Here is a 69,752-nt window from a genome sequence, read left to right as displayed (position 1 = left end):
TTACAGTGGATTTCAATGGCTACCAACAGATTGAAGGTCAAAATTAGTTTCAGTGCAGCTTCAAGGGCTTTAAACGATACCAGATGAGTAATAAGGGTCTTATCTAGCGAATCGATCGGTCATTTTCGAAAAAAATACAACCGTTTGCTTTATAAACAAAATATCGCCTTGAACGTACTTTCCGCTTCCGCATTCTTCATAACGCTTACGCTGAATGTTCTACGCCTTCCAAGTTACGGAAAAAAACGAAACTGGCGCCGCGTTCGTTCCGTAAGTAGAATAGGGAAGGCGTAGAACATTCAGCGTAAGCGTTATGAAGAATGCGGAAGCGGAAAGTACGTTCAAGGCAATATTTTGTTTATAAAGCATAAACGGTTGTATTTTTTTCGAAAATGACCGATCGATTCGCTAGATAAGACCCTTATTACTCATCTGGTATTGTTTAAAGCCCTTGAAGCTGCACTGAAACTGTAATTTTGACCTTCAATCTATTGGTAGCCATTGAAATCCACTGTAAGGAGAAAAATTCTGGAATGTTTTCCTCAAAAACCTTCATATTTTCGACTGACGAAAGAAAGACATGAACATCTTGGATGACATGGGGGTGAGTAAATTTATCAGGAAAAGTGTATTTAAAAGTGGACTAATCCTTTAAACAAGTTCAGGCAGTTAGACACCATTTGCAAATCACATGCACTTTTTTTTTTTTTGCAAAACTCTAAACACATTCTCACTTACTCAAGTTAAACACTAAACACTAAAACACAGTTGTCCTTTACACACGACTCAAAATTGGTCACACTTATTTTTAATGATGTGATTAGCCCAACTGTACAATATAAGTGAGTTAGAGTGCACATTTGGCACAGGTGCATTGAATGCTGATGTTGAATGCTGCAGTTGCACAACTCTTTTGAGTGTAATGTAACATTCTTTTCATTAAGAGGTTTTTTTTTTTTTTGCCTTTTGCAGTTGGACTACTGTATTTTTACAGTATGCAAGTGCTGAATATACAGACATTCAGTACTATACAATATTCAGTACAATACTTGCAGTGCATACAGTCAAAAGGTGCATCTCAATTCATGTACCTATCAAGCAGCAACCTCCCCCAGTTTCTCTTAAAGCCAATACTTAAACTGCAATTCATCGACTGGCCACTAGAGAAAGGCTCTGAAAAAGAGCATACGCTCATTGACCCCCATGTTAAAATGGCCAACTTTACAGCAGAAAAAAACATGTTTACAGCTTGGTACAAATTGTGGTTTTGGTCTATACTGCTAATTTTGCCCTTCATGACAACTCTGAGGGAGGAATTTTTTTTTTTATAACTCATTCATTTTGATGCAAAAACTTGAGAAAATGAGATCCAGGCAGTAGATAAAGTTGATGAAAAATTATTTATTCATTACAATTAAATTTAGCCTCACATGCAAACTTTAATCGATAATGAAAATACTTAATAAAACCAAAAGGTCAAATAACCTTCATAAAGTATTAGTCAATAGTTAATAATACAATTTAGAGTATTGTAAAATTTAGAGTATTGTATCTAATAGATGAAAATGCAGATAAGAGACAAGAAGTAGAAGCCAAGGAGAGCAAAGGAGGGAAGAAAGCTGAATTATCAATGACGTGGTCAGCTTTATACCATGAGCATATAGGGAAATTTACATCCCACACAAACGGATGTTTTTGTTCTAAAAGAAAAGGTTAAATGTTTTTACCCATTAGTCACAGACTGGTCCAGTGTCAAAAATAGATATAAAAGTTGGTTTGACCCCCTTTGGGAATTTTGCAAATCTTACCCTTTTAAATGTCATCAGGAAAAATAACAGACATATTTTGATCAGATTCAAATTCAAATGGTTAATTCTGAAAAACACCACTTCTACAATACTTGGCAGGTGTCAGCGTGACCTGTCACACTGGAACACTTGAAGAACAATTGAACATGACAAGCATACTCTCTTAAATATAAAATAAGATAACCATAAAGGTACAATCACAAGTGAATACTTGAAAATATGATGTGAATTAATATGTAAAGTAGAAGTACATAAATATAGGAAATCAAAAGTGAAACTGATAAATCATAAGCCACAAATGATTAAAATAAGTAGGCTATTAATAGAAATGCATGAATATAAATATATTGACCATTTCGGATCCATCACATTTAAATTTTATTAAGCCTTAAATTTCTGCATAATTAAGGGCGTGGTCACTTGAGTGACAGGTGGATTGCGCTGATGTCTGTGAGCTGTCACTTTACCGCAGCTAATTCCAGCCTCTGAATTTGGGATTATTTTATAAAATTATAAAATAATATGGCTTTCTGTGTTAATGGTCGAGACTCGAGACAGATGTGCATCTGTGTAGATGTGCGCGCATGCGGAAGATAAACAGAACACACGTTGTTGGATCGTCTTTTGGCATTGGCTAAAAATCTCATGATCGCTATTTCATTATAAAGGTATGAAGTCCCGTTTGATTTCATGGTTTTAGCAACCAGGCACCTCAGTTTCAACCACATCCCGCCTCTTTGTCCAGTTTCAGTTATCCGGGAGTCACATGCGGTGATGCGCTGCTAAGATGGCAGCGGCCTCATTTTCGCTTCAAAAATGCTCTTCAGAAATCTACAGGTGACGTCACGGACACTACGTCCATATTTTTTGTTTTTACAGTCTATGGTACCTATGCACTATCCTATGACATTTTTAAGTATAAATAGTGCGAGTAGTGCGTTCACACAGAAAATTCCAAAAAGAAAATGTACACTTTAATTACCCGGATGATGCACCAAATTAATGGAAAAAATGAAGTGTGGAATGTTGGACACTTTATGCACTCAACTCAGCTTTAATTACGTTGCGGAGGGGGGATCAGACTCCAATGTTGAATGACAAAATAACTTGTAAAATGTATATACTGCATGGATGAGTAGGCCTACGTAGTGCATAAGTACATAGTGTATAAATGCAAGACGCGTCACTTGCATTGTTTTGAGAAAGTTGGTGTTGGTTTTGAGAAATGTGTTTTAGCAATTCAGAAAAACTGTAAAAAGAGTTGTGCAACTGCAAAATCAAAGTCCATGAGAGATTCACTCTGCCTCAGCATCACGTCTTTGTGCTGAGTCCGGCCTGAGAGCTTTGTCCACTTCACAGGCAATGTCGTCTCTTGCCAGGCACAGGCAAAAACCCTCTGGTGTGCCAGATCCTGCCTTGACAACACCACCTCTTACACAAACTCTTCCTTTTAAATTCCTTTTCAAATTTAAATTCTACTTTCTAATCCTGTTATTTTCAGAAAACTAAGAATTTCTCTCATAATACTAGTTTGTCCTGAGGCACAGCTTAAAAGATTTGATATAGTGAAATTAAATAATCCAATGTTTCTCAGTTTTTTAAATAACTCATCTCTTTCTTTTGTATACACTGCACAATGTAGAAGTACATGCTCAATAGTCTCTGCTTCATTGCATGTATCACATAATCCTGACTGATGTTTCCCTATTATGAATAAAGAATGATTTAAACCAGAATGTCCAATTCGTAGTCAAGTAATAATTATGTCTTCTTTTCTACTGTTAAAGCATATTCTCCCTTTACCAACTTGTTTTTGGATACTGTATAAGTGCCTGCCCTTTAAGTCCTTGTCCCACATTTCCTGCCACTTTATATTCAAGAGTTCTTCAATGATGTACCTCAATATTTGTACTTTTTATTGCTTGTTTGGCCAGTTTATCAACTATTTCATTACCTTGTACTCCTACATGTGCAGGTACCCATGTGAACCTCAGGACTATACCCATTTCTTGAATCCTATGCATATTAATAAGTACCTCATATGTTAAATCCTTCCTTGATGTTGATTGTTCACTTTCTATTAACTATTTAAAGCTGCAAGAATCAGAACAGATGACTACCCTTGAAGGTTTAACTTCCTCCACCCATTGAATAGCTAATAAAATTGCTATTAGCTCTGTTGTAAAGACAGAAACATAATTAGTTAACCTTTTCTGAATGTTGATCTGTAAACTTTGGATATATACAGCTGCAGCTGAATTTCCTGATGTAGGATCTTTAGACCCATCTGTGAAGATATGGAGCATAGAAGAGTAAGTTTGATCTAGGTATTGTTGAACAATAACCTCCTTAGATATAGATTTCTCATTCTTGATCATCTTTTGAAGATTAAAATCTACTTGAGGCATAGGAAGCAACCAAGGAGGAATATTTGGTATAACAACTGAGGGACTAACTGAGATTTCTGAAATACCCAAAAACGTAGCTTCTCTATTTGCTGTCCAACCAAAACTTTTAATTTTATTATTCCCATATTCCCAGCAGTCCTTCAATATGTCCTTTACTGGATGTGACTCAGAATGCCCTTTTACATTTATCCAATAATTCATTGATAATTTCAATTTTCGTAAACTTACAGGCATTTCTCCTACCTCCACTTGCATGGCTGATATTGGGGAAGAGCTGAACGCTCCACTACTTATTCTTAAAGATTGAGCCAGAATAGTTTCTACTTTTTTAATCAAGCTTTCTATCTCTCAAGCATAACTTTGCGTTCTTGTTTCCCTCAGCAGTGCTTTTTCCTGATTGGGCGTATAAACCAGCGTGGTCTCCAGGCTCACGGCAGGTGCAGTTATGGCACTTCCTGTTAGAGCTATTAGGGCGTGGTGAAGGCGGAGCTATCACGTGGGGCAGCGAATGGGGAGAGTTTGTAATCAGAGACCCAGAGAGATTGGCTAAACTGTGGGGGGAGAGGAAGGGCAAGCCACACATGAATTATGACAAACTCAGCAGAGCTTTAAGGTACATGCACTGCACTGACTCCAATCCATACACACATTCATACATATAAAAATTATATATATATATATATATATATATATATGTATGCAGTATCTCACAGAAGTGAGTACACCCCTCACATTTTTGTAAATATTTTATTATATCTTTTCATGTGACAACACTGAAGAAATGACACTTTACTACAATGTAAAGTAGTGAGTGTACAGCTTGTATAAGAGTGTAAATTTACTAAATAACTCAACACAGCCAATAACCGCTGGCCACAAAAGTGAGTACACCCCTAAGTGAAAATGTCCAAATTGGACCCAAAGTGTCAATATTTTGTGTGGCCACCATTATTTTCCAGCACTGCCTTAGAGGGTTAGTTCACCCAAAAATGAAAATTCTGTCATTTATTACTTACCCTCATGCTGTTCCACACCCGTAAGACCTTCGTTAATCTTCAGAACACAAATTAAGATATTTTAGTTGAAATCCGATGGCTTAGTGAGGCCTTCATAGGGAGCAATGGACACTTCCTCTCTCAAGATCCATAAAGGTACTAATAAGGTATATTTAAATCGGTTCATGTGAGTACAGTGGTTCAATATTAATATTATAAATCGACAAGAATATTTTTGGAGTGCCAAAAAAAACAAAATAGCGACTTATTTAGTGAAGGCTGATTTCAAAACACTGCTTCAGGAAGCATCGGAGCATAAATGAATCAGTGTATCGAATCATGATTCAGATCGCGTGTCAAACTGTCAACGGCTAAAACTTCCTTCCGACTTTGGCGCTCCGAACTGCAGATTCGATACACCGATTCATTTGTGATCAGATGCTTCCTGAAGCAGCGTTTTGAAATCGGCCATCACTTTATAAGTCGTTATTTTGTTTTTTTTGGCGAACCAAAAATATTCTTGTCGCTTTATAATATTAATATTGAGCCACTGTACTCAGATGAACTGATTTAAATATGTTTTTAGTACATTAATCCTCTTCCACTCCTCCATGATGACATCACGGAGCAGGTGGATGTTAGAGACCTTTCGCTCCTCCACCTTACATTTGAGGATGCCCCACAGATGCTCAATAGGGTTTAGGTACCCTCAGCTTCTTTACCAAGGCAGTGGTCGTCTTGGAGGTGTGTTTGGGGTCGTTATCATGTTGTAATACTGCCCTGCGGCCCAGTCTCCAAAGGGAGGGGATCATTCTCTGCTCATTCATGGTTCCCTCAATGAACTTTAGCTCCCCAGTGCCGGCAGCACTCATGCAGCCCCAGACCATGACACTCCCACCACCATGCTTGAATGTAGGCAAGACACACTTGTCTTTGTACTCCTCACCTGGTTGCTGCCACACACGCTTGACACCATCTGAACCAAATAAGTTTATCTTGTTCTCATCAGACCACAGGACATGGTTCCAGTAATCCATGTCTTTAGTCTGCTTGTCTTCAGCAAACTGTTTGCGGGCTTTCTTGTGCATCATCTTTAGAAGAGGCTTCCTTCTGGGACAACAGCCATGCAGACCAATTTGGTGCAGTGTGCGGCGTATGGTCTGAGCACTGACCGACTGACCCCCCACCCCTTCAACCTCCGCAGCAATGCTGGCAGCACTCATACGTCTATTTCCCAAACACAACCTCTGGATATGACGCTGAGCACATGCACTGAACTTCTTTGGTCAACCATGGCGAGGCCTGTTCTGAGTAGAACCTGTCCTGTTAAACCGCTGTATGGTCTTAGCCACCATGCTGCAGCTCAGTTTCAGGGCCTTGGCAATCTTCTTATAGCCTACGCCATCCTTATGTAAAGCAACAATTCTTTTTTTCAGATCCTCAGAGAGTTCTTTGCCATGAGGTGCCATGTTGAACTTCCAGTGACCAGTATGAGAGAGTGAGAGCGATAACACCAAATTTAACACACCTGCTCCCCATTCACACCTGAGACCTTGTGACACTAACGAGTCACATGACACCAGGGAGAGAAAATGGCTAATTGGGCCCGATTTGGACATTTTTACTTAGGGGTGTACTCACTAATGTGGCCAGCGGTTTAGACATTAATGGCTGTGTGTTGAGTTATTTTGAGGGGACAGCAAATTTGCACTGTTATACAAGCTGTACACTCACTACTTTACATTGTAGCAAAGTGTAATTTCTTCAGTGTTGTCACAAGAAAAGATATAATAAAATATTTACAAAAATGTGAGGGGTGTACTCACTTCTGTGAGATACTGTATATATTTACACACATACATACAGTATTGTGTAGGTTTACATAATTATCTCACTTCTCTTCAGATTTATAAGGAAAAATATAATAAAATTATGAAAAATATAATATTGATATATCAACCTCAAAGATATGTAGGCATATGATATCTATGTTTACAAATTAAAATTTTATTTAAAAATTGTTACACTATATGAATTTTATATGACTCATGTTATTTTCTATGGGGCTATATTATTATAATATAGCTATATTTACAGGCTCTGTAATGTCATGTACCTATTGTTCCAATTGTATGTACAAAAAAATTTAAAAACACATCATTTTCTTAAAATTTTATGAAGAGATGAATCCCTTGTTTGACAAGTCTGTTGTTTTTCCCAATCAGGTATTATTATAATAAGCGAATTTTGCACAAGACCAAAGGAAAACGTTTCACCTACAAGTTTAATTTCAGCAAACTAATCTTAGTGAATTACCCAAGTTTTCCAACTTGCCCACAGGTGCGTGAGAGTGTTTTTAAATGTTTTATTGCATAGCTGCAAATTTGACTTATGCATATTATAATTGTTATTTTTCCCTCATTCTTTTTTTTTTTTTTCAGAATACAGCATCTGTACCTTTCTCTGCCTTTCCTTCTCAGCTTTCCTTCTACAACCCTTCTATTGACAGGGGTAAGAGTGTTACTGCTGTCCTTGGAACAATTAAATGTTGCTTATTTGAGATGTCATCATTAATTTGAGCAAAAAGTAATGGAAAATTGATTCAGTTTTTAACATTGCCTTTTTTTTCTCTGTGTGCATCTTTGTTTGTGGACAGCTGTACAGTCAATTTCTCATCCCCTTCTGATGCCATACAGCTTCCCCAAACCCCTCCCCTTTCCTCAGGCACATCCAATCCAAAGGCAATTTCCCCTCTTTTCTGGACCGCCTTCCTCAGGGACTAACCTATCAGAGCTCTCCTGCCAGTCACCAGTCAACTCCGCCCTGCAGTTCACCCAAACTTTAAACTGGCCAGTCAAAAGCTACACAGAGTGGCCTTTCAGCCGAGTCATGGGATTACAAGAGAGGACTAAAAGTGGACCACAAGACAAAAACCATCACAATGAAGAAGACAAAAAAAATATTTCCTGAAACCAAGTTTTGTTGTTATCATTATTATTGTTTTTTATCATAATTATCTCTTTTTGTTTTAAGTTTATACATTCTCATTGGATGGTTGAGAGCAAAGCACTTTATATATCTGACACTATACCTTCATCCTCTCCCCAGGACATTTTGACCCGGAATTCATTTTCTTTTAATTTTTAGAAATTGAGTGTTCATCGGAGTGTTACAAAACCTTGTCATTCACATTTGAAATTGGAATGCACACAAAAATTGACTGGATTCAAGGAGTTGTTGTGGTTGTAATAAAAAATAGTAACAAATCCTTCCCTCGCAGGTCAATTTGACCCCTATAGAAGTGAATGGGAAATGGGAAAAATGTTTTTGTTATTTGTCATAAAAAAAGTAAATAAAAAAAATCAGAACACGCATACAAATAAAGGGAAGAGACTATAGAACATCCCCAATGCAGACCACACTCACATTCAAACACACACCTACAAATTCCCATAAAAATGAATGGGGGGCATATAATGGTCCAGTTTGTTTTGCTCCATATAGAGCTTTAAGGCCATCTAGTGGCAATATTCATGAAATGCCATGCTATTTTTTCCCCATAAGGTCAGCAGAGACACCCAATGCATGATTTTTTAAAAAGTTATTTTGTATTTAAAGAATGTGCTTGTTGTTAAAACTGCATTATTGTTAAAATATAGTAATTTAGAAATCAATAAAATAATGATAATAAAATGCATTAAAAATATCAGAGACAATATAAGCTTTCTCGACCAAAAAAAAAAAAAAAAAAAAAAGGAAAGAAAAAAAGTGTAATTTTAATGCTTCGGGTTATTTTGACTCACGAGGGGAGTATAAAAAATGAAACTTAATGTATAAAGTTGATTAAACTTGTCAGCTTCACCTTTGTTACCCCAACTATTAATTCTAGGTTTAAGGAACTCCAATATATGAACAAACAAGTGAAGTAACTTCTTAGCATACCTGACACAACATTTTAAAGGTGCAATTTGTTCATTTTCGGAGGATCTATTGACAGAAATGTTTTGAGTGGTGTATAAAGACCAGATTTTATTACCATAGAATGAGCCATTTTATCTACATACACCACAGACCCCCTTGTGTTTGCTTGGCTGCTACTCTCTGCTGTCTCAGGCGACGACATCTTTGTCCTGTGTTGGCCACCGTAGCTTCTCTATATTGCGATTTGCATCCTCACCGCTAGATGCCGCTAAAATTTACACAATGCATCTCTAATAAGGCAGCCAGGTTACAAATTATTTTAAGTTGAATCAGCTAGTTTGTTTTTACAGTGTACTTTGAAATTGGAAAAAAGAAGATGGTAATTTACTGAAACTAATTTGAGCAAATTAATTAAAGTGTATAATTCCAAAACACTGAACGTGGAAAAATATTGCAAATGCAGCATTTTGGAATCTGAGTAATGAAATCCTGCATTCTGAAGTTTATTGTTTTAAGGGATATATATATGTATTGGGCTCCAATTTATCTGAAATGTGTTTAGTGGGATTCAAATCTGGGCTTTCTATTGGTCAGCCAAATTCTTCCACACAGACATCAATAAATCATTTCTATATGGACCTCACATGAAGCACACAATTCTCTACAACTGAGGTTTAAATTTAAATTTGTAAATTAAGTTTAAATGTACAAAATTTGACTTTCATTCAAGACTGGTCAGAAATTAAGATTTAATTCTACTCAAAGGCATAGTTTTAGATTTCTCTTAAGGTTTACACATCAGCTGGGGAGTAGAAAACTGATATATTGTCAACTTAATAAAAACTTTATAAACTTGTAAAGCAATGAAAAAATGGCAAGACGTTCATAATATTTTGGAAAAAGTTTGAAACCCACCAATCTAGATTGTAATTATGTCATTGCATTGAGACTTGTCTGGTATTAAGGGAAATTACTGTTTGTATTTTCTATTGTGCATAAATAACAGTTGGAATACTCAAGCTTTACTTCGTTTAATGCTGAAGATTAATTTTAAGTAAGCCGAGGAGTGTGATCTAATATTTTCAAACCGGAAAAACAGGAAACTCTTAAACAGGAAACTCTTGAGTAGACGCCCTCCAAACATGTTCTGGACATGGCCCTGTCCAGGAAACATTATAAAACAATGTACTGTAGAAAAAAAGGGGAAGTTAGCTCTAATAGTATAAAAAATGGTTTGAAATGAACTGTCTTGATCTCAGTCTTTTGGTTCTAAACAACTGTCCGTAATACTCATATAGAACGAACAAGTCATTTTGTGAACAGAATAAAAGATTCGAGTCACTGGGCTGAATTGACATCACTTTGACTCCTTTGATTCAGTAGTAGTTTACAGACTGCCTATGGCAAGCTGTTTTAACATTTAATCCTTAAAACGTACTTAAAACATTCAGCCCTAGTACATACTTTATATATACTAGTAGTTGTTCATTAGGTACTAGTATTTACACTACTGTTCAAAAGTTTGGGATCGGTAAGATTTTTAATATTTTTAAAAGAAGTTTTGTCTGCTCACCAAGATTGCATTTATTTAATTAAAAATACAGTAAAAACAGTAATATTGTGAAATATTATTACAATTTAAAGTGACTGTTTTCTATTGGAATATAATTTAAAATGTAATTTATTTCTGTGATGCAAAGCTGAATTTTTACTCCAGTCTTCAGTGTCACATGATCCTTCAGAAATCATTCTAATAAGATGAATTGCTGCTCAATAAACATTTCTTATTATTATCAATGTTGAAAACAGTTGTGTACTTTTTTTCAGGATTCCTTGATGAATAGAAAGTTCAAAAGAACAGCATTTATCTGAAATACAAAGCTTCTGTAGCATTATACACTACCGTTCAAAAGTTTGGGGTCAGTAAGAATTTTTATTTTTTTTAAAAGAATTTAAAGAAATTACTACTTTTATTCAGCAAGGATGCATTAAATCGATCAAAAGTGACAGTAAAGACATTTAAACAAATGTGACCTTTATGACCTGCAAATGTAACAAAAGATTATATTTCAAATAAACGCTGTTCTTTTGAACTTTCATCAAAGAATCCTGAAAACAAAAATATTGTACACAAATATTTTGTACATCTGTACACAATAAATGTTTCTTGAGCAGCAAATCAGCATATTTCTGAAGGATCATGTGACACTGAAGACTGGAGTAATGATGCTGAAAATTCATCTTTGACAACACAAGAATAAATTACATTTTAAAATATATTCAAATAGAAAACAGTTATTTTAAATTGTAATAATATTTCACAATGGTACTGTTGTTACTGTATTTTTAATTAAATAGATGCAGCCTTGGTGAGTAGATGAAACTTTTTTTAAAGACATTAAAAATCTTACCGATCCCAAACTTTTGAATGGTAGTGTATGTACCTAATAAATAACTACTAGTATCTATTAAATAAGTACTAGTATCTAATGAATAAGTACTAGTATCTAATAATACATACGAGTATCTAAAACATAAATACTAGTACCTAATGAACAACTAGTATATAAAAAGTATGTACTAGGGCTGAACGATTAGTCGCATTTGCGATAATGACACGCGAGTAAGCAGTCAGCAGAGGAAGCATCAACTTGACACTCTACACATATTTATTCCTGGCCTATAGAAAAGCACAATTTATGTTTAATCTATCTAATATTGTGTTGTTCATACTATACAATAGAGATGGGAGAAAAGATTTGATCATTCTGAGCACAGATGTGCGATGGCACTGCATGTGCTTTAGAAACGTATTCTGTTTGCTTCCAATTGCTTCCAGATGCGCGCTTTGTGAAGAGTGCTCGGTCATGCGGCTGTATGCGACTGTTTAAGTGGTTAAATGTACTTGCATCTCAAAATGCTTTTATGCTGCGAAATTAATGTAAACAGTCAGTTATATCTTAAAGGTGATAAAGAGGATCTTTTCGTCGACTGAGAAACCAAAGACTGTTACTGAGTTTTTGAAATGAGCGCATGCGTAAGAACAACCCCCTCTCCTTTCGAGAGAACGCCTCCCAAAACTCGTGCACGAGTATTGGAACACAAGTGTTTACCACCGGCATTCGCTGTGTCGTGTTAGTGGATTCATTATGTCGGACTCACCGCAGGTAACTCGCAATCTGCAGTTGTTACTCCTGTCTCCTGACAAAAACATTGCATGCGGCGCCTGTGGAGTGTGGAAAGTTACTGGAGCGCGCAGTAGTGCACGTCTCGCACAAGGAACGTCATGGCAGTGATTGACAAGCCAGAGGGCCAATCGTTTACGTGATGATCGCGTAAACGATTGGCTGATGTTTTTAAGGCCCTACCTCGTGCACAGATGATGTATATTAATATTATTCCTTTCAGTGCACCTAATAAATAGTCTTTTATCAGTTAGTAAAGACAGTTTCAAGTAATATTGCAAAAATGTATAAAACAAAACATCCTCTTTAGCACCTTTAAGGGATCAAACAATTTATTAGGCAGTATCTAATAAATAAGTAATAGTGTCTATTTAATAGGTACTAGTATCTAATGAATGAGTACCAGTATCTAAAAATAAGAACTAGTATCTAATAAATAAGTAATAGTATCTTTTAAAAAGGTATCTGAATAAGCATTAGTACCTAAAGAATAAGTACTTGAAGCTAATGAATAAGTGATAATACTTAATGGAATAGATACTAGTATCTAAAAAATAAGTACTAGTAGCATGAGAATAGATACTAGTACGTTTTAAAGATTAAATGTTAAAACGGCTTGCCATATATTGCCATTGTCTGTCCTCTTACGAAAACAGATAGTCCAGTCTGTGGTCTATTCAACCTGCGTCATTCAGGCTTTTTTGGGAAAAAAAAGGTAACGTCGCAAAACTAAACTTGTTCTGCTGGAAAGACTCGTAACGCAAACTATGATGTTTTCAATTAAGTGTAGTATAAAATATCTGAAAATTCGCATTGACTTTATATTATTGATTGTGTGTGTTTCTATTCTTGCAGAGGATGAACTGAGATGGACATATTTAACTGTATGTCAAGCTAGGCATTTTTTTAATCACTTTGTCTCGTGGTCTTGGGTTTAACATGATTTCATCAGTGAACTATAGAACTTAAGTTAATCTTTTAATCTAAAGTTTTATTTGTATTCTGTTAAAGTGACAGTACTTTTAAGGAAAAATTTATGTCAGATCTTTCTCTGTTCTTCATCTATGCACAAACACAAAGATTGTATTATAGTACTGATAAATCAGACTAAAAGCAACAACATTAATACAGAGTTAAAGGGTGCCTGAAATATTTCTCTTGTCATCTAGTGTTTCGCACTATCAAGGACACTGTCAGATCTCACTCTGGACCAAATGTGAGCGCTGCAGCTCAGAGTGGAAGCCATATTACAGCCCCTGCACTCACTAACAATACAATAACAGGCAATGTCCACATCATACATAATGCACCCGGTAAGTGAAATGTGTGGTACATTAATAGATGCTGATAATATTGACTATGATCATTTTTCTTAGTATGTTCATGTACAGGTGCTGGTCATATAATTAGAATATTGTGAAAAAATTCATTTTTTTATTGAAAATTATTTTTAAAAATGAAACTTTCATATATTCTAGATTCCCTACATGTAAAGTAAAACATTTCAAAAGTTTTTTTATTTTTTTTTATTTTGATGATTAGAGCGTACAGCTCATGAAAGTCCAAAATCCAGTATCTCAAAATATTAGAATATTTCCTAAGATCAATCAAAAAATGGATTTTCAAAACAGAAAAGTTCAAGTTCTTTAAATTATGTTCATTTGTACACTCAATACTTGGTCGGCAGCACATATTACAGCAAATGACTTGCTCCTAGCACAAATTACAGCATCAGTGAAGTGTGGCATGGAAGTGATCAGCCTGTGGCACTGCTGAGGCACTATTGAGCCTTCAGATCATCTGTATATTGTTGGATCGACTGTTTCTCATCTTTCTCTTGAAAATATCCCATAGATTCAGGAGTCAGGTATGTTGGCTGGCCAATAAAACACAGTAATATCATGGTCAGCAAACCACTTGGAAGTGGTTTTTGCACTGTGGGCAGGTGCTAAAGTCCTGCTGGAAAAGGAAATCAGCATCTCCATAAAGCTTGTCAGCAGATGGAAGCATAAAGTGCTCCAAAATCTCCTGGAAGATGGCTGCATTGACTTTGCACTTGATAAAACACAATGGACCAACACCAGCAGATGTCACAGCCCCCCCCAAATCATTACTAACTTCAGAAACTTCACACTAGACTTCAAGCAGCTTGGATTCTGTGTCTCTCCAGTCTTCCTTCAGACTCTGGGACCATGATTTCAACATGAAATGCAAAATTTACTTTTATCTGAAAAGAGGACTTTTGACCACTGTTCACTGTTCACTGTCCAGTTCTTTTTCTCCTTAGCCCAGGTAAGATGCTTCTGACGTTGTTTCTGTTTCAGAAGTGGCTTGGTAGTCCTTTTCCTGAAGATGTCTGAGTGTGGTGACTCTTGATGCGCTGACTCCGGCTTCATTTGACTCATTGTGAAGCTCTCCCAAGTGTCTGAATTGGCTTTACTTGACAGTATTCTCAAGCTTGTGGTCATCCCTGTTGCTTGTGCACCTTTGCCTACCCAATTTCTTCCTTCCAGTCAACTTTGCATTTAATATGCTTTGATACATCACTCTGTAAACAGCCACATTCAGTAATGACCATCTGTGACTTACTCTCTTTGTGGAGGGTGTCAATGATTGTCTCCTGGACCATTGCCAAGTCAGCAGTCTTCCCCATTAGTGTGGTTTCAAAGAACAAGAGATACCCGGAATTTATACTGTAGGGATGGTCATTTAATGAAACTCAAATGTAAATATTCTAATATTTTGAGATACTGAATTTTTCATTAGCTGTACGCTAAATTAAAAAAAAAAAAAACTTTTGAAATGTTTTACTTTACATGTAGGGAATCTAGTATAAATGAAAGTTTCATTTTTTTAAATAATTTACAATAAAAAAATGAACTTTTTCACAATATTCTAATTATATGACCAGCACCTGTAAGTAATCACAGGTCATATCCTAAAATGTATTCATTGTTCTATTAGAAAAAGGACCTACAAGATACTTGCTAATAAAATTATATTAATTCTGTTGACAATTTATAATTTATCGACAATTAAAGATGGTTTATCTAATTTTCTGCAGATTATCACCCACCCTCTGAGGAAACACAAACCTCGGGTAATAGATAAATCTTGCTCTGAAATGTCTTACTCTATAAGAATCAGAATATTTTAAATATTTTAAATGTTTTAAAATGCACTGTTTAACACTGCTTATTTTATATGTGCAGCAACAAGCTCAGTGATTTTAAAATATAAGAAGCTGATCTGCAGTGAGTATCAGTATGTGACTGAGTATAACTCTCTGCCTGGTGAACATGCGCTGCTGTCTGAGCGCTTCACACAACCACTGATCCTTCAGAGACATAGAGATCAAAAAGAGAGAGAAGAAGAGATCCGCTCCAGGGGAGAAAGATTCCAGCAGGTCCTCAGATCCAGAAGCAGTGAAGACTCTGTCAATTTGAACTCTCTGTTCGACCCAGATGGCCATGGGATCAGTCCCAGAGCTGTTATACTGCAGGGAAATTCTGGGAATGGGAAATCTTTCACTGTTCAGAAGATCATGATGGACTGGGCATCTGGTGACCTCTACAAAGAGCGGTTTGATATTGTGTTCCACTTGAAGTGCAAAGAAATAAACTTCATTCCTGGCAAAAACAGTTTGGCGGAGATCTTGAGTTACAGCTGCAGTTTAACATCAGATCAGATCTCACAGATGTTACAGCATTCACCAGAGAAGGTGCTTTTCATCATTGATGGATTTGATGAGCTGAGACTCACAGAGGGCATTTATTACATGTCACCAAACACTAATCTGCTTCAGAAAGCCTCACCTGTGGCCATTCTTTGTGACCTTCTGAGGGGTCGAATCCTGCGAGAGTCCTTCCTGCTGGTCACCTCCAGATCTACAGCTACAGACACACTGAGTGAACTGCTCAAAAGACCTCAGCGTTTCTCTGAGATAATTGGTTTCTCTGAGAAGGGGGTGGAGGAGTACTTCCAGAAGTTTTTTCAGAATGAGGAGTTTTCCAGGAAGGCTTATACATTTGTGAAGACAAATGAAACTCTCATCACTGCCTGCTCCATCCCTGTTGTCTGCTGGATCATCTGCACAACTATCCAGGAACGATTCAAAACTTGTGCAAATGTAACAAATGGACTGGAAACCACCACCTCCATCTACGTTGACTTTGTGTGCACTCTGCTGGAGCATCACTGCCAGGGTCAGTCTGTCCCAACCCTGATGAGGAGTCTGGGTCAGCTGGCAGAGAGAGGGATTCTGGAACAGCAAGTCCTGTTTGATGAGAAAAGAGTGAATAAAATGGTTTCAAACCCTTCTGACTGTCCATTCTTGTGTAAAATCCTTTTTAAGAGAAGAATCCACCAGGAGACAATGTTCAGTTTCATGCATCTCAGCTTTCAGGAGTTCTTCACTGCTCTGTACTATGTCCTTCTGGATAAAGAAGAGTCCAAGAGGAAACTTACAGAACTACTTGTCATTAAAGAAAGACCAATAATTTTTTCTCTACGTTTACCAGCTGTGGTAGAATTTGCATATGGTCTGTTGAATAAGGATGTGAGATGCACACTAAAAAAACATGGTCTGTTTGTTTGTCCAAAAACACAGGCTTATCTGAAAGAATGGACTTTGAAAATGCTTGCATATTACACGGAAAGACATGTTATGTTAAAGGTGCAGATTGCGGTAGGTTTTATGTGCGTGTATATTTTCGCTGAGAAAAGAAAGAAAAAAAAAATGACTGAGAACACTGCATAGCCCATACACCAGGACATTTGACTGCACACAGGAAATACATTAGCACAAGGGTTTAAATAAATAAAAAGTATAAAACGTTTTATATAATGTACATCCATGAGATTTCCATGCTCCACTTTTAAGTTACGTGTCACCTAGCCACAACCTACAGATCCCAGCATAAACTGTGATACATTATAATATTCGTTATTAAAGTATCAACATCATTCAGAAACAAAAGCAAGTATGCGTGCATGATTGGCATGGCAGAATGCGCGCAACATGCGCTTCCTTTATAATCACTAAAAAGATGAAAGTTTGTCTCAATTTCACAATGCTTCAGTGACTGCACACTGAATCTTAAATAATGTCTACACTTTGTTTTAAACAGATGATTTGAACAAAAACTCCTGCGTTTTCAGAAATCAACAGATTTTTCTGTGACATTGCTCAATGCTGCGAAAACACATAATTAGAAACTCTGTCTATGCTTAAGGGGAAAAACTAGGGCTGTGTTCCACTCCAGTTTTAGACATGCACTCGCGAACTTCCCTAAGCACTTCCCCTCGGGGGAATCCCTGCCGCCATTTTGAAGTTTGTTCCACTTGGTGAAGTGGACAAGGGAAGTTTATATGGACAGACCCTCGCTCCGTTGATTTTGACCGAGTGAGCAAGTCTACTTCATATGTACACTTAAGGCAGCGCCAAATACCACAAAGCAACACGATTGTGATGTCACTGCATATCGCACTTAAAGGGATAGGTCACCCAAAAATGAAAATTTGATATTTATCTGCTTACCCCTAGGGCATCCAAGATGTAGGTGACTTTGTTTCTTTAGTAGAATACAAATTATGGTTTTTAACTCCAACTGTTGCGGTCTGTCAGTCGTATAATGCATGGCAATGGGAACTCCATTTATAAGAGTAAAAAAAACATGCACAGACAAACCCAAATTAAACCCTGTGGCTCGTGACGACACATTAATGTCCTAAGACACGAAATGATCGGTTTGGGCGAGAAAGCGAACAGTATTTATATAATTTTTTACTCCTCACACACCGGATGCTCAAGGCAGTTGGACATAGTGGTGTATTAGAGGTAAAAAATTATATAAATACTGTTCGCTTTCTCGCACAAACCAATCGTTTTGTGTCTTAGGACATCAAAGTGTCTTGGATGCCCTGGGGGTAAGCAGATAAAAATCAAATTTTAATGTACTATCCCTTTAATGCAGGGGTCTCAAACTCAATTTACCTGGGGGCCGCTGGAGGTAGAGTCTGGGTCAGGCTGGGCCGCATCAAGTATTCCACAAAAAAGGAGCACAACTGATCCAATCATCTCAATCTTTATTATTAACAGTTCTTCAACATTAACGTTTCTTCCAAACATTTTTTTCATAACAAATCAATGCATTTTTAAAAATATTGTGAGACACTGTGAGTATGAGTTCATTTAATAATTTAATTAGAATTGTTTTCACACCTGTCATAGTCAAAGTCATAGTTAAAACATTTATTTTTTAAAGAGCCATTTGTGAGCTAAAAGAGCCGGGTCTTTTCCATAGACTGTAGGTCTTTTCAGCGAGCTGAGTCAAACGAGCCGGCTCACGAAAAAGAGCCGGAATGTCCAAAGGTGCGTTCCATTCGACCGCAAGTGGACTGCGAAGTGGACTTCACAGGGTATTTCGCCATCTTAAGTGAGATTCCATTCCGAAGGGAGCGAACATGTTCAGTTCGAAGGGCACTGTGAACGGGATAGGGAATAAAAGGGAACATCGATACATCATTTAACAGGAAGTAGAGAGGTAAAATCACCCAACAGAGTGCCCCAGGGATGACGCGTTTTTGTAGGCCAACCCGGAAGTTAGCGGCGCGCGGGTTCCCTCGACTGAAAGCCTATTCATTTTTCCCATAGACTTTTGGAAAATCGCAGAAAATAAGCTCTGTGTTTAACAAAGGGTTATGACACTTACACGTTTTGTCTATCAAGATAATCTTTACAAGTTAACACAACATTTATAGATTTTGAAGCCTAAATAAAGTCGTCAGATATAAAAGGCTAACAGTAGGCTATAAACGGACTACAGCACACCATGGTCGCGGATCAACGTCGTCACCACCAAGCGTCCTCAAACTTTATTTAGAAAACAATTTAAAAACATGCTCACTGATTATGATCTGCGCTGTGTATGAATACTTATCCACTTTTTCATGAGAAATGCTGTCCAAATGTCCCGTTTTTAATGATGACGTCTAAAGTCCCCGCCAAAGGAAGCAGTCCCTTTTAGCAATTTGTTAGCAACCGCCGATTTGAAGACGCAGTAAAAGTTTAAAAAATCACAAGTGGGTTATAACTGGTGTGTTTTATGTCATAGATCAAAACGTGAAAGTATTTAGAGGCTTTGTTTAGCAAAAACCCATTCAAAAAACCCATAGACTTTATGGCGTTGGAACCGGAAGTCCTAAAATGCTAACTCGCTTCCGGGTTTTGCCTACAAAAACGCGTCATCCCTGGGGCACTCTACTGTCATCGCGCACCGCGTCACCATTCAGAACTACGATGGAGCAGAGCCGTTGAAAGAGTTTTTAAACGGCTCTCCGATGGAGGAATTTACATATGTGTTTTGAGTATTCATACATTTTGTTATTATTATACGAACGAAAGTATGAATGGTTATAGCGATGAGTGTATTTGCATATTTTATTGTATGAATAGGCATGACAAAGTAAAAGTGTTGAAAAGCAGCTAAGGCTCTGTCATTTTTTATTTTACTTTATTTACCTCAGAAGTGTTTACTATGCGGCTGCGCGTGGAAAAGAAAGCGCCCGAGATGAGACCCAGACGGTGGATTAAGAATACATACAGTTAACCAAAATGAGAATTTATTTTCATATGGCATGAGAGGCTACAGCTTCAAATCTGTTAAGAGTCCATTTTAAATTTGAAAGTAAATTATAATATCTATTTATTTGTTATATCATAATCTGCGCGACACCGTCGTTGACTTTTCGTGATGACGTTTGTAGTGCGTTCCAAATGACTGATTATTGTCAGCGAAGTCCACTTCAACGGATATACCGTGCTCAAGGAGTAGGGAGCAGTGAACACTGTCGAATGGAACGCAGCTCAAGTGCTTCGCGGTTGGCTTGACAACCGTTGACAACAAACGCCGCCGAAAGCTGTCACGAGATCTACGGTAGCCCATAAGTGATAACAAAATAAAGCAAAAGTGCGGCGAGCGCGGCATACGCAACGACTCAGCAAAAAGGTGCGTTTCAGAATAACTCGCGGGCCGCATGCACTAACACTAAACTTTGATGTCAAGTGGGGGGCCACAAAATGAGGCCCGCGGGCCGCGAGTTTGAGACCCCTGCTTTAATAGATAAAACAATTGAACTGTGCACTCAGGTTTATGGCTGCTGTAAATTTTACCTGTCACAAGATGGCACTGTTTTCGACACTCTTGATGCTTTGTAACTTTTCCCGAAACATTCAGAGAAAAGCTTCAAAGATTTAAGAGGCTTCATTTCTCCATCCCTACTCAATAGTTTTAGTAGTGATGGGAAACCGAGGCTTTCTGAAGCGTTTGAGGCTTTCATCAAATTGTGCCGAAAAAAGGTTCATTATTCGAAGCTTTTAACACAGTGCACATTAGCGACATCTGGTGGTCAGACTTGTTTTCTCCACCATATCTAACAAATGGGGAGCAGATTTGAAAAAGCACATGACCAGACAAAGCTTCAGAAGTCCGTGATACACGGAATCACTCTTGTCTTGGATCAATACAGTTCTATCTGATCTAAACTAATCTCATCTAAATTAATTTGTGACAATGAGACCACAACTCCTGTCATGTGTAGCCTATTCAACGGATTCACATATTGATCAATTATATAAAATACACAATGATGTGATCATAATTGATCATTTGGGATGAGCAGTTTAACCCTTATATTCTGTTCAGGGTCTCTGAGACCCCAGCAATAAAACATGATTAAATGCATTTTCCTTTTATGTATCAGGTGAAGCGCCAAATGTTTCAAACCAGCTGTCCCGATTTTCCGATACTGCATGACGTTTGAAGCTTCAAACGTCATCAATCACGTGGTATTGTCATTTCGATACAAGCATCGGCACAGTGTGTGATACAATAGTGCTTTGAAAACTGCGTCGGAGCATCGGAGCCCCGGTATCAACTGTCCCATCACTAAGTTTTAGGCCTTATGCAAATGTTTCAGTCGAATTTAGCTGTTTTAGAGTGTTTACACTGAAATTATATTTTTTGGTCCACCTAGTGGCATTCCCACAAAATCTCAAGTTTTGGAGTTTAAAATTCTATTTTTTGTTTTTAAGTCCCTAAATAATTCAGCTCCCTCATATTTATCTGAACTTTTATCTTTACATAATCCTTCCCAAGCTCTTTGATCTAGTAGTCTTAGATTGCTCGCTGTCCCCAGAGTTAGACTAAAGAGGAGAACGTGCTTTTGCTGTTGCGGGCCCTCTGGAACAGGCCAGATAATATTAGATCTGCTCCGACATTACAAATTTTTAAATCTTTGTTTAAAACTCATTATTTTTCCTTTTATCTCATTATATTGCTTTTAATGTCCCTTGATGATTTATTTTTGTATTTTGACTTATGTTGGTGTTTTGATTTTCTTTTGATATTTTGTTGGTCAAATTGTTTCAATTTTATATGAATTGTCTTATTTGATACATTTTATTTGTGATATTATTTGTTTTTGCTTGCATTTATTTTATCTGATGTAAAGCACAATGGTCAGCTGCTGCTGTTTTAATGGTGTTATGTAAATAAACTAAATTTGAAACTTAAACTTGAAACTTGTTAACCCATTTTGAGCCCGTTTGAGCCCGAGTCTATAATGTCATTGTTCATATGTGGAAAAAACTAAACTAAACTAGCCAATCAGATTTCTTTTCACCCATATCCCCCATGCCCACACCTTTATTTATTCTCTTTCTTTCTTAATATATCATGAGTGTGCACAGACAGATTTTAATAATCAATTTAAAAATTATGTAAAAAATAAAATGGCCTCTCATGGTACGCACAGTGTGTACAGCCGTACAGCTGCAGGCGCCACTGGCTCCAAACGGACAAACCGCTCTACAGAGCGTGTTTGCTTGGCTGCCTACTCTCTGCTGTCTCAGATGATGACATCTTTGTTCAGTGTTGGTCACCGTAGCTTCTCTATATTGCAATTCGCAACCTCACCGCTAGATGCCGCTAAAATTTGCACAATGCCCCTTTAAAGCAGCCAGGTCACAAATTATTTTAAGTTGAATCAGCTTGTTTTTCCAATGTATTTTTATAATTGGAAAAAAAGAAAATGGTAAGTTACTGAAACTAATTTGAGCAAATTAATTAAAGTGTATAATTCCAAAACGCTGAACCTGGAAAATTATTGTAAATGCAGCATCACTTAAAGGTGCATTATTTAAGATTCCTGTCCGCTAGAGGCTTATACAAAACAAAGGCGTAGCTTGATGATGGCAAGTTCAAGTCTTGGGACATGTGGTCTTCACCTCAATGGACGGTGCAAAAGAATTGGGATAGGACTTGGGAAGAAATCATGTTCATTGAGTCGATTATTAACGTTACTGTAGTATGAAGCAGATCAGGACCGAGTGTTGTGGGAGCTGAATGAGGCCGCTGGAGCGTTTATGCAACACACACCTCACGTCATCTCATGTCAGAGCCCAACCCTCATATGCGTCACACAAGAATTACAGATGGAATCTGAGCAAACAAATTCTGCATTCTCAAGTTTATTTTGTATGAAAGATTTGACCCAGGCAGACTCTAAATATTCATTGTAACACATTGAAAAACTAATCCTAACCCTATACCCTTACTGAGCTTTGGCAGACAGAAAAGCACAGTACCTTCCTGCAGTGCACGTTAGAGCTATTGACCAGTGTAGGCGGAAATATCACACAAGGTAGAATTTGTGATCAGATATATTGGCTCAACTGCATCGGGAGAAGGGCAAGCTATGAAATAAACTCAGCTGTGATCGGAGGAAGTGAAAGTGACAACGAATACGACAAATCTGTAACAGATCCTGCCTACATGAATGATACATAATTAATACAACATGTACAGATAGAGTACAACTTTCTCTGTAGTCATGTTAAAATATATATAGTACAGATACAAATATATTGATTTCAGGCCCTGTAGAGTCTTTCACTCCCAGTCTGACAAAGAACAGGGCCTCCTGAATTCCTGTCCAATCTCATGGATCCATTTGTTAGCCACTGAAAAAAAACAGCAAGAAAATTAAGCGGTATATAATAATGTCTAATGAATCTGAAATTAAATTATGATATATATTAATATACAATTATGTTTTAGATTTATATACCCAATTTGTTTAAAAACCTACCCCATTTGTTGCCCACTAACACAGGGCATCCAGCATGCTCCGTATTCCAATTCACTTCACCATTTCTGAGGAGATTGTACCAAAACACGGCTGAACCCTGCAAGAGCAGAGAGAGGATGCTAAAATGATTCTACTTACTTAAATACAATTAATACTTAAATTATCCTTGTACAGATCACGGAATTGAGGGTTTACCTTTTTCGGCTGCACTGCAACACCAAATTTTGGGAATACAGTGGCGCCCCCTATCTCCACATCATTCATCTACAGGAACAAAACATTTATACAGATTGTTCCACACAGGTAATATTAATAGCTATAATAGAAATACCATTTAATGCAATTAAGGTTAATTGTTTTTCTGACAGTCGCACTTACACTGTCAACTTACATAAATTAGGCATGTAGCAATCCTGTCATTCACGGTCTCCTGTGAGGTCAAACATTCTTCAGTTAGTTTGCAATTATTAGACTGGTCAACATGTAATCAAGCTCTCAATGACACAGAATACAATGGTTACATTTGTACTCTTAAAATTAAGCCTGCAATTGAATTTCCTGCTTTTTCAAGCCATTGGTTCCCCCATATGCATTACTTCAAAATACATTTACATTTTGTTGTACATCATAAATCACAAATCAAACCTCAAATTAACGAATATTTTGAAACAAATGTGTGATTTAAACGTGTGTTGCTGACAAGTTGTACAATAAGGACTACTGGTTGTCCAATAATATCCCAATACATTTTTCCAATGAGACTGGTTGCATACAGAAAATATACACATACAGTATTAACAGTATTATTAATAATCCCATTAAAAATTCCTGAGGGAACCAATGTAAAATTCTGTGTTTACTAAATTGATGTCATGCCTGTACAGTGAACTTACCAATGCATCAATATGCTGTTCAAATGCACCACCAATCCCATAATTCTGAACCTGGAAAATTATTGCATCACTCATGAATCACTATTGAAAAAGAAAAACTGTTAAAACTCCAATGTTTATCTCCATTTAAGAATTCAAGAGTGATAAATCAGGTGAATATAAATGGATTATATTTACTATCAGCTCCCAAAGTTTATACTGTATGCCACTTCTTGGCAAGAGATACTACTTGAAAAACAGAGCAAACCAATGTTCCCTGCAAAGAGATTTCTTTCTTTATCTGCTTGTTTATTTAGTTGTGCAAAGTATGTAAACATATGTTGCTTGTGCATGATCATATGCTTCCTTTCTTACGGTGACGTACAAGCAGTGTTTCAGCCGATTCCATGGAGAGTCCTGTAGCATCTGCAATCTTCTGACTGACACGAGCTTCCTCAGGGCTTTCGCCTAGAAAAACACTGAAAATATAAAGATGATTATTCTTTGCATACAAGTGTGTGACCAAAACGGTTTAATATTATGTCAAATACTGCTAACTCTTTTTGTCTTAAAAAAAAATACATTTACCAAACATCATGTAAGACTATGAGAGAATTTACATTTTTGGGTGAACTACGCCATTATAATGAGGTGATTTTAATAAATATTTATTAAACCTTTGAGAAACACGCAGTTTTGAGAGTTTGTTGTTTCCAGACACATAAATCTCGGACCTAGAAAGCTGTTGTCAACAAATAATAGGAATTAAATGTCAAATACAAATTTATGTATATGGCTTAAAGTATGTGAACAGCCAAACACCACACCCATGTTTGCTTTCTGAGCATGTACTTTCAAAATCATTGGCTCTGGTTTTGGATGATGAGGAGTTAGGGCTCCAATTTATATCAAATGTGTGTAGTGTGATTCAAATCTGGGCTTTCTATTGGTCAGCCACGTTCTTCCACACAGAACTCAATAAATCATTTCTATATGCATCCACATGAAGCAAACAATTCTCTACAACCAAGGATTAAGCTTCAATTTGTAAATCTTAATTTTAAATGTACAAAATTTGACTTTCAATCAAGGCTGGTCAGAAGTGATAAGATTGATTTTATTCTACTCAAAGGCATAGTTTTAGATTCCTCTTAAGGTTTACACATCAGCTGGAGAGTAGAAAGTACTTTATAAAGCAATGAAGATAAAAATAGCTGGCTCTATTTTAGGAGAAGGGTCCATGGCAATGGCAATATTATATTTTCATAATATTTTTGAAAAGGTTCGAAACCCAATCTTGAATGTTATTATATCATCACATTAAGACTTGACTTCAGGGGCCAAGCAAACCTGTTAATTTGAAAAGGATGTCCACATACTTTTGCCCATTGAATAAAAAAAACAAAAACAAAAAAAACATGTCTATAGAAAGTCATGGAAAACATGGAAACCCAACGTGTGAGTTTGTGTGTGTTTTATATATTCACTTGAGGTCTGGAGATATTCTTCAGGAATTCTATCTCTCTGTCTGATATAATGTCATGGTATCTGATGATTTGAGGCTCGTCCCACTCCACTTCCTCTTTCACTGGTGCGTACATCAGTCTGGGGTTTCCTCCACCTGTGCTGTACCTACAGGACAGCGCCCTCTGCCTCTCAGAGATCTGATTTTATAAAATATAAACTTACAATCAAAATACAAAGTCATGTCAAATAATTATTTAAATTAGTACTTACTCTCTCGTCAACCTCTCCTCTGCACAGTGTCTCATAGTTACTTGACTCTGTGTTCAGTGTGAATATGTCAGGGTTGCTCTGTAAGTGAAGGAGTCTGTTCAGCTGAGCTCTGGCTTCATCATTACTTGGATCTGAGGCAAAGATGTTTATGACTTGAATCACAACAATTTAGCAAAATTGTCTGCCAATCTCAAATAAAAAAATATTAGGCTATTAAATTAAGGACACCATGACCTCACCCAGATTTAGAAGCTCTTGGCTGAAGTAGATTGCCACAGACAGGCTGCCAAAATGATAGACTGAGGAACTAAGGTAACGGAGCAACTCTTCCTCAGTAGTGGTCGCGTATTCTGTTAATCTGTCCAGACTGTACAGAAACCACAGAAAGGCATGCTGGAATTTTTCCTCATCGTAAGCGACCAACCCTACATTGTAGGCTTCATCTGCATTTAGAGACGTTTCTGTGAAATGAAATCATCAGTCAGATTTGGAAAAAGTGAAACTCTCTCAGTGAAACAGCATTGGCAAAAAACAGCAGGAAAGTTTACCCTTTGTGATGTCTTCTGGGTGGAGTTTGTAGATCTCTTGCAGTCTGATCAGTCCTGAAGCTGCACCATCCAAGTCCTCCAGCTGTGGGATCTCTAGGAGTTTTGTGTCCGACTCATTCTGATACTTTTTACACTGATAAAGATCCGGCTGATTTACAATATATATCAAATCATTTCTCATTTGTCTGAGGAGTCTGTAAGCGGCCACAGGGTTTCTCATGGCTTCCTCAGGGTTCTCAGTGTCAGAGTATGAAAACAGAAGATTTGGAAGAACACTGGATTGAAGACAAGGGTACATCAAAACTTGTAATATTAGAAAATGTATTAACATAACCCTTTATCTTAAATCATATTTAAGATTGTTAAACATCCATTCCAAAATTGAATGCTTTTTAATAATAAAAACACATTAATCTTGTAGTTTAATGGTATAGAGAATAATGAATGATTTTCACCTCTTTATTGTCTCTACATTCTCAGCATCATTGCACTGACTGAAGACCTTCAGAAGCTCTTTCGTCTTCCCATATAGCTGTGCAATTTGATCTATAAAACAATCTGCACTTAATTGTCAAAAGGCTTTTGATTTATGTATTAATTCATTTTCACATCAAAGTTATAATGAAAAAGTTTATTAGCTAAGAAACCAAAGATAGAGTTAATGTTTAGTAATGGAATTAAAAAGTGAAATAAAATAGAATAACTGTATGGTTACTATATTGTTCATTTTTGGTCAAAAGTCTCATAGATGAAAACATACAATCAACTAGTCATTACAACAGTGTAACAAGCACTTGGAGAAATATGGTAAAAACACTAAAATATTAAGTTATTACGAATAAAAACAATATTATAACGAATTGATATTAAATTGAAATAACCTGTTGATGAGAAGAATTCATGTCCAGCATAGGCAATCCAAAAACACAACATAAACACTGTCAGTTCCTTTATGGCCATTACCAGAACTTCAGTATCTCAAAACGCAAACTTGTGTATGTGTATCTTGCAGTGAAATTGAGCTTAAATACCAAGTTCTGTCATGAAAAGATGGCGAAGGCTGATAGATCCTTAACGCAATTTGGAAGGTTGCCAGGTTTGGACAACAAAACACGCCCATTTGCTACTCAAAATTGCTAGCCCAATCACGTTTCATGGGGGTCACCCGGTAAAAATCGCGTTCCTGTGGGTAAAATCCGCGGTTTTGGCGGGGTTCCCCTGGTAAAATTCGCATTCCAGGGGCTAAATATCATGTTATTTGGGTTTGCTTCAAACCGCGGCAACAGTGTTAGAGTAGCCCAATTTGGCAACACTATCATATCGTTATCTACATAGCGCAGCTGATTGGTTGCTGTTACATCAGCTGCCAATGAGCCGCGGCTCAAAATTCAAAAAATACTGGTAGTGTTTGCTTAGCAGTCTACACTGCAGCCAGTTTCAGAAAGCATCTGAAATCAACGTCTAAGATAAGTGAACACTCTTTTATTTTTTGCTACAATTTCCAAATGAGCAATCATAAGTTTAAATTAAGCATCATGTTTAGCAGTGAGTTTTTATTTTATTTTATTTTAATTATCAGCAAATTAAAAACAAGAGCGCAAAGTCTTAGCAATGTAACAACAAACACAATGCAGCAAACCAACATAATATATACAAGAAAAGCCACTACAACGTAAACTGACTGAGAGTTATAATACACAGGGCAAATGAGGGAGAAAACAGGAAACAGGTGTGGCTAATCAATTAACAAATGAGCCACTATAGAAACAAATAGGCTAATTGTGTAACCAATCTAGTTCAAATTACTCACTGTTCGGTTTTTATCACGGTTTTAAGGTAACGGTTTCAGTACGGTTAGGTATGTGATATGTTCAGGTAATAAAGGACAAGTCAAATAAAAATAAAGAACATGAGAATAATGAAACTACAAGCAACAGCACAAATAAATACAACAGAGCAAAGATACAAAAAATAAACAGTGCTTTTGGATTATTTTGATATATAATAGTAGTTTTCAGGTACAGAAATTGAATAAAGTTAATCAAATGCAAAATAACATTGAATATAATCTTAACTGAAATTAAATAAAGATGAATCAATAGTAAAGTTACAAAAGCTATTCAGAGCAGTGAGTGATGTCCTTGTTTTTGTTGTTTTATTAACATTAAAAACACAGCATGAATATTAGGCTGCTGTCACTTTAAAGGTGCTAAAGAGGATCTTTTCGTCGACTGAGAAACCAAAGACTGTTACTGAGTTTTTGAAATGAGCGCATGCGTAAGAACAACCCCCCTCCTTCGAAGGAACGCCTCCCAGAACTCGTAAACACTCGTATTGGAACACGAGTGTTTACCACCGGCATTCGCTGTGTCGTGTTAGTGGATTCATTATGTCGGACTCACCGCAGGTAACTCATAATCTGCAGTTGTTACTCCTGTCTCCTGACAAAAACATTGCATGCGGCGCCTGTGGAGTGTGGAAAGTTACTGTAGCGCACAGCCGCGCTCGTCTCTCACAAGGAACGTCATGGCAGTGATTGACAAGCCAGAGGGCCAATCCGCGCATGTCTCTCACAAGGAACGTCACGGCAGAGATTGACAAGCCAGAGGGCTAATCGCGTAAACGATTGGCTGATGTTTTTAAGGCCCTACCTCGTGCACAGATGTTAGTAAAACAGTTTCAAGTAATATTGCAAAAACGTATAAAACAAAACATCCTCTTTAGCACCTTTAAGACACAGTTCACAGATCCAGTACACTGATACTGTACACATGCACTGTCTTTCTCGACTGTTTAAATTGACATAACCTACTAGTGCTGTCAAAAATATTGATATTTCAATATGTATCCATACTGAAATATCTGAAATGATTCCAATACTCCTTTCTGCAGTATCGATACACCATTACCAGCTGTGCTTTCTTACTCTCCTTTCCAACAACGAGTTGACACGCACCCGCCTCCTCTCATTCAGTCTTCTCATTCACTCTGGTTAAATAGTGTTGGTGTGATTGGGTCTGAATTTTGGTGAGGGATTGTGCATAATTCTACTTATTCCCACAGATTTCGCACTCACTCCCGAAGCGCACACACATAATAAAGCCGCCTCTGACACACAAATGCCAAAATGAGCTCTTTTTCATGGCTTATTAATGGTCAAATACATTCAAAAATGTGTCACAATACCCATCTTGATGAGTATTAATGTAAACACAGTCGTAAATAGTTCAGGAAGAATGTGTAACAGTATTTTGGATCCATGAGTGAAACTAAATTGGGCAAGTTAATTAAAGTGTGTAATTCCAAAACGCTGAACTTAGAAAATGATTGTAGCACCATTTAAGAGACTCATGATTGAAATGGCCACTATTTCAAAAGGGTGGGGAAAAGGAAAATAAATCATAAAAAAATAATCTATGAAATACAAGCCCAACCCTCATATGCAACACAAGAATTACAGATGGAATCTGAGCAATGAAATCCTGCATTCTAAAGTTTTTGTATGAAGGATTTGACCAAGGCAGACTCTAAATATTCATTGTAATGCATTGAAAAACTAATTCGGTAACACTTTATTTTAATGTGTCCTTGTTACACCTTGTTACATGTATTTACTATATTATTAACTATAAATTAGGCATAATTACATGTGACTATAAACCAACCCCTACCCTAACCCTATAGTAAGTACATGTAGTTAATTATTACTCAGTACTTAAATGTATAATTACACTGTAATAGGGACACATTAAAATAAAGTGTAACCGCTAATTCTAACCTTGTATCCTGACTGAGCTTTGGCAGACAGAAAAGCACAGTACCTTCCTACAGTGCATGTTAGAGCTACTGGGCAGTTCAGGCGGAAATATCACACAAGGCAGAATTTGTGATCAGATATATTGTCTCAACTGCATCAGGAGAAGGGCAAGCTATGAAAAACACTAAAAGTGACAATGAAATATAGTTACAAATGACAGCAAAAGTTGATACGACAAATCTGTTACAGAGCCTGCCTGCATTACTGATATATAAATACAACATGTAGTACAGACAGAGTACAACTTTCTTTGTAGTTATGTTAATATATATATATATAAATAGATATTAGTACAGATTTCAATCTTTCACTCCCAGTCTGACAAAGAACAGGGCCTCCTGAATTCCTGTCCAAGCTCATGGATCCATTTGTTAGCCACTGAAAAAATAAAAACAGAAAGAAAAATAAACTAAATTGTTACCATTAACCTTTTCAAATTATTCAAGACTGAATTGTTTTTTTTCCTCAAACACAACAATTGCTATAAAAAACCTGTTCACACAGCATATGAATGTTTGGTTCAAGAATACCACAGAATAGAAGGAAAAAAAAAAAAAAAAAAAAAAAAGAATCTTTCTTATAACAGTCTTGAATAAGACACTTAGATTAAAATAATTATTTTGATTAAGTTACAGTATAGAATAATGCCTTATGAATCTGAAATTAAATTTTAGATATATTAAAGGGTTAGTTCACCCAAAAATGAAACTTCTGTCATTAATCACTCACCCTCATGTCGTTCGAAACCCGTAAGACTTGTTCATCTTTGGAACAAAAAATTAAGAATTTGATGTCCAGAAAAGTAGTAAAAGCATTGTTAAAATAGTCAGCTTGACTACAGTGGTTCAACCTTAATGTAATGAAGCAACAAGAATACATTTGTGCACAAAAACAAAAATAACTACTTTATTCAACAAATTCATCTCTCCCCATCATACTGCTACTTTCATTGCAGCGCTTCCAGGTTCTACGTCCAAATGGCGACTCAGTATTGGCCGATGCTGATCACGTGAGCAGCATGAGGCATGCGTGTGATCAAGGGCGTAGATTTGGTTTCAACTTTGGGGGGGTTGAACGTTGGTATGGTTGTATTGTATTGGGGGGGGTTGTAACTGATGGCTTTGAATATGGGGGGGGGGGGGGGGGGGGGTTTGAATGTGGTAATTTCATCGTTTTAAATGAAGGATTAAAAAAAACAAACAAAAAAAAAAAAAAAAAAAAAAAAAAAAAAAAAACACCTTTCGGATTTCAAAACTATCTCAATTTGTGTTCCGAAGGTCTTATGGGTGTGGAACGGCATGAGAGAGTGTAAATAATGACGTTATTTTCATTTTTGGGTGAACGCTTTAATATACATTTTTACATTGAGGATACACAACAAAAAGTTCCAAAATAATATCAAATCAGCCAATTATATTTTAAATTGAATGCCTCAACTCCTGTGAAGAAAAGACAAACTCTGGATCAACATGCACCATTCCAAATTTTGCTATACATCCTAATCATTCATTTACATGTATTCATTACTTCAATGAGCTCATTGTTTCTGCCTTAATTTAAAGGAACACTCCACTTTTTTTGAAAATAGGTTCATTTTCCAACTCCCCTAGAGTTAAACAGTTGAGTTTTACTGTTTTCGAATCCATTCAGCTGATCTCCGGGTCTGGCGGTACCACTTTTAGCATAGCTTAGCATAGTTAATTGAATCTGATTAGACCGTTAGCATCTTGCTCAAAAATGATAATCAAGGAGTATATAGTCGTAATAATCAAGGAACTTTGCTGCCGTACCATGGGTGCAGCAGGCGCAATGATATTACACAGCGCCTGTGACCCCCTGCTTGCACAGGGAGCGTGCCTTGAAACCATGGAGACATTTGTGAGAGACGCTGCGTAATATAATTGCGCCTGCTGCACCCATGGTACGGCAGCAAAGTTCCTTGGTAATTACACTGGAATATAGTTCCAAGCCATATCGGCCTAAAAAAAACAAAACAAAACAAAACAAAACAAAAAAAACCGCAAATTTTAATTTTCCGTCTGTCTTAGTACACGATGTAACTACAGAAGTCAAGTTTTAAATGGGAAAAATACTGAAACTCTTTGGTCATTTTTAAGCAAGATGCAAATGGTCTAATCAGATTCAATGAACTATGCTAAGCTATGCTAAAAGTGCTACCGCCAGACCCGGAGATCAGCTGAATGGATTCGAAAACAGTAAAACTCAACTGTTTAACTCTAGGGGAGTTGGAAAATGAGCATGTAATGTTGACATTACAAAAAATGTGAACTGAACTGATCTACCCAATTTGTTTAAAAACCTACCCCATTTGTTACCCACTAACACAGGGCATCCAGCATGCTCCGTATTCCAATTCACTTCACCATTTCTGAGGAGATTGTACCAAAACACGGCTGAACCCTGCAAGAGCAGAGAGAGGATGCTAAAATGATTCTACTTTGTAGCGATGTACAGTTATTAATCAATTTATGGATGAAATATGAATATCATAATTCAGAAAGCTTTATGACGTTCATATATCGACCCAACGGGGAATTAAACATATATGGTGAATTAACTACAACGAATTATAATCAATCACATATATGATTAGTTCTGGTTTAATAATTATGTGGAAAACTATCAGTTCGTCCACCGAAACGGAAAATTATCCACAGATTATCACGACAGAAATGTTATTCTCGGGCCGGGAGACTAACTTTCTATCACAGCCTCCAAATATAGAGCAAGGATATTAGAATCAGAACGTTAAAGTGACTCGGTTGTTGCTAAAATGAGCAAGTGAGCAAAAAGCATGGATATAATGAGTTTAATATACGAAACGGGTAATACACAGGTTATACGGCTAAATGGACACAAGTAAATACAAATACATACAAAGTAGAAGAAAAGGCAGAAACGAAAGAGATGATCAAAGCAGGTCAAATTGCAACAGTTCACCTGTAAGAGCCAGCAAGGAAACTCAGTATTTAAAATCGTAACAACGTTATACTTGCATAGGTTAGTCAGGGTGCTTGGAGTTTCGGAGCGCTCGGTTTGATAGTTGCTTCTTCTTCCGGAGGTTGTTTCGGCGAAGTTTCAAACGAAGGTTTAACTGTTGTAATATGACCGGAAAATAAAGAAGAGAGTCCGTCTTGACGGCAGGAACTCGTGCAGAAAAACTTGTGCCACCAAAAGACGCGTGTCATGGTGTTTTAAAGACAACAGACCAGAACGCCTTCTTGATAACGTCCTCCAATGCTAGCGTTGCAATTTGGCGGGTTTCCACATTCCTTTGTCCTGTCTCCCGAATAAATTTATGGTATGTTGAATCAATGCATTTTCTTCATAGTGTTATTAAACATTGAACGATGCATTTGACAGAAATGTAACGTACATCAGTGAATAGCTCGGATTCACAGCTTTACGGAGAAATCAAACTCGACAGGTGTCTCTCGTCATATAAAGAAGATACCCTTTACACTCTATTACTACAGTTTCACATGAAAACTAACCTACTACAGTCAATTCTACAATTCTACACTAGTAACACATACATGCAGCGAGCACTACAATGGCCGATACATTCATATTTGTAGGTATAATGTTTGTGCATACAGTCTCTATGTAGGGGAGCCGTGTGTGTGTGTGTGTGTGTGGGTGTGTGCGTGTATTTTCCTTTTATGACCGTTTGGAATTTGGACCTGGTCCCTAGAACCCGATCCGTGGTGTTGCACCCCCTTTGAAGTCGCGGAGGAGAGGTTAGGGGACTTATCGAAACAGTCATAAAAAGAGTCTCGTGATCCATTAGTGTCTGCCGGGCCGGAATCGATGTAAGATTTACAAACCAAAGTTCCGTGAATTGAGGCTTAAACACAGTTTATGGTGGGACTTGCTCATCCTTGAGACTGTGCAGACCCTACAACTTATATGTAATTAGTACTTAAATTATCCTTATACAGATCACAGAATTGAGGGTTTACCTTTTTTGGCTGCACTGCAACTCCAACTTTAGGGAATACAGTGGCGCCCCCTATCTCCACATCATTCATCTACAGGAACAAAACAATTATACAGATTGTTCCACACAGGCAATATTAATAGATATAAAAAAATACTGTTTTATGCCATTAAAGCAAATTCTTTTCTGACAGCCGCAATTATACTGTGAACTTACATAAATTAGGAATGTAGCAATCCTGTCATTCACTGTCTCCTGTGAGGTCAAACATTCTTCAGTTAGTTTGCAATTATTAGACTGGTCAACATGTAATCAAGCTCTCAATGACACAATACAAATTAAGCCTGCAAGAGAATTAGCTTTTTCAAGCCAATGGTTCCCCTGTGGGTATGTATTACTTCAAGAGACTTTTAGGTTTTGTTGTACATCATAAATCACAAATCAAACCTCAAAAGGAAGATTTTGAAACAAATATGCGATTTTAAAATGTTGCTAACAAGTTGTACAACAAGTTGGACTACAGTGGTTTTCCAATAATATATGGCCTACGCATTTTTTCCAATAAGACTGGTTGCGCACAGGAAGTCGGCATTAGTGTTTGTTTTTTCAAATGTGATACTAGCTCATGTATTAACATTAATTTTAGATATTTTAATTAAAAGGAATAAATGACCAACTAAAATTAAAATAAACATGTCTGCTCTATCCTCCAGTGTCTAGATTCTAGTATCTCAACCTTTCTCAAGAAAGTGAATCTCTCTCTGAGTGAATATAATAATAATAATAATAATAATAATAATAATAATTAGTAGTAGTAGTAGTAGTAGTAGTAGTAGTAGTATTATAGGTGCTGGCATTTTAACTTATTTTCAGAGTAAATCATTACTTCATTTATTTACTCAAATCCAAAAATGTCAAAGCCCATTAGAAATTCCAGAGGGAACCAATGGCAAATTCTGTCTTCGTTTACTAAATGGATGTCATGTCTGTACAGTGAACTTACATTGAATGCATCAACATGCGGATCATATCTGCCACCAATCCCATAATTCTGAACCTGGAAAATTATTTCATCACTCATGAATCACTATTGAAATGCCCTAGCTGAAATATAAATGTATAATTAAGCACAATTTATTTATATGTACTTAACTAAATGTTTTTGTGGCAGACTATAAATTGGTATACTTAAAGGCCTGGTTTCACAGACAGGGCTTAGACTAACCCAGGATTAGGGCTTAGTCCAATTAAGACATTTAAGTAATGATGTTACAATTTCAATTCAGTTGCACTATAAGTGTTGAACATACACAGATCAGGCATAACATTATGACCACCTTCCTAATATTGTGTTGGTCCCCCTTTTTCTGCCAAAACAGCTCTTGATCCATTGAGACATGGACTCCTCTAGACCCCTGAAGCTGTGCTGTGGTTTCTGGCACCAAGAAGTTAGCAGCAGATCCTGTAAGTTGCAAGGTGGGGGCTCCATGGATCGGACATGTTTGTTCAGCACATTTGTTCAGGAATTTGGAGGCCAAGTCAACACCTCAAACTTGTTGTTGTGCTCCTCAAACCATTCCTGAACTATTTTTGCTTTGTGGCAAGGCACATTATCCTGCTGAAAGAGGCCACAGCCACCAGGGAATACCATTTCCATGAAAGGGTGTACATGGTCTGACATGTACCACCTACCTAAGCATTGTTGCAAAGTAACATCCACATTGATGGCAGGTCCCACGGTTTCCCAGCAGAACATTGCCCAAAGCATCACACTGCCTCTGCCGGATTGCCTTCTTCCCATAGTGCATCCTGGTTCCATGTGTTCCCCAGCACCCGGCCATCCATGTGATGTAAAAGAAAACATGATTCATCAGACCAGGCCACATTCTTCCATTGCTCCATGGTCCAGTTCTGATGCTCACATGCCCACTTTCGGCGGTGGACGGGGGTCAGCACCGTGAGTAACACTGGATGGAATAAAACCATCCGTAACATTTCTCTGCCTGTTGTCTCGGTGTGCTTTAACCAAAGACTATTGATTTAGAAAGATGGTTCTGAAGTAGTTATGAATTGGAGAAACTTCAGTGTGCAATATGGCGGAATATGTCCTGCCTTCTAATTGCTGATTGATAAAGTCATTGCGTCCCCCATTCAAATAGATAGGGCTTGGTCTTGGATGCTCAAAATAGCTTTCCGGAGGCATTGTAAATATGATCGCCGAGTGAACAGACCTTCCTGCTCCTGATGGAAAACACAATGAATTTTGTCGGTTTGAGGGTCTCGCATTACGCTGCAGATTTAAACGTGGCCCATGAATTGAATTTTTTTTAATACAGTTTACATTTTAACTTTTCATGCAGTTAACGTTTCTGAATTTGACTTTTTAACTTTGTGCAATTTTTGAGGACTGGTCAGGATAATTTTAATAGTTTAATAATTCATAATATTTTGACAGCCAAAATATGAAAATATTAGCCACATTTCAAAGTGCAACGGGCCATTAAAGTTAAAACTTCTGATCAAATATGTGCATTTCTTTCACCATTTAAAAAAAGACTTGTTTTCTTTTTGTCATAATTACATATCTTTATTTTTGTAACTACTTTCTATATGTACGTAAAGCTGCTTTGCAACTAGGCAAAACTGTGAAAAGTGCTATAGAAATATTTGAATTGAATTAATACCTGATATTCAAAGTGTGGTTAAATTATTGAAAAGGCAAAGGTCATAATTATAAAACTCCATGATTGTGAATTATTTTTTTGCAACTCAAAACATTTCCTTTAAACTTTTATCTATACCATCAAGTAAAACTACACTTTTTTTTCTATCAACTAGAAATACACTTCATTGTATTGTACATTTGTCTTGCGTAGCCAGACCTTCAGACTGAAGGCAGAAGGTCTGGAATATCGCAGCTTTCATTGGCAAAGGACCACCCAAGAGGACATTTTACTAACATGTAACTCCATATTAATATTTGTCTACTCTGTGGTGATTGTTTGTATGTTGTCATATTATATTAAACAAGGCCTCACCCAAGACTATGACACGAGACAATATCATAGTCGGTGTATTGTTATTTGTTTGTTCCATTGCCCTTAAAAGGGTCTAAGAATTGTAATAATATGATTTTAACATAGGCCTATATAAGCTTCAGTAAAGGGGGCAGTTTTTGTATGTTAAGTCAATCTCTCCTCACCTTACTTTCACGGGCTGTGAAATGGAATTTGTTTTGCTGTACTTTCACTAAAAAAAAAAAAAAAAACCCCCCAAAAAAACAAAACAAAACACTACAATATATAGATGTGTTTGTGCATTTAAGGTCATATTTGAAGTATTTTTTGCTCAGAGAACATTGCGTTTCAAACATGTTGTAGATAGAATTAAGAACCTAGCCAGTGTACTTTCTTAAAGATGAATATATATTTCCATCCTTCCCTAATTGCAAACCATTTCCATCCTTCCCTAAGTTTGTGCTTGATGGAAGTATGGATTTTCAGTTAGTACATAGACATGTCAATGTATTTTTAGTATACTTATCGTGAAATGTATTTTAAATACAATTAAGTATATTTATTTTTGGTGGAACCTGTTAACACTCCAATGTTTCACAGGGAAAATGCTAGTTTATCTCCATTTAAGAAGTCAAGAGTGATAAATCAGGTGAATATAAATTAATTCTATATGTTTATAAATGTATGCCACTTCTTGGCAAGAGATACTATGCAAAGTATGTCCATGCTAACTGCAATGCCTATCTGGCTTGCTTTCTTACTGTAACGTACAAGCAGTAGTTCGGCGGTTTCCATGGAGAGTCCCGTAGCATCTGCAATCTTCTGACTGATGCGATCTACCTCAGGGCTATCGCCTAGAAAAACACTGAAAATATAGTGATGATTATTCTTTGCATAGTAAATGTGTGACCAAAACTGTTTGATAGTCAAATACTAACTTATGTTAAAGGAATAATACACCAGGATTTGTACCAAATTATTTATCAAACATCATAAGACTATGACAGAATTAAAATTTGTGGGTCAACTATGCCATTATAATGAGGTGATTTTAATAAATATTAAACCTTTGAGAAATACGTTGTTTTGAGATTCCAGACTCATACACCTCCGATCTAGAAAGCTGTTGGCAAAAATAGGAATGAACTGTCAAATACAAATGTATGTATATGGCTAAAAGTATGTGAACAACCAGACACCTATGTTTGCTTTCTGAGCATTTATTTTCAAAATCATTGGCTCTGATTTTGGATGAGGAGGAGTTAGGGCTCCAATTTCCAATCCAGTTTCAAATCCGGGCTTTCTTTAAGTCAGCCAAGTTCTTTCACACAGAACTCAAAAATAATTTATATTTTTGAAAAAGTGTGAAACCCACCAATCTAGAATGTAATTATGTCATAGCATTAAGTTTTCACTGGAATGAAGGGGCCAAGCAAACTAGTTAATTTGAAATGGATGTCCACATACATTTGCCCATTGAATAGTACAGTAATACACCAACACTATAACAAGAAATAACACTTTAAATATACTGACAATAACAACAATATATTTATGATGTTGGTGGTGGTGGGGTGTGATGTGGGTGAAGGGATAGGGGGTAGAATACACAGTTTGTCCAGTATAAAAAAAAAATAAAAAATCATTATGTCTATAGAAAGTCATGGAAAACATGAAGACCAAATGTGTTTGTGTAAGTGCGTTCGATTTTCACTTGAGGTCTGGAGATATTCTTCAGGAATTCTATCTCTCTGTCTGATAAAATGTCATGATATCTGATGATGCAAGGCTCGTCCCACTCCATTTCCTCTTTCACTGGTGCGTACATCAGTCTGGGGTTTCCTCCACCTGTGCTGTACCTACAGGACAGCGCCCTCTGCCTCTCAGAGATCTGATTTTATAAAATATAAACTTACAATCAAAATACAAAGTCATGTCAAATAATTATTTAAATTAGTACTTACTCTCTCGTCAACCTCTCCTCTGCACAGTGTCTCATAGTTACTTGACTCTGTGTTCAGTGTGAATATGTCAGGGTTGCTCTGTAAGTGAAGGAGTCTGTTCAGCTGAGCTCTGGCTTCATCATTACTTGGATCTGAGGCAAAGATGTTTATGGATTGAATCACAAAAATGTAGCAAAATTGCCTGCCAATCTCAAATAAAAAAAATATTAGGCTATTAAATTAAGGACACCATGACCTCACCCAGATTTAGAAGCTCTTGGCTGAAGTAGATTGCCACAGACAGGCTGCCAAAATGATAGACTGAGGAACTAAGGTAACGGAGCAACTCTTCCTCAGTAGTGGTCGAGTATTCTGTTAATCTGTCCAGACTGTACAGAAACCACAGAAAGGCATGCTGGAATTTTTCCTCATCATAAGCGACCAACCCTACATTGTAGGCTTCATCTGCATTTAGAGACGTTTCTGTGAAACGTGAAATGAAAGCATCAATAAGATTGGAAAAAGTGAAACTCTCTCAGTGAAGTTGCATTGGTGCAAAACAGCAGGACAGTTTACCCTTTGTGATGTCTTCTGGGTGGAGTTTGTAGATCTCTTGCAGTCTGATCAGTCCTGAAGCTGCACCATCCACGTCCTCCAGCTGTGGGATATCTGGGAGATTTGCATCCGACTCATTCTGATACTTTTTACACTGATAAAGATTCGGCTGATTTACAATATATATCAAATCATTTCTCATTTGTCTGAGGAGTCTGTAAGCGACCACAGGGTTTCTCATGGCTTCCTCAGGGTTCTCAGAGTCAGAGTATGAAAACAGAAGATTCGGAAGAACACTGGATTGAAAACAAGGGTTCATCAAAAGTTATGTTAGAAAATGTATTAACTAATCCTTGATCTTAAATCATATGATTGTTAGACATCCATTCCAAAATTGAATGTTTTTAATAATAAAACACACATTAATCTTGTAGTTTAATTGTATAGAGAATGAATGAGTTTTCACCTCTTTATTGTCTCTACATTCTCAGCATCATTGCACTGACTGAAGACCTTCAGAAGCTCTTTCGTCTTCCCATATAGCTGTGCAATTTGATCTATAAAACAATCTGCACTTGTCAAAAGGCTTTTGACTTTATGTATTAATTTTTACATTATTTGAGTTATAATGAAAAAAAGTTTATTTGGGAAGCAACCAAAGAGGGACTTAATGTTTAGTAAATAATGATTAAAAAGTGAAAGAGAACAACTATAAGGTTGCTCATTTTTGGTCAAAAGTCTCTCAGATGAAAACAATCAACTTGTCACGTAAAAAAACATGGAGAAATATGGCCAAAACACTGGCACATTAAATTATTACAAATAAACAATATATAATATAATGAATTGATATTAAACTGAAATAATAACCTGTTGATGAAAAGAATTCATGCCCAGCATCAGCACAGACAATCCAAAAACACACCATAAACACTGTCAATTCCTTTATGGCCATTATCAGACCCATTTAACTTGTATGTATCTTGCTGTGAAATTCATCTTAAATACCAAGTTTTGTCATGAAACAGATGGCACAGGCCAATAAGTCCTTAACTCAATTTGGTAGTTATCACATCGTTATCTAAATAGTGCAGCTGATTGGTTGATGTTGCATCAGCAGCCAATGAGCTGCAGCTCAACATTTAAAAAATACTGGTAGTGTTTGCAATCACTTGATTCCGATGACACTCAGACATTCTGATGAAATTCAGATGGAGGGCAGGAAGAGAAACATTCCCAATCTTTTTTTTTTTCCAAAATGATGCATTTATTTGACAAAATGACAAAACATGTCTTAAATGTGAAAAAAATTCCTTTGACCACATGATACACTGTGATTCAGGATTCAAAATAAATTGGTCAAGTTGTGAAATGAGCAAACCTGTAGGACATTCACAATTAAATGTTTTAGTTCTATTCTACAAGCTTTACATAACAATTGAAATGTTTAAATTGTAACATTTTTATTTATTTAAACACACACATTAACACACTTTCCACAGGATCCCAGACAAATGAATTTGGTCTACTTGTGCACTCCCAGTGATACCAGCCTTTGCAACTAACACTATATCTAAAATTATAATAAAATATAATGGTGTGGGGATATTTATTGGCACAAGTCATCATTGGAAAAGTATCAATGTTACATTAGCTATAAACAATATATCACATGCATAATTCATCATGGCCTATTAAGATAATCATTAAAACATATTTAGCATTAAGTGCATTAACATGTTTCATGCAAGTGTACAATTTATACACTATAAATAAAATCGAACTCCTATAACCTCCTGTACCCATTCTGTGATGTCAAAGAACTTCACTGTGCAAAGGATTATGGGGGCCCGAAGTGTCCATCAGTTGTACACTTCGAAATCCTTCATTCTGAAGGGCCCTTTGAAGTGGCCAGTTTTGAGCACTTCGGTTTGGAATGACCCTTCAATGTGGCGGCCATGATTATTTTCACTCTGAAGTGCCCTTCAGAGGGCGATATATCCCGTTTGGAACGCACCGTAGATGTGCCACCTGTACATCTGCAGGTCTTTTGTCTTCAGAGACTGTGAAGTAGCTCTGTTCAAATTCTTTCCTTCCTTCATCACTTTGTTAGGAGTAAAATTTGACAGGCAGTGCGCAGAACTTTCTCTCCCTTTGTTCCTTTTTCAACTCTGTCTGACAAGTGAAAAGTGAACACACATATATTATATTATATATTTGAGAGAAAGTCATGGCTGAATAAGCAAACGGTGTGTGTCTCCGTGTTCGCGTTCCATCTCTGAATCGGACACACACCAGTATTGTTTTGTTTGTTTGGGGAAGAGCACGCTGCCCTTGCGTTGTAACAGGGCAAGTGCGAGCATTGCTAATGTTCACAGTTGAGTGCTTCGCGTTCGCTTTGCTTATTTCAAAGAGGCAGCACCCACAATGTGATCGTGGGGCTTGCGTGGCGATCTGGCTGAGGAGCGAGAGACGGGTTCATCCTTATTGCTCTCTCTCTCTCTCTCTCTCTCTCTCTGTCCGGATCGCAATGTCCTTTTACTGAGACCGAAGTGTGCCTCGGCGCTTCTTCGGCTTGGGCAGAGGACACTTAAGTGTTTTCAGTTGGAATGGAATGGAATATGAGTTTGTCTGTCTCCGAGCATTCCTCCCGTGATAATAAAGCGAAAGGGAACTGCTCTGGGTGGTCATTCATACAGTGAATCACAAGCAGACCCCAAACATTTATATTATAAATGTTTTGTACCCGTGACGGCGACCCGCTCGACTATCGCAGGTGCGAAGGCACGCGTTTATATGATGCTGCCTCAGACCTGAGAGACGCTTGCATGCCATGTCTCCCCTGGGGCCGCATCATCAGAGGCATTTCATATACCCCCTTTCCACCAGCATGAACCGGGTGCTAGTTCAGAGCTAGTGCTAGTGCCAGTTCGGAGTTGGTTCAACTGAGGAGCCTTCTAAGAACCGGTTTGCCTTTCTATGGGCTAGAGAGCCAGGTGTTACGTCACTGTATACGTCTCATATTTCACAGCAAATCTAGCGCCACAGCACCAAACACAAACACACCAGGCTTGTTCCAGATGCATCGGCTTCTCGCAGAGCGATCGGTGCATGACATCAAAGCACCGCGAGAACAATCCAAAAGCACAAAGAGTTGTATGCACTACAAACGCTCCTGCGGCTCCGCGGCACCCGCCGAATCGGTCCGCGCTGCTCCGATGCATCTCGAACAAGCCTTCTATCAACAATCGCGGATGTTTCACTACTGTTGATGCTCATGGCTTTACGAACCTACATCGGCATCCAAACACGGCTCGCCGTAATTTGTATATAGACGGAGATTACAATTGAGCTGCTATTAGCTCGATTAGCTGCTATTTCAAAAATGGCAGTCACAAGTTTCTTGTTGGTCACGGTAACCCCGCCCCCAGCCCCTGACGCAAGCGGTTCTTACTTCTAGCCCAGCAATGTTTTGGTGCTACTTATGAACCACTTTTCCTGGTTCGGAGCTGGTGCTTTGTGTATCGAAAGACAAAGAACTGATTTGAAACTAGGCTCTGGCTCTGAACCAGCACTCAAACTATCTTGATGGAAAAGGGGTAATGAGTCGAGCTGGTACTGCGCTCTACACAATGGCTGTGCTACAGGCATATCAGACTGATCTATGAAAGATTTAAGTACAGCCTTTCATTCACACCGTGTTTACTTGTCTGGTAATTGGCTGCATTTAATTCTGAGGAATTTAATAAGTGAAATGGCCTTATGATATATATGTATATATTTATATATATAATTATATGATATATAATATGCATATATAAGTAAAATAAATAGGTTCTCCATGACATTAACTCTTTCATGGGGAAAACCTTATTTTTCGTGTGCCTTTGTGCCTTCAATGTCAACTTATTTGACTATCGTGGGTGCAAGCGCGTATGATTTATACAATGATGCTCCAGTTTGAAGAGACGCTTGTGAGCTATCTCTTCTCTGGATCTCATAGTCACTTAAAGAGACAGCACTCCCCACCAAGCTATGCATAATAACCAATCTTAGATCTTTGAGGCTTAAACCATTTAGACAAAGCTCTCAAGTTCAAGATGTTAACCATAAAGATGATCGTGTTACAATCCAACATCATGATTGGTTCATCACGATCGATCTCAAGGATGCATATTTTCACATAGAAATATTGCCACAACGCAGGAGGTTCCTGAGGTTCCCTTTGGGGGCGAAGCTTACCAATATCGGGTTCTTCCAATCGGCCTAGCCTTATTACCCCGCCGCACATACACAAAATGCATGGATGCAGCACTGGCTCCATTGTGACTCCAGGCCATTCACATTTTGAATACATGGACGACTGGCTAATACTAGCACAGTCACAAATGATGGCGTTACAACACCAATGTCGTACTAGCCCATCTCGTTTCTCTAGGGTTGAGACTAAACAAGAAGAAAGTGTTCTTTGTCCTACCCAGAGAATTACATATTTAGGGCTCATATAGTAGTCGACCACGATGTGGGCACAATTGTCTCCCGCTCGAGTCGAGTCCATTCTAACCACCCTGAACAATGTCAGGCTAGGCCAAGATTGCACTGTTCTGCAGTATCAACAAATGTTAGGTCTCATGGCATCAGCGTCCTCAGTGATTCCTATGGGCCTCTTGCAAATGAGATGTTTCAGTTGTGGCTCAGAGCCGAGAGGTTTTGTCAAAGCAATTCCCCATGACAAATAAGGGCAAGGGCACTCGCTGAGTGCTTCGTGCCCTTTCTAAAATCCATGTTTATGGTAAATCACGCGCTAATGCTTCGCGCACTTTCTAAAATCCATGTTTATGGTAAGGGTTGCATGCTGCGGCTTCGTTCCCTTTCTATGTCGCTCAGACCCCGGTTCTTCACCTTGGGTCCCACTCGATATGCGTTGATGTTGCAAGATGCCAACAACAGACGCTTCCCGTACGGGCTGGGGAGCGGCCTTAGGTGGCCGTCCAGTCCATAGGGATATGGTGAGGTCATCATCTCAATTGGCACATTATTGCTTCGAATTGATGGCTGTATTTCTGGCCCTGAAGTACTTCCTCCACCAGTTAAGGGGTTACCATGTCCTAGTGCGGGTGGACATTACTGCGGTAGCCTCTAATATGAATCGCCAGGGTGGACTGCGTTTGCGACGTCTAGACAGGCTCGTGCAGCGCATTCTGCTCTAAGCTCAGGACAAGTTCCTGTCCCTCAAGGCGATTTATATCCCCAGATATCTGTCCAGACAGAGCATACCGATGGGGGAGTAGAAACTCCCCCCTAGGTAGTCAGACAAATCTGGTAAAGATTTTATGAAACAGATGGACCTCTTCACCCCCAACAGGCAGTGCAATGTCCACTCTATTTCTTTCGGAGTCACCCAGTTTCCCTTGGGTCTGGTTGTGATGCGCATATGTGGCCCAGAATGCGCCTGTATGTGTTTCCTCTGGTTTCTGTGCTCCCAGGAGTTCTAGCCAAATTTTGCCAACAAGGGACTTGCCTCTTTCTGATAGTGCCGCGTTGGCTGAATGGAATATGGTTCTCGGAGATAATATCTCTCCTCGACGGCTCGGCGTTGGCGATACCGAAGAGGAGAGACCTTTTGTCTCAAGTGCAAGGGACAATTTTCATCCTCTGACGGACATGTGGAACCTTCATGTTTGGCCCCTGAGGGGAACCAACTGAGGGACACAGGGCTTTCACCTGATGTTATTGAGACCATTAAATGCTAGGGCTCCCTCCACTAGATAAAGTTATGCCAACAAATGAGGTGTCTTTGGAAGATGGTGTTTTGCACACAATGTAGATCCAGTTATCTGTTTCTGTAGAATGACCCAGCTAAGTCCTCAAAAACATTTATACAGGTTTATTTCAGTTATTACAGGCAGTGATGTAGGCTACTTAATGAAAACAACTAATAAAATACCAAGTTTTAAAACATCTCAAAGGAAGAGCACAACGAGCTGAGCTCATTGTAGATGATAGCTGAAGGCTGTTCTGCTGTTACGAAGTATCTGTCATTGTTACAGACGACTGCACAAATCGTGCATACTGATGAAAACATAAACTGTTACCTAGAAGTAAACAACTGTAGTTTAAGCATAAGTCAGCCGCGACGCTAAGAAGTTACCTTTATGGAATAATCCACTAGTGTGCTGAGATGCATGTGAACTAAATCGCGCATGTCTGGGAAACTCATTAATATTCACGTATGCTCCGCCTTCGGAAACCGAAAATCTCGTATAACCTGAGCCGTTTCTCAATATGCGTACTTGTCTGTACTTGTGTTCTTGTGGACTTGTGAAACGTCATCAGTCGCTGTCCAAGTACTGTTCCAATTCAAAGTTCGCATCTAGCCAAGTTCAGTTCAAATTCCTGGATGTGTTCTTGATCCGCCCCTTTTATCGAGGATGCATCGAGAGGTGACTTGTGCAGACTTGAGACAGCCAGGTATCCCAGAATGCATCTCGCACTAACCAGCAAGCGTCAATAGTAAAGGAGAAACTCCACATAATTTAAACATATTACTGTTTTTATGTCATGATATGTAGTTTTAAGAGTTTTTCAGGCTTGCGCCTTTCTGACAATTTGATCTGATGTTGTCGGAGTTGTGAGATCCAGGCGATCACCGGACGCTCAGCGCTCATGTGCCCAGCCGAGAGCAGCCTTACCTCGGCTAGTCCTTCTGACGTTTGCCGCTGGCTCCGTGACGTGACGTTTCATAACTTTTATATATGGCTATTTAACTTTTGTATCCTACTAAAGCGCTGATTTTGTACGCTTGACTGAATTGTTTGCTTTATTTCTTATTGTATATTTTATAATGGCTATTATTGATCATTAAAACTGACATAAAACAAATAGAGACATGGTTTTGTTTTATGTTATAGCCTATTTCATTTTATTACAGTGAAGTTAATCAGAGTATGCACAAATAGTATTACATTTAATATTTTTGAAATATATACGAAAAGAGGCAGGGTTGTTTAATATTTCGTTTTGTTATAAATATAAGCAGACATTGCAGATAATCAATCACTCTTTGCCTGAGACTATTAATATGTTTTTGTTTGTTTTTTAAATAAAACGAAAAGAGGCAGAGTGGCGTTTTATAACAAATTTCGTTTTATTGTTGGCTAAAATATACAGAGATAACCGGAGAAGCCAGAGCGAGCTGAGTGACGTTATCAAGAACGCTGCTGTTCCATTTGCAGAATCACCGGACTTGTGTTCTCCCGTCCAAGAGAGTTCGTTCTCCTGAGTCGAACTTGCCAAGTCCTAACTACCAAGGACGCGAGTCCGAAGTTTGCGAACTTGGTTTTGAGAAACGGCCCTGTTTAAGAAGGTTTTGAGAAGTCAGGCGATTGGTTGAGGCGTGGCCCCGCTCCCGAACCTCAGTTAATCATTTAACTCCATTTAAGTAAGCCAAGGAGCGTGAGCCAATATTTTCAGTGGCGTTTAACACAAAACAGGAAACTCTTGAATATTCATGTCACCGAAAATCTCAGACACCGAATATTTCAGAACTGTTTTTCAAGTTGGCCTATGATTTTGCATTTCCGTAGGTTGGTGCAATTCCGTAGATGTTACACAGTTCTTTTTCTAACATCAGCTCAAATTGCCGGAATGGAGTGATCGCGGAAACACCAGTCTGCATTCGGGCTTTTGAAAAAAAAAGGTAACGTCGCAAAACTTGTGCTAACTAAAATTTGTTCTGCTGGAAAGATTCGTAACGCAAGCTGTTATCACTATGCTTTTTTTTCATTTAAGTGTAATATAAAATATCCTTAAAGTTTTGAAAATTCGTATTCACTTTTATATTATTGAATGTGTGTTTCTTTTCTTGCAGAGTATGAACTGAGATGGACATATTTAACAGTATGTCAAGCTAGGCATTCTCTAATCACTTTATCTCGTAGTCTTGGGTTTAACATGATTTCATCAGTGAAGACTATAGAACTTAAGTTATTCTTTCACTTTCGTTTTATTCTGTTAAAGTGACAGTACTTTTAAGTAAAAAGTTATGTCAAATCTTTCTCTGTTCTTCATCTATGCACGAAGATTGTATTATTGTACTGAATAAGTTTTGATTTATTAATGGTAAATCAGGCTGAAAGAAACAACGTTTAATACAGAGTTTTGTGGTGCCTAAAATGTTTTCTCATGTCATCTAGTGTTTCGCAGTAACAAGGACACTGTCAGATCTCACTCTGGACCAAATGTGAGTGCTGCAGCTCAGAGTGGAAGTCATATTACAGCCCCTGCACTCACTAACAATACAATAACAGGCAATGTCCACATCATACATAATGCACCTGGTAAGTAAAATGTGTTGTACATTAATAGATGCTGATAATATTGACAAAGATAATTTTTCTGATAATATATATAGTATTCTCATGTAAGTAATCACAGATCATATGCTAAACTTCATTGTTCTATTAGAAAAAGGACCTACCAGATACTTGCTAATAAAATTATATTAATGCTGTTGAAAATTTTAAAATTTATCGACATTTAAAGATGGTTTATTTAATTTTCTGCAGATTTTACTTTGTATCGGCCACCCTCTGAGAAAACACAAACCTCAGGTAATAGATAAATCTGATATGTCTTGAATGTTGTACCTTTCACCTTTTAATTCAGCAGCTAGTCTGCTCTGAAATGTCTTACTCTATAAGAATCAGAATATATTTTAAAATGCACTAACCTTGATTAACACTGCTTATTTTATGTGTGCAGCAACAAGATCTGTGATTGTAAAATATAAGACGTGGATCTGCAGTGAGTATCAGTGTGTGACTGAGTATAACTCACGACCTGGTGAACATGTGCGGATGTCTGAGCGCTACACACAACCACTAATCCTTCAGAGACATAGAGATCAAAAAGAAAATGAAGAAGAGATCTGTTCCAGTGGAGAAAGATTCCAGCAGGTCCTCAGCTCCAGGAGCAGTGAAGACTCTGTCCTTCTGAACTCTCTGTTCGACCCAGATGGTCATGGGATCAGTCCTAGTGCTGTTATACTGCAGGGAAATTCTGGGAATGGGAAATCTTTCACTGTTCAGAAGATCATGATGGACTGGGCATCTGGTGACCTCTACAAAGAGCGGTTTGATATTGTTTTCCACTTAAAGTGTAAAGAAGTAAATCGCATACCTGGCACAAAGAGTTTGGTGGAGATCTTGAGTTACAGCTGCAGTTTAACATCAGATCAGATCTCACAGATGTTACAGCATTCACCAGAGAAGGTGCTTTTCATCATTGATGGATTTGATGAGCTGAGACTCACAGAGGGCATTTATCACATGTCACCAAACACTGATCTGCCTCAGAAAGCCCCACCTGTGGCCATTCTTTGTGACCTGCTGAGGGGTCGAATCCTGCGAGAGTCCTTCCTGCTGGTCACCTCCAGATCTACAGCTACGGACACACTGAGTGAACTGCTCAAAGGACCTCAAAGTTTCTCTGAGATAATTGGTTTCTCTGAGAGGGGAGTGGAGGAGTACTTCCAGAAGTTTTTTCAAAATGAGGAACATTTCAGGAAGGCTTATACACTTGTGAAGACAAATGAAACTCTCATCACTGCCTGCTCCATCCCTGTCGTTTGCTGGATCATCTGCACAACTATCCAGGAACGATTCAAACTGGGTGCAGATATAACAAGAGGACTGGAAACCACCACCTCCATCTATGTTGACTTTGTGTTCACTCTACTGAAGCATCACTGCCAGGCTCAGTCTGTCCCGACCCTGCTGAGGAGTCTGGGTCAGCTGGCAGAGAGAGGGATGCTGGAACAGCAAGTCCTGTTTGATGAGCAAAGTGTGAATGAAATGGTTTCAGACCTTTCTGGCAGTCCATTCTTGTGTAAGTTCCTATTTAAGAGAGGAATCCACCAGGAGACAATGTTCAGTTTCATGCATCTCAGCTTTCAGGAGTTCTTCACTGCTCTGTACTATGTCCTTCTGGATGAAGAAGAGTCCCAGAGGAAACTTACAGAGCTTCTTCTTATTGAAGGAAGACCAATGATTAGTCCTCCACGTTTAGCAGCTGTGGTGCAATTTGCATTTGGCCTGTTAAATAAGGATGTGAGACACACACTAAAAAAGCATGGTCTGGTTGTTTGTCCAAAAACACAGGCGCATCTGAAAGAATGGATTTTGGAAACGCTTCAATGTCATATGTATTCGAGAATAGTACTTTTTTTCCTTCACTGTCTCTATGAACTTCATGAAGATGACTTTGTGAAAGAAGCTGTGGAAGCCTGGGAAAAGATTGATGCATATAGTGCACTCCTCCGAAGAACAGACTGCTGGGCCCTGCTGTACTGCTCTCAGTGCTGTCAGAGCATTAAAGAACTGTCTCTCTTTGACTGCAGATTGTCATCTGAAAAGTTGTCTATGATTTTGCCTGCCCTCCTTAAGTTTAAGGAAGTAACGTGAGTGCTTTGTTCCAAAACAAATACACATTGGATCTAATTAATATATAATATCTAATTAATTGTATTTTTTTTTTAATTAATTGTATTGTTATTGGTTAACACTGTTGTTTAACTGTATACAAATGTATGTTTTATACAATTTTTTATGTCTCAATACATATTTATTGTTTTATTTGCAAGTTTAACTTGGTCTGTACAGTGATTTTCTGGATTTGATTTTGAAGCTTGACTCCAGAAGATCCATCAGACTCTGATCTTGCTGAACTGATAAACACTCTGGCTAGAGGACAGACCCTGAGCTCACAACAGTAATGCTTCATGTATATTATGTATATTATGCACACATGTGCTATCATCTTTCATTGTGCTTTTGTTTAACTTTTAGGTCTTTTTTTTTGTGCTTTGATTTGCAGTGTTGATGTCAGTGTATTACAGCACATTCCAAAATTTAAGAATTGTTCTGTCCGCTCACTTGATCTGTCATTCAATGAAGCACTATCCAGGTGAAGAAAAACTTTTTTTTTCCAAATAGCCATTTTTCTCCTGATAACCAGAAATAATTGTTCACAATAATGAAATAATTGTCAATCCATAATAACGATGAATATATTTTAGATAACCTGTTATATAATCACTATGTTCAATAACCGTAATAGTAATAGTTCTATAGGGCTGGGCGATATATCGCATGCGATTGTCACGCGCAATTCGTCAGTAAAGCCGGTTACCTGATTACCGCTAAATCGGCATCACCTGCTTTCAAATGGAGCGGCATTTAATAGACAGAGCCGTAGTTCACTGACAAGCCACGCAATATCGCGTTCATATCGCAGATGAATCGCTTTCGATAATGAACGCGATGTACACATTTTCAATAATTTGCCTCACAAACATCTCCCATTTATCTGGCATGCTTAGTCTCCACAATCTGATACCTTTAGATTATAATTATAGAAATGATAATACAATTAAAATTGGTGACCCAAAACAGATAAAAAAAATAATAATAAAAAAAGTACTACACATTCAGCTTCTTTGATTATTGCTAATGATGCAAATAATTGCTGGTGTCCAACAGACAGACCATCAATTAATCAAATTAAAAAATAAAACAATCACAAAAAGTTATTCTAAGCAAGGAATTGTTTGTTTATAAACACAACAACAATTTAATCATTCTGTTTTTTTTTTGTTTTTTTTAGTATCTGCATAGAGACTTCAGGGCAAGCAGTATCTTTGCGATCACTCAGTCTCACCTTTCCTCGCTCAGAGCAAGTCAGCATCTACTGGACCAGACTTTTTCAGAAAATTTACCAAGGAGATTCGGATGCAATGAAGTCTGTTCTCTATTCTTTCTCTAAACTGAAAAAGATGAAAATGACAGTGGACTGTCTAACTAAGATGTGGTCTGTTTGGAGCCTCCAAATCATGCAGAACTGCCCCAGTCTAACCGAACTCACGTAAGAAAAATATCTGAAATCACCTCTGTCCTGTTTCTATGTGAATTTGTCTGTTGTTAAGAATTGTGCATCCCATATTCAGAGGGATAATCCTCCCAAAAATGGAAATTCTGTCATTTACTCACCCTCTCATTGTTCCAAACCTGTATGACTTTCTTTCTTCCTAGGAACACAGGTTTGGAATGATATGACAATGACAGATTTAAGATACTATTCTTTTAAAACATTGCCACCATTTTATTCAGTGAGATTGAAATTGACACTGATCACACACACAGTCACACACCTTTGAGGTATTGAAAACCTTAGATTAGATAAACAAAATGGTTTAGTAAACAAAAGAAATATTGCATTTTTTTCTTTTTCAATTTTGCAATTCTCGCTCCTGCTAGCATAAAACCTCACAAAGCAAATGAAATAAATAGCCCATCTATAGTACATAGCCCTCATCCACTTCAATTGTTATGGAATTGTTGGAATGAATGTGCGAGAGGCAAGTATGAAGTGAAGCATTCACAAAAATCATGATTGTATCTGTATAATTTGTATCCATGTTTAGGATAGATGCTGATTTTTTATTGGAGGAGGGAATCAAGATCTTGCAGAGGTCAAACACAAGACCAGCCTGTATTATGAAATTTCACGGGTTTGTATTGGTTTATCATCATAGATCTTGCATGCAATTTCATGTAGAACTTTCAAGCTTCAAAAAGGAGACGTTCCATGTCTTCTTAAATTTTGGTCTGTTTCTCACTCAAATCATTGTTATAATATAAACCGGATATCAGGTTTGTTAAAGACTCTGTAGTGATGCTGAGCTTTGTGCTTTTTGGTTATGAAGGTTCATATGCAATAAACAGTCTCAAAAATGCTCACGAAATGAGCAACAAAGCTGCAATCAGGCGGTGAAGATTCATCTGAATTCCCAGGGCTTTTCTATGGAGAAATTGCAAAAGTAAGTTAAGACTTAAGATTAACAAAAAATAATGCACCAAGAACAGTGAGAATTGAAACATGACACCAGCCAGTAACACAAAAGAACACTGTATATAAAATGTACAATTTTTCAGTGCAATAGCATATATAAGCTGTGCATCCTAACCTACTGGTCAGCTTTGATTCTACACACATTTCTACATGTTTTATCATAATTGATCTCTTGTCTCTCCATTTCTAAGGCCCTTGTTTTGGAACTAATGATACAGCTTGACAACTAGGAGAAAACTGCCAAAGCAGCATCTTTACCTGGAGCTCTGGATGGGAATAAAGACATCAAACAAATACAAACAAAGTATTTTTAGTCCCAGTGCCAGCCTACGGCGACTGTGGCAAAGTATAAAAAAACTTCATCTTTAATTTTTGATTGATGGAATGTTGAACTTCCCATTGTTGTCTGGTGTAGACTTATGTCTCTAAATGTAATGGTTTTATATAGTTTGTTGGTGAATGTGATTAACATGTTTGGAAAGTTCATACTGTACATGTTTGATATATAAAAGTGGGGAGACTACTTGTCAGGGTATGGGATATAAAAACAAAAAAGTGGCAAAAAATTAATGAATTGTCTTTGCTTTAAAAGATGATTACATTAAATCAATGAAGGACTAAAACATTTTGTTAACGGAGCTAGAACTTCCTATTGCTCCAAGGAAGCTGGAACATAATCAAGAGAGAGAGTTTCCAGCTTGCTCCAGAAATGAAAGCTCACCATCTTCTACTTCATCCAGGCGGTCAAGCTCTGGCTCTCCAATTCCACTCATTTGTTTAGGGGAAAGCAGATTTCAAGAGCACAGGGTTGGCAATCCTCTTGCTCCCCACCTCAGACTACTGTTAGACCAAAAAAGGGTTCTTCAGGTCCTTATTCAAATCCTAAACTCATTTTGATATTTGGCATAGTAATAGGTTCATACCCATATAGTATTACATACTGGATTATTTATTTTGATGCATCAGTTCCTTTCTTTTGACAAGAACAAGCTGTGTGTTCTCCAAGACGTTGTTGTTTGCAGGTCTATATTTGCTTAATTTTAGAAAAGAACACTGCCATATGAAAATAAAGACCAAGAAAATAATGCAATTAATTTTAATAAATAATTTAATAAAGAAAAACACTCATTGCAGGTTACATGTTTATCGGTACACAGCAAAATCCTCAGTGTTAAACGAACACCACTCAGTTTTCATATTGTCCCAAACCTATAGAAAGTAAAAGTAACACTGAAGCAATGTTACAATTTGTGAAATAAAGTACAGTAGATTCACTCTACAAATGATGACTGACCATTAGTGATGACACATGCAGTTAACAAGCAGAATCACTGAAGATAAGAGGAACAACAATACCTGATAAAGGAGAAGAGACAAGCAGACAGCACAACAACTACAAATGGCTCACTGCCATGCAGCCTTAATGCAATCAACTGCAAATAAAATCAATATCTCACCAGAGGATGCTAATACAACTACAAAAGCAGCATGATCAGTTATTAAAAAAAACCTGTTTGGCTTTCTTTATTTCAAATGTACAAAAGTTGCTGAAGCTTTTTGAAGTTACCACTATGGTGATTAGTGTTCCCTTTAGTTGGGCAACCTTGGCCACCAACTTTGGTTAAGTTAATTCTCTTTCAGCAATTGTTAAAAGTACATGCTAACACTCCTGGGCCCGTATCCCTAAAGAATTTTTGTGCAAAAAAAAAAATTCTCAGAGTCATGACGTTTTCTTAGAATTTCCCCTAAAAGTGACACGAAAATCCCAATTAATATAAAAGCTATTCCTCAAGATTCCTAGCGCTTAAAAGGGCTCCTAAGGCGAGATCTGCTAAGAGCAGGGAAGAGGACTTTTAGTGGCTTAGGAGTTCCCCTAAGCAGCTGCACAAAATGGCCAACAGAGGAGGCAGGAGAGATGTCCTGCAAACACTGGATGACAGGGAATTATTGAGAAGCTACATATTGTATCGTGCAGGAATCATGTTTGTGGTGGATCTCCTTAGAGATGCAATTACTTCACCAACTCGACGCCACAACGCTATTACACCGGAGAAGAAAGTAATCACAACCCTGAGGTATTTGGCAACAGGGAAAATGCAACAATGCAGCAATGACTTGGGTCTGTCCCAATCCTCCGTCAGCAGAGTCATCACCCAAACACTGACAGCTTTGTCACAACCTAATATTGTGACACAATTTGTTTCATTCCCGCTGGATGCCCGCACTTTACACACACATAAAAGGGCATTTATGGACATTGCAGGATTCCCTGGTGTAATTGATGGAACACATGTGAGAATAATTGCGCCATCAGAGGACGAGGCAGTCTTTGTTAACAGGAAGAATTTCCACAGCATCAATGTGCAAATAGTGTTCAATGCGGCCTGTAAGATTTTGGACATTGTGGCTAAATGGCCAGGCTCCACACATGATGCGAGAATGCTCTCCGAGAGTGGCATCAGACAGCTTTTTGAGAGACGCTATGTGCCAGCTAATTGCCACTTGTTAGGGGACAGTGGCTACCCATGCAAACCATGGCTCCTTACACCTTACCTCCAGCCACGCCAAGGGCCCCAATTAAACTATAACAGGTAAGCCAAACAATACAAAAATCATGGAAATGAAATGCAAGCAATATGTTAGAGCATCCAAGTAGTGCAATATTTCCATCAAATAATTAAAGGTCTGTATTCTATTGTAGGGCCCACAAGACAACAAGAGCGGTGGTGGAGCGTGGCATAGGCCAGCTTAAGAGGCGCTTTCATGTTCTCCACGGAGAGGTGCGGCTGAGGCCTGAAAAAGTCAGCAAAGTCATCATAGCCTGTGCAATATTACACAATATTTGCAAGGTTAGACAAATTGCAGAACCTCTGGAGGATGGCGATGAGGATGAAGACAACGATGAGGATGGTGGTGAAGAAGATATTCACATTCCACAGGGGAACCTTGTCGGGGATCTGTGAGGGAGGACTCAAACGCAGGATGAGTTTTACAGGTTTATTGACAAACTTGGAATATAGAGGGTGTGGAGGTGAACACAGTCCATACAATAGGAAGGGGGTGCGACACAAAGACGAGCACGCTGAGGGAACGGCCACTGAGAACAGCCCAGGTAGTAAAGCAGGCCGGTGGGCATTGGCAGGTGTGCAGTATGAGGCCCAAAGATGTAGCAGGAGCCAGACAGGATCAAACCGCTTAAGTAGTTAGAACCATCAGATACGATCAGGCACTGAACCGGTCTTGCTGCTTGGGGGGGAGACAGAGCAGCCACAGGGATCCTCAGTCTGTAGGACAGGACAGGGGGAGACAAGAGACACTACCAGGACTAGATGAGACAGGTGGTTAGATGGTCTGGAACAGGGAAGACAACAAAGGCAAAAAGGGATACGAGAATCTCCAACACAAAACGCTATGAGCTTAGGTGAAACAAAAGACTAGAACACAGGCACGAAGCTTAACGAACTGGCAAAGACATGAGGGAAAGAGTGCACAATATAAAGGAGGCAAAGAACATGAGGAACAGGTGACAACACTTAGACAAACGAGGACTCAACAAGAAAGGGAGCAGGGAGGATAGGGAACAGGTGAAAACACTAAACAATGACTAGACCAGGGGGCGTGGTGACAAACAAGGAGGAGGGAACAGAGGAGCACATGGCAGACACAAACACAGACAAAGCCATGTGCTCAGACATAACATAAACATGGAGACATTAAACAAAGACAAAACAGACAGGGCTGTCAGGGCAGAACCCTGACAGTACCCCCCTCCAATGGACGCCTCCAGGCGTCCACACAGGGCGAAGGGGCCCAAGGAGGTACCAACTGGGAGGGTGGGCGGGGAACAAAACTGGAGGATCCAAACTGGCCAGGGAACACAGAGGGTGGAAAGGGGCGGGTGGGAACGAAACTGGGCATAAAGTCTTTGGCTGACCAGGGTGGTGCTGGCTTAGGGGAGCCAAAACAACCAGCAAAAACAGAGGGTGGGGTGGGAGGGGTGAAAACTTGACTGGAAGCACTCTTGGAAACGGGGACTGGCCTCACTGGTCTGGACCTCCAACTGGGTTTGGAGACAGTGGCAGAATCAGGGGCAATGGCTGAAGTGACAGGGAAGGAGAATGTCTTGGAAATGGGTTTGGAGAGAGAACTTGGGGTGCCCTTAGAAACCGTAGACATAAACTTAAAATTGTCCTCAGGGGCTGGAGCCAAAATTGGAGCATGCTCAGGAGCTAGAGTAACTTCTGTGACTGCTCTCTCTGGAGCTGGAGTGGGTTCGGTGAATGCTCTCTCTGGAGCTGGAGTGGGCTTGGTGAACGCTCTCTCTGGAGCTGTAATGGGCACTGTGATTGCTCTCTCTGGAGCTGAAGCGGGCTCAATGAATGCTCTCTCTGGAGCTGGAGCGGACTCGGTGAATGCTCTCTCTGGAGCGGGCTTGGTGAACGCTCTCTCTGGAGCTGTAATGGGCACTGTGATTGCTCTCACTGGAGCTGAAGCGGGCTCAGTGAATGCTCTCTCTGGAGCGGGCTCGGTGAACACTCTCCCTGGAGCTAGAGCGGGCTCTGTAAACGCTCTCTCTGGAGCTGGAGCGGGCTTGGTGAACGCTCTCTCTGGAGCTGTAATGGGCACTGTGATTGCTCTCTCTGGAGCGGGCTTGGTGAACGCTTTCCCAGCAGCAGGCTCAGGAACTGCTCTCATCTGAGCGGGCTCTGGGGCTGCTCTTTCTGGAGTGGGCTCTGGGACTGAATCTCCCTTGGTAGCGGACTCGTGAACAGCTTTCTCAGCACTGGGCTCAGGGACAGCCCTCTCTGCAGCGGGCTCAGGAACTGCTCTCACCTGAGCAGACTCTGGGGCTGCTCCTTCTGGAGTGGGCTCTGGGACTGATTCTCCCTTGGGAGCGGACTCGTGAACAGCTTCCTCAGCACTGGGCTCAGGGACAGCGCTCTCTGCAGCGGGCTCAGGAACTGCTCTCATCTGAGCGGACTCTGGGGCTGCTCCTTCTGGAGTGGGCTCTGGGACTGAATCTCCCTTGGGAGCGGACTCGGGAACAGCTTTCTTAGCAGCGAGCTCAGGAAAAACCTCATCTGAAGCAGGCTGAGGAATTGCTCTCAGAGCGGGCGTTGGGACTGCTCTCTCAGGAGCAGACTCAGGAATTCCTCCTGGAATTTCATCCCTTGTGGATACAACAGGAATCTCTACTGTGGACACAATAGGAATCTTACCGTGGACACAACAGGAATCTTTACTATGGACACAACAGGAATCTTTACTATGGACATGAGACTTGTAAGACATTCAGAAAAGGCCTCTGCAGCAATAACTACAGGCAACTTGGGAATGGCCTCCTTGGCGGTAAAAGCAGACATTGACTGACAAGAGACGTCTGTAAACATGACAGCACTGGTAGAAACGGTCTCGGAGGGCATGAATTGACTGACAGGTGGCTTAGAAAAAGTCACTGGACCTGATACCTCAGGGACCACTGGATCTGAGACCATCATAATAGGGTCCTCCAGGACCTCACGGTTCTGGGCACTCAGACTTGGGTATTCTCGGACCACTGGACTTGAGGCTTGAGATTGGGGAATAGTAGACTGCCTTGCCTGGGTCTTTCTCCTCCGTTTGCGACGGGTTGATGGTGTGTGCCTGATCGCCTCTGTAGTATCTGCAGTTAACTTGGCTACCTCAGGCGAAACAGCAGTGACCTCTGTAGACTCAGCAGTGAATGAAGCTGACTCAGCAAACTCAGTAAGAGCAGGCTTAATTGACTGAGGGACAACACTTGATTTGACAGGCTCAGGAAAAACAGAAAAACTCTTGGCAGATACAGGGAAATCAGTGGTTAGTTCGGCAGATTCAGGAGTGGCTGATTTAGTACCCTGAGAAAAGACAGTTGATTTGACTGGCTCTGGAGTCACACAAGGGAAGTTCCTGGATAGGTCATGTCTGGCTAGAACACCCACTTCCGGTGTGACAAGAATGCCAAGCGGTCTTGAAATTGATTCCACTGGACTAGATGCTTCAGAAACTGCTGTGTTTGGGGCTTTAGAAGGAAGGGTATTAGACTGAATAACTATGGCCTCTCCGCTCCTCAGCTCTTGAGGGGTCAATGTTATGTGCTTGACCGCCTCTGTAGTATCTGTAACTGACTCGGCCAACACAGACGGCATAGTAGTTAACCCCATAGACTCAGCAATGACAAAAGCGGGTACAGCAGGATCAGAAATGACAGAAACAAATCTTGACTGATAGATGGCAGTGGTAGACTTCTCTGGCTCTTGGGCAGCAGAAGTAGACATTACAGTTTCTTGAATAGGGGTTGACTCAGATTGGGGAGATACTAGAACTGACCTGATGTATTGAGAGATGACGGTGCTTGTCTTGACTGGCTCCTGAATAACGGAAGCGGATGTGACTGATTCAGGAATGGTAGAATCGGATCTAGTTAACTCAGAAATGACTGGAACAGACTTGATTGCTTGGGGGATGACAGTGGTAGACTTGACTGGCCCTTGGGCAGCAGAAGTAGACGTTACCGTTTCTTGAACAGGGGTTGACTCAGATTGGGGAGATACTGGAACTGACCTGATGTATTGAGAGATGACGGTGCTTGTCTTGACTGGCTCCTGAATAACAGAAGCGGATGTGACTGATTCAGGAATGGTAGAATCGGATCTAGTTAACTCAGAAATGACTGGAACAGACTTGATTGCTTGAGGAAAGACTGTGGTAGACTTGACTGGCTCAGAGGTTATTGGAAGAGTCTCTGAGGTGGATGTGGTGGACTCAGTCACCCTCTTTCTGAACCTTAGCTTCTTGGTAGAAGTCAGAGGAGGATCAAAGACTTGACGTGACAGACGAGGAAGGGCAGGAGAATTGCTGCAGGCAGATACTAGACGACTAGACACTCTCCGTGGGCTGCGATGACGAAGATAGTTGATGAAACCCCAGAAATCTAGAACTCTGAGAGAATCCATCTCCCACGCAGGTAGGGGATCATCTAAGCAGGCGTTAAAGATGTCTTTGAGAGCCGCGTCATTGTAATCTAGCCCCCTAGACATAGTCCAGAATGTCTGGGCGAAGCATCCTATCTCCCAACCTTGTTGGCGAAGACGAGTCAAACCTTGATGACGAGCCACTCTCTCCCGGGCGTTAGCAGGTGGTCGGACTCTGATGCTCATCCTGCTGAGTCTTATACTGGCCAGTTCGTTCTGTCGAGGATCTGTGAGGGAGGACTCAAACGCAGGATGAGTTTTACAGGTTTATTGACAAACTTGGAATATAGAGGGTGTGGAGGTGAACACAGTCCATACAATAGGAAGGGGGTGCGACACAAAGACGAGCACGCTGAGGGAACGGCCACTGAGAACAGCCCAGGTAGTAAACAGGCCGGTGGGCATTGGCAGGTGTGCAGTATGAGGCCCAAAGATGTAGCAGGAGCCAGACAGGATCAAACCGCTTAAGTAGTTAGAACCATCAGATACGATCAGGCACTGAACCGGTCTTGCTGCTTGGGGGGGAGACAGAGCAGCCACAGGGATCCTCAGTCTGTAGGACAGGACAGGGGGAGACAAGAGACACTACCAGGACTAGATGAGACAGGTGGTTAGATGGTCTGGAACAGGGAAGACAACAAAGGCAAAAAGGGATACGAGAATCTCCAACACAAAACGCTATGAGCTTAGGTGAAACAAAAGACTAGAACACAGGCACGAAGCTTAACGAACTGGCAAAGACATGAGGGAAAGAGTGCACAATATAAAGGAGGCAAAGAACATGAGGAACAGGTGACAACACTTAGACAAACGAGGACTCAACAAGAAAGGGAGCAGGGAGGATAGGGAACAGGTGAAAACACTAAACAATGACTAGACCAGGGGGCGTGGTGACAAACAAGGAGGAGGGAACAGAGGAGCACATGGCAGACACAAACACAGACAAAGCCATGTGCTCAGACATAACATAAACATGGAGACATTAAACAAAGACAAAACAGACAGGGCTGTCAGGGCAGAACCCTGACAAACCTAGCCCAGAGTGGACTGCCTTACAGGGCAAACTTCACAAATTTACATTTCAGGCAAGCTGTAGCCCCATGTCATTTGAGAACTTGTGATGGTATTAAGAACTACCACAGTTTTACTGCACATCACCTGCAATTGTTAAATGCAAGACACAGAACACAATCTGTAAATGGTTTTTTTTTTAGGTGTTCAATTTTAAGGCGGTAGTACTCCTCCTGAAGGGAAAGGACTTTTTTTTGTTGTTCAAACACATCAATTGTGAGTTGCAATCTTCTCTCCTGCAGGGATGCTGACGGAGCAGGTGCTTCGGATGGAATGGTGTTTGATCCGCCGGGCTATCCTGAGTAGCAGCTGCAGATGGTTCAGGCGGCAATCTTGTCGGCAAACTTGATGGGCCCGGTTCTTGTGATGGCTCCATGCTACAGAAATACATAGGCCTAGTTTAATTATTGTTTTGATTAAATTAATTTAATACAATGAGCATGGATAACACATGAAATGGCTTCTGCAATGAATAAATACTGTTGATATGAATAACCCTGTGTCCTACCTTTGCTGCATTTCAAGGGCCTGCATCATTGACGTGTCAATGCCTGTTGGCAGCCCGGTGTCACTGACCTCAGAGTGGCCCAGGACTTGAAAGACAGTGTCGGCCACCTGGGACAGCCGCTTTGCAGGTGGTCCACCCCCTAGAAAGAAACAGTCAATGAACACAGTACTTAGGCATGTAAATTAACTTTGCCAGCAGGAGCAAGTTGCCAGATTATGTGGTAGGCTATAGTATTTTGCTCACCTGTGAGTGAGGATTCCCACTTGTGTGCTGCAATCTCATCATTTTGCCTTGGACTGCAGCACATACCACCTTTTCTCACAGTCGTCGCCTGTCCGCACCACCAGTGGAAAAGAGGCATTGATTGTTTGGGATATTGTGTCCCAGGCGCGCCTCTTGCCTTGGCTAGTGACAGTTGGGCCAAATTTTCCTCGTAACATACCTTTATGTTCGTTCACCAACTGGGCCAGCAACAAACCTTGCTCCTCAGTCCAGTTCGGCTTGCGATTCCTTTTTTCTCCATTTTCTGTGTTTGTAGGATATTTGTTAACAAGCCTTCATAAATAGACCAGCCAGCAATCACAGACATTGATAAAAGCTGAGCCGTGTTACCCTCGTTAAGACCACACTGAGTTGTAACGTTGTAATTTCTACTTCATTAAGGACAGCCCCTTGAGATAGGCCATCTTGTTTTCAATGGGGTCCATATGGGAGTGAAAGTACAAAATATGCCAGCTAGGATATTAATCTGAGCAAATAAGACAGGAATCATTATTTGAACAGGGTGTAATGAGCTTAAGTTTTCACATATTTTAGATTCTAATGTTAGGCTATAACCCCTACAGCTTACTATTCATTTTCCAGATATTTTCTTGAATGTGAAATATTATTTACAATTACAGTCTGCATAAGATTAGAGTGTATAATTATGTTTATTGATTTGAGGGTACATCCTTTGCTCATTATCACCAAAAGTTCATCAAAGACTCATACCTAGCAACGGGGTCAACCACACCTCCTCACTAAGATAGGATTTTCCATCCATTCCTTGCTCAGAGTTCACTGAAAATGTTCTGGAATCACTTCTAAGCTAAAACTCCTGGCAAGGAATTTTTAGGTTAAGTTAGGAGCTCTCTGAGAGGATTCTCAGAATCTTTAGGGATACGGGCCCTGACTGCATTGACAACTTTTACTGTGTGCAAATTTTGGAATCAGTGACTGACAGCTGGATTTTGACACGCAAGTTCCCAAATGAGCAAGTCTTTAAAAACAGCAACTTTCAATTTTGAATATTCCTTATAAAGTTGCTATTAACTGTATTAACTGTTGCTGCAGACTGTACCATAACTCTTGTTATTGAGCAGACTGCTTATTATTATGCTGATATTTGGCATTTTTCTTTGTTTACAAATATCTCTTAATGTTTGTTTTTTTTGCAATGTACACAAGCTCTTTTTAACTGATTTGTGTACAGATCCTTTGAAACAGGAGACAAATCCTTTGATCCTTTGAAACATTTCACCAGTTTGAATTTGTACTTTGTTATTCAAAACTTCAGATGACATTGATTAATAAAATAATCGTAACTTCTAAATCATATGCTCTATTCTTATGTTGTTTTTCCTTTACATCATTAATGTGTTAGAAATTTGCAAAAAAAAAAAAAAAAAATTCTTGTCCTCAAAACACTGCTTGAATACAAACCACTGCCTACTCACAATCAAACCCCCATACCAGTTTCACCATAGGGGTGGGAATCTTTAGGCACCTCACAATCCGATCCGATTCTGGAAGTGACAATCCAATTCTAAAACGATTCTTGATTCAATGAACCCCTCGAAAGTCCATGAATGTAATTCGCTTCAGCCTTTCCAAAGTTTATGAAAGACTATTTTATAGAAGGTTCGAGTCTTGTGTGTGTGAGAGGAAATGGAAACGAGCAGAATACAGGTGTTTCTGACGGTGCATGTCAACTATGTCAACTAAATATGCTTGCGCGGAGCAGAGCAAGCATATTTAGTGAGCTTGAAGCTTAACTTCCATATAATGAACTGAAAACGCTCGCTCTGCTCTGCGCCACTGGACATGCACCTTAAAGCACATGCATCTGCAGTTAAAATAAGCTCAGAATTGATTGTAAAATTCTAAGAATCTATCCAGAATTGTTGGAGAGAGAATCGCGATGCATTGATTTTTTCTACCACCCCTACTTCACCAGTTCCATTTTTCTTGAAAACAGCATGACTATGCTGGTGTCATGAACTGCAAGGAGACATGAAAGTTGAGCATTCAAATGCAGTATTTATTGAGGGGAAATTCAAAGATGTAAACCAGACAAAGGTCAAAACACAGGTAAACAATCTAAACAAAGATCAGTCCAGGGCACAGGCAAAAAAAGGAAAATCCAGAGAACATGCAAACAAAACCAAGACACAGAAGAAACCAGTGTTACAAAATGCTTTCAGTTGAAAGTAGCTAAAACTGTTCACTAAATATCTCTAGATGTCATATTGGCAAGTCCACTGATATAATATAAATATAGTGGGCGAGTCATGGAATCTAGATAAGGTTTGTCTAAGAAGTTGCTAGATTTGTTGCAAAGCTTTTGAAAAAAGTCCCAAAAGGGGCGGGGAAGTCTCTAAATATAGTGACAAAATCGCTAAATTGGCAGCACGGGAAGAAACAAGAACAATCAGTGGACAATCAGTGATAATGAAAATTGGCAGAGGATGATGGGAAATGAAGCCCAATATGAATGGCAATAGAGGGTATGCATTAACGTCACTTTCCTGCCGGAACATGCCCACTCAGTCAGGCTGAGTGGCAAAAGAGCTGGCTGCATGACTGGATATAATAGGGAAGACTGCAAAAACGCAAGTAAAACACGAGTAAAACAAGTGATTGAACTAAAGATTGGAGTCGATAGTGTTCCTTACAATCAAAGATCCAGTAATCCATGCAGCCAGGAATTGTGCTTCCTGTTATTTATATGTGCCTGATTTCAACGCTGGGGAAATGCATATAGCAATTTGCCTGTGAACGCTTTATATAAATACAATATAGGTAGGTCTAAATCTGAGTGTAAAAATATCCCTCAGATTTCTTGTCAAATCTATTTGTACATTCAATCGCAACGCTCTTTGCCTTTTTGTGGCATTCACACAGAAAACCAATGCTATGCCACTCAGTCTTTTTGCCACTCAGTGGACATAACTGCAGTCACTCTAGATAGGGCTGGGCGATATATCGCATGCGATTGTCACGCGCATTTCGTCAGTAAAGCCGGTTCCCTGATTGCCGCTAAATCGCCATCACCTGCTTTCAAATGGAGCGGCATTTAATAAACAGAGCCGTAGTGCACTGATAAGCTACGCAATATCGCGTTCATTATCGAAGGCGATTCATCTGCGATAATGAACGCGATATTGCGTAGCTTATCAGTGATCTACGGCTCTGTCTATTAAATGGCGCTCCATTTAAAAGCAGGTGATGGCGATTTAGCGGCAATCAGGGAACTGGCTTTACTGACGAAATGCGCGTGACAATCGCATGTGATATATCGCCCAGCCCTAACTCTAGACAACAGTGACATCACATGCATACCCTCTATAGTCTGGAGTGGAGTGCCCTCCAGTGGACAACCAGTGCATTCCAGCTGGTGTTTGTGATAGTTTATGCAGCAGGGAATCCAGCAAATAATTACACAGACAGTTTCACATTTGTGTTCTTCTTTAAAGAGGTTCCAAGAATTGTTGCATCAGCTCACGGAGAGTAAGTGATGCAAGAATCCTAAGTGAAATGGACACAATTCAGTGTGAGAGCCGTTATCAACAGTGTTTGAATGATCATGATGAAAAAACCTTGAGAACAAGACTGCCCTGTATATCAACACAGATTCTCAGCTTATCACATCTTCAGTTTTTAAACAGTTTTTCTTTGCGAGTTCAAATGGTGTACACTGTCTCCATGAAAAATACCATAATATGAATTTAAGATAAAGAATTATGAAGTTAACCTGAATTTACAACTCCAACGTGCAATTCAGTATGTTATCATAATATTGCTGCCATATTGCAGCCTAAAAGTCATATGAAATGAAGCATATTTAAAACATATACACTATATTGCCAAAAGTTTTGGGACGCCTGCCTTTACGTGCACATGAACTTTAATGACATCCCATTCTTAATCCGTAGGGTTTAATATGGAGTTGGCCCACCTTTTGCAGCTATATCAGCCTCATCTCTTCTGGGAAGACTTTCCACAAGGTTTAGGAGTGTGTTTATGGGAATTTTTGAGCATTCTTCTAGAAGCGCATTTGTGAGGTCAGGCACTGATGTTGGCGAGAAGGCCTGGCTCTGCTCTAATTCATCCCAAAGGTGTTCTATTGGGTTGAGGTCAGGACTCTGTGCAGGCCAGTCAAGTTCCTCCACACCAAACTCGCTCATCCATGTCTTTATGGACCTTGTTTGTGCACTGGTACACAGTCATGTTGGAACAGGAAGGGGCCATCATTAGTAGTGAGGAAATTTCACGAATGGACTTATTGCACAGGTGGCAACCTATCACGGTACCACACTTGAATTCACTGAGCTCCTGAGAGTGACCCATTCTTCCGCAATTGTTTGTAGAAGCAGTCTGCATGCCTAGGTGCTTGATTTGATGCACCTGTGGCCATGGAAGTGAAGTGGAACACCTGAATTCAATGATTTGGAGGGGTGTCCCAATACTTTTGGCAATATAGTGTATATTCAATCAATAGTAAACTACTTTATTAGTAAGAGACTGTAGGGCTGCACGATTAATCGCAATTAACCTGAAATCGCACTTAAACCGATTTGGCTTATTGTAATTATGAAATCGCAAAGGCTGCGTTTATTTTTTTATGCACAGCTTATCAATGAAGCATGGCTCTATGATCAGTAGTAAAAGCTGCTCCATCTGAAGGCAATGCGAATTTGAGTCGCTTATAACGTGCATTTGAATAAGCAACACATCAAACATCTTTCCAAATATTAGAAGCATTTATGAACCTCTTGTCCAACAAAAGACAACATTTAAGAACATGTTTTTACTTCAGTTTACTTTATTATCATGGAAATACCCAAAAAGGCTTGAAGAACTCCATATCTTGAAAACCATATATTGTCATAGTCGTGTTTATTAGCCATGTTTAATCAACCAAAGCATTTCAATCTTCTGTTTATTCAGGAACAGCGATAGTATGATGCCATAGGCAGGGCATAAAATTAACACATTAATTAACTGTGTTTGTGAATATATGAAACTGTGCCAGTCGTCAGATGGCCAGTAACATTTTTATGAATTCTAACAATGCAATGTTATGAGGATATGAAAGTGAACAAACGTGAATGACACTCTGTAAAGTTGATGGGTCAGTGCTGCATCATGCTTGTAATTTGATTATTTGTTCATATTTTATTACTGACTGTCTTTTAAAATGTAGACTATTAAAATTATATTAGTTAAGCTAGTAGTTTTAGACGTGGTTCGAAATGCGAATAGAGGATTATGAATTTTCTCTAACTATTGGAGTCATAACTGCCTGTTTTTGTTTCATGGCTGGTAAAAAATATAGTTTTGGCCAGTATATTTTCTTAAGTCACTGGCCATTTGCAGGTGTAGCAAAAAGTTATCTGTTGGCCCTACCCATAGGGATTTCCTGGAATGACGTGCATTATCCAACGCTATATCTCATGAACAATTCGTCAGATTTTATGAGTTGGCTAATTCGTACGAATTTGTACGACCTTCCCTCATACGAATTCATACGAGATTTGTCTAAACCCCAGTGACGGGTAGGTTTAGGGGTGGGGTTTGGGATAGGTCATTTGTATGAATTCATACGAATTTAATATATATATTAAAAATATATAACATATAAAATACGTTAAAAAAAGAATGGAATTCATACGAGTGAGGTTGTATGAATTCGTACGAATTAGCCACCTTGTAAAATACTTATGAATTGCCGTGAGACCGAGTTGGCATTATCTTACGTCTGCAGGGCATATTTGGAGTTTCTGCACGAGAGCGCTCTCTGGCTTTCAGATGGAGCAGCATTTACTGCTGATCACAGAGCTGTGCTTCACTGACAAGATGTGCATAAAAAAAAAAATCTGTCTAAACCAAATCGCTTGCAGTTTAATTTAGATTAATCAAGCAGCCCTAATATAGATACAAATTATTTCAGGCCCCGTAGAATCTTTCACTCCCATTCTGACAAAGAACAGGGTCTCCTGAACTCCTGTCCAAATTCACAGATCCATTTATTAGCCACTAAAGAAAAATAAACGATAAGAAAAATAAATAAAATCAATTATTTTCACGTTCAATCAACCATGTAGCTTTCTTTTTCAAATTATTTGTGACTGAATGGTTTTTCTTATCAAACACAATTGCTATAAAAAATCTGTTCACACTAAGTGTGAATGTTTGATGCTAAGACTACATCTTTATCTCTTATATATATAATCATATAAGCCACTTTTATTTAAATTAAAAATAATTTGTATTTTGTTAAAGCTATATACAGTATAAAGTCTTATGAATCTGAAATGAAATTTAAGATGAATTAATAATGAATTATTACATTTACTAAGATATTTATTTAAAAACCTACCCCATTTGTTACCCACTAACACAGGGCATCCAGCATGTTTCGTTTTCAAATCCAGTTTACCATTCTTGTGGAGATTGTACCAAAACACAGCTGAACCCTGCAAGAGCAGAGAGAGGATATTAAAAGTATTCTACTTACTTGTTCAGATATTTTTTGTTTTAGAATGTCTATGCTCAAAAAGTGGGACATACAGTTAACAGGTAAAAACAACTTTTTATTTTCACAAACTCAGCAAGACACTGGCACTTCAGGGCTAGAGTTGAAGAGCTCTGACATAGCCTACAACAAAGAAGTGTTTTGTATTTTGGGTCTGTACCGTTGCTTTTGAATAGCTACCTATATGGGTCAAATTGACCCATGAACAGCAAGATTGTACAAACTTTCTAGCACATTTTACAACACATCAGCGTGTTGAAACTTTGCATACATGTTCATGACCCTTAAAGAGAAAATGTCAACATAAGTATATTTCAGATATATGAATAAAGAAATGATAGCTCATTTTTACCATAATGTTGCTGACAAATTATTTTCTGTATTGAAATAAGTGGGGGAAAGCTCCTTTTTTGGGGGGCATACCTGGTCAAATTGACCCGCAAATATCACGATCGTAATAGTCATTTTGTGTGTATATGTCAAAACACATCATTGTGTTGAAATTTTGCATGGATCATGACCCTAAATGAGAAAAAGTCACATCTCAAGAAAAAAACAAAAAACAAAACATACGTTAACTGATATTTCCAACAACTCAAAAATCTAAATGGGTCAAATTGATCTGCAACAGTACAGGGTTAATAAATTTGTATTAAATTATGCTTATACCTGTATATATCACAGAATTGAGGGTGTACCTTTTTCGGCTGCACTGCAACTCCAACTTCAGGAAACACAGTGGCGCCCCCTATCTCCACATCACTCATCTACAGGAACAGCACATTAGTTTGTTCCACAATATAAATATCTGAAGAAAAACTGTTTAATGCCATTAAGGCAAATTGTTTTTTTTTGATAGCTGCACTGTTGTAATATAGTTGTAAATCAGGACTTACATAAATTAGGAATGTAGCAATCCTGTCATTCACTGTCTTCTGTGAGGTCAAACGTTCATAAGTTAGTTTGCAGTTATTTGACTGGTCAATGTGTAATCAAGCTCTCAATGACACAGAATACATGTTAAATTTGTACTTTTAAAGCCTGCAAGAGAATTTGCATTTTCAAGCCATTGGTTCCCCTCTGGGTATGAACTTGAAGAGACTTTCATGTTTTGTTTTACATCATTAATTACAAACAGACAAATTTCAAAAGTAAATTTTGAAACAAACGTGATTTAAAATTATAGCCTATGTTGCTAACAAGTTGTAGCATAAGGGCTACAGTGGTTGTTCAATAATATGGCCTACAGATTTTTCGAATGAGGCTTGCAAGCATGTCACATCCTTGCACTGCACACAGGAAGTTGGCATTAGTGTCATACCAGCAAATCATTACAGTCTCAAAAAAGTTAATCTCTCTCTCTCAGATTGAATTTCTCTCACATTTGCTTTTTAAACTGGAAACAGGAGAATTGTGCCAGCATTTTAATTTATTTTCAAAATAAAGTATTCCTTAATTTATTGAATTATTACTCATAAATCCAAAAAACACCATTCAAAACCCCATAGAAATCCCAGAGGGAACCAATAGCAAAATTTGTTAGTCTACAAATTGA

The 69,752-nt window shown here is 38.8% G+C and overlaps 7 protein-coding genes across 12 annotated transcripts in view; 4 read left to right on the top strand and 3 right to left on the bottom strand.

The window, feature by feature from the left end:
• LOC125249959 (ETS domain-containing transcription factor ERF-like) overlaps nt 1-8,478 on the top strand; it is a 10,577-nt gene extending 2,099 nt beyond the window's left edge. Inside the window, exons 3-6 of the mRNA XM_048162218.1 lie at nt 4,598-4,829; nt 7,437-7,551; nt 7,653-7,722; nt 7,868-8,478. Coding sequence (XP_048018175.1) covers nt 4,598-4,829; nt 7,437-7,551; nt 7,653-7,722; nt 7,868-8,181 — 731 coding nt within the window. The 3' untranslated portion in view covers nt 8,182-8,478. The remainder of the gene's footprint in view (nt 1-4,597; nt 4,830-7,436; nt 7,552-7,652; nt 7,723-7,867) is intronic.
• Nucleotides 8,479-12,954: 4,476 nt separating this feature from the next.
• LOC125251191 (NACHT, LRR and PYD domains-containing protein 1 homolog) lies at nt 12,955-17,928 on the top strand. 2 transcript variants are annotated; one of them, XM_048164158.1, is made up of 5 exons: nt 12,955-13,032; nt 13,173-13,201; nt 13,487-13,630; nt 15,382-15,417; nt 15,530-17,928. In XM_048164158.1, exons 2-5 carry the CDS (start codon nt 13,186-13,188, stop codon nt 17,074-17,076), a joined length of 1,743 nt encoding a protein of 580 aa, XP_048020115.1. In that variant the 5' UTR covers nt 12,955-13,032; nt 13,173-13,185; the 3' UTR covers nt 17,077-17,928. The 2 variants fall into 2 exon arrangements, with proteins under 2 accessions (XP_048020115.1, XP_048020114.1); XM_048164157.1 differs by lacking the exon at nt 12,955-13,032 and having other exon boundaries at nt 13,041-13,201.
• A 4,904-nt stretch (nt 17,929-22,832) lies between these two features.
• Nucleotides 22,833-28,573, bottom strand: LOC125251196 (prolyl 4-hydroxylase subunit alpha-1-like). 3 transcript variants are annotated; one of them, XM_048164169.1, is made up of 13 exons: nt 27,657-28,573; nt 27,081-27,171; nt 26,626-26,900; nt 26,317-26,538; nt 26,078-26,208; nt 25,828-26,004; nt 25,018-25,082; nt 24,726-24,819; nt 24,362-24,412; nt 23,860-23,898; nt 23,664-23,732; nt 23,469-23,565; nt 22,833-23,340 (listed from the first exon to the last, which is right to left on the bottom strand). In XM_048164169.1, the coding sequence occupies exons 1-13, from the start codon at nt 27,667-27,669 to the stop codon at nt 23,270-23,272; spliced, it is 1,395 nt and encodes a 464-aa protein (XP_048020126.1). In that variant the 5' UTR covers nt 27,670-28,573; the 3' UTR covers nt 22,833-23,269. The 3 variants fall into 3 exon arrangements, with proteins under 3 accessions (XP_048020126.1, XP_048020124.1, XP_048020125.1); XM_048164167.1 differs by having other exon boundaries at nt 27,507-27,669; XM_048164168.1 differs by lacking the exons at nt 23,860-23,898; nt 27,657-28,573 and adding an exon at nt 27,507-27,650.
• Nucleotides 28,574-30,507: 1,934 nt separating this feature from the next.
• On the bottom strand, nt 30,508-41,393 carry LOC125251195 (prolyl 4-hydroxylase subunit alpha-1-like). Of its 2 annotated transcripts, XM_048164165.1 has the most exons (13): nt 40,789-41,392; nt 40,385-40,475; nt 39,940-40,214; nt 39,625-39,846; nt 39,385-39,515; nt 39,135-39,311; nt 38,488-38,543; nt 38,192-38,285; nt 35,407-35,460; nt 34,620-34,658; nt 34,426-34,494; nt 32,767-32,863; nt 30,508-30,820 (listed from the first exon to the last, which is right to left on the bottom strand). In XM_048164165.1, the coding sequence occupies exons 1-13, from the start codon at nt 40,883-40,885 to the stop codon at nt 30,750-30,752; spliced, it is 1,473 nt and encodes a 490-aa protein (XP_048020122.1). In that variant the 5' UTR covers nt 40,886-41,392; the 3' UTR covers nt 30,508-30,749. The 2 variants fall into 2 exon arrangements, with proteins under 2 accessions (XP_048020122.1, XP_048020123.1); XM_048164166.1 differs by lacking the exon at nt 35,407-35,460 and having other exon boundaries at nt 40,789-41,393.
• Nucleotides 41,394-46,836: 5,443 nt separating this feature from the next.
• Nucleotides 46,837-53,397, top strand: LOC125251185 (NACHT, LRR and PYD domains-containing protein 1 homolog). Its single transcript, XM_048164146.1, has 11 exons — nt 46,837-47,617; nt 47,789-47,817; nt 48,114-48,257; nt 48,486-48,530; nt 48,682-50,377; nt 50,605-50,688; nt 50,794-50,883; nt 51,583-51,840; nt 52,400-52,486; nt 52,682-52,795; nt 53,019-53,397. Exons 2-11 carry the CDS (start codon nt 47,802-47,804, stop codon nt 53,035-53,037), a joined length of 2,553 nt encoding a protein of 850 aa, XP_048020103.1. The 5' UTR covers nt 46,837-47,617; nt 47,789-47,801; the 3' UTR covers nt 53,038-53,397.
• Nucleotides 53,398-54,603: 1,206 nt separating this feature from the next.
• Nucleotides 54,604-55,938, top strand: LOC125251198 (putative nuclease HARBI1). Its single transcript, XM_048164171.1, has 2 exons — nt 54,604-55,418; nt 55,529-55,938. Exons 1-2 carry the CDS (start codon nt 54,718-54,720, stop codon nt 55,788-55,790), a joined length of 963 nt encoding a protein of 320 aa, XP_048020128.1. The 5' UTR covers nt 54,604-54,717; the 3' UTR covers nt 55,791-55,938.
• Nucleotides 55,939-66,466: 10,528 nt separating this feature from the next.
• The window catches only part of LOC125251193 (prolyl 4-hydroxylase subunit alpha-1-like), a 9,907-nt gene continuing 6,621 nt past the window's right edge, over nt 66,467-69,752 (bottom strand). For both annotated transcript variants that reach the window (XM_048164162.1, XM_048164160.1), the window contains exons 10-13: nt 69,094-69,132; nt 68,896-68,964; nt 68,042-68,138; nt 66,467-67,698 (exon numbers count right to left, since the gene is read on the bottom strand). In XM_048164162.1, coding sequence (XP_048020119.1) covers nt 67,628-67,698; nt 68,042-68,138; nt 68,896-68,964; nt 69,094-69,132 — 276 coding nt within the window. In that variant the 3' untranslated portion in view covers nt 66,467-67,627. The remainder of the gene's footprint in view (nt 67,699-68,041; nt 68,139-68,895; nt 68,965-69,093; nt 69,133-69,752) is intronic.

This window comes from Megalobrama amblycephala, linkage group LG17 (genome assembly GCF_018812025.1).
Source record: "Megalobrama amblycephala isolate DHTTF-2021 linkage group LG17, ASM1881202v1, whole genome shotgun sequence".
Classification (NCBI taxonomy): domain Eukaryota; kingdom Metazoa; phylum Chordata; class Actinopteri; order Cypriniformes; family Xenocyprididae; genus Megalobrama; species Megalobrama amblycephala.
This window is presented reverse-complemented; position numbering and strand designations above follow the sequence as displayed.

What these genes read in the sequence shown, in the direction of transcription:
- LOC125251198 (XM_048164171.1), top strand. Translation starts at nt 54,718, where the DNA reads ATGGCCAACAGAGGAGGCAGGAGAGATGTCCTGCAAACACTGGATGAC. An exon ending in CCCCAATTAAACTATAACAG is followed by an intron (nt 55,419 to 55,528) that starts GTAAGCCAAACA and finishes ATTCTATTGTAG; the next exon opens with GGCCCACAAGACAACAAGAG.
- LOC125251195 (XM_048164165.1), bottom strand. Translation starts at nt 40,885, where the DNA reads ATGGGTCTGATAATGGCCATAAAGGAATTGACAGTGTTTATGGTGTGT. An exon ending in GAGGAGAGGTTGACGAGAGA is followed by an intron (nt 39,312 to 39,384) that starts GTAAGTACTAAT and finishes TTATAAAATCAG; the next exon opens with ATCTCTGAGAGGCAGAGGGC. An exon ending in TTGCTACATTCCTAATTTAT is followed by an intron (nt 34,495 to 34,619) that starts GTAAGTTCACAG and finishes TTGTTCCTGTAG; the next exon opens with ATGAATGATGTGGAGATAGG.
- LOC125251185 (XM_048164146.1), top strand. An exon ending in CATCATACATAATGCACCTG is followed by an intron (nt 48,258 to 48,485) that starts GTAAGTAAAATG and finishes AATTTTCTGCAG; the next exon opens with ATTTTACTTTGTATCGGCCA. An exon ending in TTCAATGAAGCACTATCCAG is followed by an intron (nt 50,884 to 51,582) that starts GTGAAGAAAAAC and finishes TGTTTTTTTTAG; the next exon opens with TATCTGCATAGAGACTTCAG.
- LOC125251196 (XM_048164167.1), bottom strand. Translation starts at nt 27,585, where the DNA reads ATGGCCATAAAGGAACTGACAGTGTTTATGTTGTGTTTTTGGATTGCC. An exon ending in CCCAGAAGACATCACAAAGG is followed by an intron (nt 26,539 to 26,625) that starts GTAAACTTTCCT and finishes TTCATTTCACAG; the next exon opens with AAACGTCTCTAAATGCAGAT. An exon ending in TTGCAGTGCAGCCGAAAAAG is followed by an intron (nt 23,566 to 23,663) that starts GTAAACCCTCAA and finishes CTGCTCTTGCAG; the next exon opens with GGTTCAGCCGTGTTTTGGTA.
- LOC125251191 (XM_048164158.1), top strand. An exon ending in CATCATACATAATGCACCCG is followed by an intron (nt 13,631 to 15,381) that starts GTAAGTGAAATG and finishes AATTTTCTGCAG; the next exon opens with ATTATCACCCACCCTCTGAG. An exon ending in TGAGGAAACACAAACCTCGG is followed by an intron (nt 15,418 to 15,529) that starts GTAATAGATAAA and finishes TTATATGTGCAG; the next exon opens with CAACAAGCTCAGTGATTTTA.